General features: G+C 34.0%; 4 protein-coding genes and 1 pseudogene across 21 annotated transcripts; 1 reads left to right on the top strand and 4 right to left on the bottom strand.

The window, feature by feature from the left end:
- Window positions 1-10,752: 10,752 nt before the first annotated feature.
- On the bottom strand, window positions 10,753-16,434 carry LOC107847749 (sphinganine C4-monooxygenase 1). Its single transcript, XM_016692208.2, has 2 exons — window positions 15,181-16,434; window positions 10,753-11,620 (listed from the first exon to the last, which is right to left on the bottom strand). The coding sequence occupies exons 1-2, from the start codon at window positions 15,430-15,432 to the stop codon at window positions 11,066-11,068; spliced, it is 807 nt and encodes a 268-aa protein (XP_016547694.1). The 5' UTR covers window positions 15,433-16,434; the 3' UTR covers window positions 10,753-11,065.
- Window positions 16,435-29,075: 12,641 nt separating this feature from the next.
- LOC107846874 (origin of replication complex subunit 6) lies at window positions 29,076-32,300 on the bottom strand. Its single transcript, XM_016691142.2, has 10 exons — window positions 32,025-32,300; window positions 31,889-31,935; window positions 31,199-31,303; window positions 30,992-31,072; window positions 30,622-30,733; window positions 30,455-30,517; window positions 30,241-30,328; window positions 30,068-30,135; window positions 29,618-29,714; window positions 29,076-29,412 (listed from the first exon to the last, which is right to left on the bottom strand). Exons 1-10 carry the CDS (start codon window positions 32,142-32,144, stop codon window positions 29,339-29,341), a joined length of 855 nt encoding a protein of 284 aa, XP_016546628.2. The 5' UTR covers window positions 32,145-32,300; the 3' UTR covers window positions 29,076-29,338.
- A 3,883-nt stretch (window positions 32,301-36,183) lies between these two features.
- Window positions 36,184-49,387, bottom strand: LOC107848152 (protein HGH1 homolog). 2 transcript variants are annotated; one of them, XM_016692844.2, is made up of 9 exons: window positions 49,140-49,387; window positions 42,060-42,182; window positions 41,716-41,913; window positions 40,142-40,220; window positions 39,183-39,325; window positions 38,589-38,702; window positions 37,503-37,634; window positions 36,649-36,762; window positions 36,184-36,552 (listed from the first exon to the last, which is right to left on the bottom strand). In XM_016692844.2, the coding sequence occupies exons 1-9, from the start codon at window positions 49,191-49,193 to the stop codon at window positions 36,502-36,504; spliced, it is 1,008 nt and encodes a 335-aa protein (XP_016548330.1). In that variant the 5' UTR covers window positions 49,194-49,387; the 3' UTR covers window positions 36,184-36,501. The 2 variants fall into 2 exon arrangements, 1 of the variants encoding a protein (XP_016548330.1); XR_007046613.1 differs by lacking the exon at window positions 36,184-36,552 and adding an exon at window positions 37,160-37,277 and having other exon boundaries at window positions 36,745-36,762; window positions 49,140-49,371.
- A 3,628-nt stretch (window positions 49,388-53,015) lies between these two features.
- On the top strand, window positions 53,016-66,561 carry LOC107847733 (probable hexosyltransferase MUCI70). 17 transcript variants are annotated; one of them, XR_007046603.1, is made up of 11 exons: window positions 53,563-53,579; window positions 54,806-54,904; window positions 55,830-55,899; window positions 61,573-61,854; window positions 62,123-62,268; window positions 63,690-64,048; window positions 64,464-64,675; window positions 64,768-65,024; window positions 65,122-65,300; window positions 65,945-66,092; window positions 66,178-66,561. XR_007046603.1 is itself a non-coding variant. In XM_047398739.1 (10 exons), the coding sequence occupies exons 3-9, from the start codon at window positions 61,694-61,696 to the stop codon at window positions 66,020-66,022; spliced, it is 1,392 nt and encodes a 463-aa protein (XP_047254695.1). In that variant the 5' UTR covers window positions 53,542-53,579; window positions 54,806-54,904; window positions 61,573-61,693; the 3' UTR covers window positions 66,023-66,048; window positions 66,178-66,561. The 17 variants fall into 17 exon arrangements, 6 of the variants coding, with proteins under 6 accessions (XP_047254700.1, XP_047254698.1, XP_047254699.1 ...); XR_007046604.1 differs by lacking the exon at window positions 55,830-55,899 and having other exon boundaries at window positions 53,542-53,579; window positions 63,711-64,048; XR_007046602.1 differs by lacking the exon at window positions 55,830-55,899 and having other exon boundaries at window positions 53,542-53,579.
- On the bottom strand, window positions 65,652-65,748 carry LOC124889190 (annotated as a pseudogene).
- Window positions 66,562-72,089: the final 5,528 nt, after the last annotated feature.

Genomic DNA, 72,089 nt, shown 5'->3' with positions numbered 1-72,089 from the left:
AATTATATGACTGAACTAATGAATGCATGACTGAATATCAATGGTTTGTAATACCAAGTTCATAATGGAATTCCGAACATGAAACTGAAAAAGCTTAAGGAGAACTGTTACCTTGAGCTAGGTCTGAGTTAGTGGGGAAGAGGTGAGGATACTTGGTAGGGGAAGAGGTGAGGATACTTGGTACGTATGTATGATTCTGCTTCCTAAGTAGCTCCCTTAATGGTCTGATTTCATCAAAGAACTTTAACTAGAAGGACTTCTTTGTTCCTTAGTCTACGAGTTTGATAGTTTGAGATTTCGACTGGAATTTCTTTATAAGAGAGACTGGATGAACATCCTAGGCTGTTCATCCAGTCTTCCATGTATCTTTAATAGGGACTACAATTGTTGGGTCACCTATGCACTTCTTGATCAAAGATACATGGAAGATTGGATGAACTAAGGCTAGATCTAAAGGCAATTCGAGCTCATAAGCTACCTTGTCAAATCGAATGAGAATCTTAAAGGGACCGACATATCGGAGACTGAGCTTTCCCTTTTTCCCGAATCTCTTCACTCCCTTCATGGGAGAGATCTTTAGATAGACATAGTCACCAAACTCGAACTCGAGGTCCCTTCTACATACATCTGCATAAGACTTCTATCAGCTCTGAGCAGCCCAAAGTATTTCTCTGATCAACTGGACTTTCTCTAAGGCATCGAATACTAAGTCAGGACCTATGACACTAAATTCGAACCAACCAACTAGAGATCTTTACCTCCTACCATAGAGAGCTTTGAATGGAGCCATCTTAATACTGGAATCATAGCTATTGTTATATGCGAACTCAATCAAAGGCAAGTGGTCATCCCAGCTACCCTTGAAATCAATTGCACACGCCCTTAGAATATCTTCTAACATCTAAATGGTCCTTTCTGCTTGACCATCTGTCTGAGGATGGAAGGTTGTACTAAGATGAACTTGGGTATCATGAACCTTTTGGAATGATTTTCAGAAATAAGAGATGAACTGGGTACCTCTGTCTGAGATAATGGATAATGGAACTCCGCGCAATCTGACTAAGTATCTGATATAGAGTTTGACGTAATCCTCGGCTGAATAAGAGGTATGGAATGGAAGAAAATAAGTTGATTTACTCATCCTGTCTATAATGACCTAAACTAAATATGTTGATGACGGGTATGAGGCAAACCTATCACAAAGTCCATGTTCACTTCTTCCCACTTCCAAGTAGGAATACTGAACTCCTGCATGGACCTACCTAGCTTCTAATTCTCTATCTTAACCTGCTGACATGTAGAGTACTTAGCCACAAACTCTACAATATCTCTCTTCATCCTACTTCACCAATAGATCTCCCACAAATAAAAGTACATCTTTGTGGCCCCTGGATGAATAGATTAGCACGCACCATGCGCTTCTGCAAGAATTTGCTGCCTTAAGCCGTCTAAACCTAGAACACACAGACGATCTTGACAACGCAATACACCATCTCCCCCTTGGAAGAAAACCTTTACTTTCTGATCCTTGACTGACTCTTTTAACTTGACAAGGCTGGGATTTTTATCTTGCTTTTCTTTTACCCCAGAAACTAGAGATAATTCTGAACTACTCTGAACCTATATGTCACCCTCCTCTGAATCGACTAAGAGAATGCCTAGTCTGGCAAAATAATGGATTTCCTAAGCTAACTTCTTCTTACTGTCCTCAACATGAGGAACACTACCCATAGACAGTCTACTAAGAGCGTCGGCCACAACATTGGCCTTGCCCGAATGATAAAGGACACTTATGTCATAATCTTTCAAGAACTCTAACCATCTTCTTTAACAAAGATTGAGATCTTTCTAAGAGAAGACATACTTAAGGCTCTTATGATCTATGTACACATCTGCATGAACTCCGTATAGATAATGCCTCCAAATTTGTAAGGCAAATACTACGGCTACTAACTCAAGATCATGAGTCAGATAATTCTTCTCATGGGGTTTAAGTTTCCTGGAGGCATATGCTATGACCTTACCATGTTACATGAGGACACAAACCCAAAACCTACTCTGGATGCATCACAATACACTACAAACCCATCTAGACCATCTGGAAGAGCTAAGACTGGAGTTGAGGTGAGTCGAGTCTTCAACTCCTGAAAACTCTTCTCACAAGGATATGACCACTGAAACTTGACTTTCTTCTGAGTCAATCTGGACATAGGGGATGCAATAAACTAAAATTCCTCAACAAACCGTCTGTAATAGCTAGCTAAACCCTAGAAACTTTTGATGTCTGATGGAGAGATAGGTCTGGGATAGTTTCTTACCGCTTCGGTCTTTTGATGATCTACTCTAATATCATCACCAAAAATGATACAGTCAAGGATTACTACTGACCTTAGCCAAAACTTGCACTTACTAAATTTGGTGAATAGCTGATGATCTCTGAGAGTCTGAAGTATGATTCTGAGGTGGTCAGCATGATCATGCTCACTGCGAGAATAGACCAAAATATCATCAATGAAGACTATAACGAATAGGTCCAAGTACTGCTTGAACACCCAGTTCATCAAGTCTTTGAAAGCGGTGGGGGCATTAGTAAGACTGAAGGACATAACCAGAAACTTAAAGTGACCATACCGAGTACGAAAAGCTATTTTTAGAATGTCGTATTCTCTGACTCTGAGCTGATGATAGCCGGATCTGTGATCTATCTTAGAGAAACAGATGGCACCTTGAAGCTGGTTAAACAAGTCATCAATTTTGGGAAGGGAATATTTTTTCTTGACCGTAACTTTATTAAGATAATGGTAATCAATACACATTCTGAAAGAGTCGTCTTTCTTGCGCACGAATAAAACTGATGCACCCCATGGGGACACACTTGGCCTGATGAACCCCTTATCAAAGAGATCCTTCAGCTGCTCTTTCAATTCTCTGAGTTTTGCTGGTTCCATTTGGTATGGAAGAATAGATATAGGCTAAGTATCTGGAAAAAGTTCAATGCCAAAGTCTATTCCCCTTTCGGGAGGAATTCCTAGAAGATCTTCGGGAAAGACATCTGAATATTCATTCACTACTGGGACTAATTCAAAACTGGGAGTTTCGGAGCTAGAGTTCTTAACATGAACAAGATGATAGACATACCCCTTAGATATTATTTTCCATGCCCAAAGGTAGGAAATAATCTGATCTTTGAATGCTGAAGTACTACCCCTCCACTTTATGATGGGCTCATTCAGAAACTAGAAATAGACTATTCTATTTCTAAAGTCGAATATGGCATAGGAGGAATAAAGCCAATCCATGTTGAGAATGATATCAAAATTAGTCATCTCTAATTCGACTAAGTCTGCTGAAGTGACTTTCTGAAATATCATAATCGGACAGTTCCTATATACCCATCAGGCTATGATGGTTTTACCTACTGGATTAGAGACTAAAAAGGGCTCCTCTAGAATTTCAGGACTGGTTCCAAAACTTCCTGCTATATAGGGAGTAACAAAAGACAAAGAAGCTCCTAGATCTAGAAAAGCGTAAACATAAACATAAAAGATCTGTAACGTACCAGTAACCACATCAAGAGAATTTTCCTGATCTTACTAGGACTGGAAAGCATAAAGTTAATTTGGGTGTTGCCCACTAGTAGCGCTGGAGGTGGCACCCTGCTGGTTTGGACGACCGGACTGAGCTGAGGAATGTTTTTGCTGACCTTAAGGACCTGGTTAAGGACAGTCTCTGACTCTGTGATCTGGCTTGCCACATTCGAAACAAATACCACTGCCAGCTCTGCAAATACCCTGATGGTGTTTGCCATAAGTCTGGTTAAGAGAATTGGTGCGAGCACTGCTAACACTACCCTGAGACTTAAAGCCTATTACCATCTCTGAATCTAGGAGCTGGAGAACTAGCTGAAGAAGGAGATAGAACTGATGACTTAGGATGAAACTGAGAACGGTTTCCTCCTTTTGATTAGGGCTGAGCAAAGTTAAAACTACCTGTCCTTGCTCTTTTATTCTGCTTCTGCCTCATCTTAATCTTTTGCTCTTCTATCCGTTAAGCATAGGACATAAGCCTATCTATGTTTATGTCACTATTCAAAATCATGGGCCTACACTCATTGACTATACTATCATTCACCCCAAAAACAAACTTACTCATCTTGGCCCTTCTATCTGCAACCACATGAGGGGTATATTTGGCTAATTGAGTTTGTTGTTGCTAAAACAGGTTGTATCTCGTCATTCATGTCTGCTTCGAGCTGCAAGGATGTGGAAACCTTCTCCAAATTGGGCTCACCAGAGTTGAATTTCATGACGAAAACTTCTCACCATGGAGTTAATTCCTCTCTTCTAGGAAGGAAAAAATCCCAAACTTCTCTTCTCTGAAGTTGAAGTAGTCGATAGCTGTTTATGGTAGGTCAATCAGGTGGTTTTTTGCAACACAATTTAGATTTATTAACTACAGAAGAAGTATTTGGTTGAATACAGATGAGTTCAGTATTGATATTATGGTTTGTCTGCACTGCACACAAGCTCTTCTTTTTAAAATTTTCTCTTCTCATGAAACAGTTCAATGAAGTAATTAAAAAAACATCAGAGAATAGTCTTATGGTGATTAGTAATGACAAAATTCAAAGCAAATTCAAATGGAGTGGCCTGTCTCTGAGTAAAATTTGGCACATTCATTAACTCCAGAATGAGTTTAGGACTGGCTAAATCAAAAACAGATGAGGATTCAGTAGTTAAATAAAGTATATTCATAACAATGTTTGCTTAAAATACATCATTTGTTAGTACTGTCTTTAACCTATATTCTGTTTTCAGGGGCACAATGGGGCATATTTCATTCTTCCAAAGTCCATTTCAACAAAGAAACTCAAGAAAGTGTGGCAATGTGTGTATAGACACCAAATATAAGCAAATCAAAAATTTGAAGCAATGGACAATAGATCTTGTGCTAATAAGAAAGTTCAAGACAAAATGATCCTTATGTAGATAAAGGCTACAAATAACAGAACATATCTACTACTAATTATTTTGTGTTATAAATGTACCATATATAGTGAATACCTACTTTACCATATTGTGTGTGTCTATTTATGAAAAAGTTACAAACCCCAAGGTTAGTTTTTCCCTATAAATAAAGGGTTTTTCCTCATTGTAATTCACTCATCAAGAGAAATAAGAATTACTCTCTATTCTCTCTCTACTCTTCTTCTTTATTCTTTATTATTTTATAACACGTTATCAGCACGAGACTCTACCAAGCAAGATGAGATTATAAATATAAAGATAATTTCAAGGTTAGTAATTCCTTATGTTATCTTTCTTTTGTTACTAATAATATAATTATTGTTGGATTTGAGGAAAAATAATTGGTTTGGAACCATTGAAGTTTTAAATTTATTCCTCAAGAATAATATTATCAAAAGGGATGATAATATTTTGGGCTTAAGTCCCATCAATTTATGACTAAGACGTCTTTATATGGGTAAGACGTTAAGTTTGAATCTCAATGCACCATATTGATGATATTATGATGGTTAAGGCAAAATAATGTGGTTTTAATGAAAAGTCATGAAATATGTCCCATTGAATATGCCTCATTCCATGAAGTGAATGTGGTAGCAATATATGATAAGTGTGAAATATGACAACTTACTTTATTCTTGAAGTGTATATAATAGCAGTGCATAATATGTCTGAAAGAAGACAAGTGATTGAATGCATGAATATACGCATGGAGGGACAATATGATAATGATCATCAAAAGTGATGATATTTTCACAAGCGTATTATGATCATAAGATATGTTAGAGAAAAATTCTCTAGATTAGATGTATGCTTCGATTTGCTCCTGAAGTAGCAATATGAGGTTATAAGTTATCAATTTGATACACTTAAGGCATGATTATATTTCATTCTTGGGAATGAGAATTTCGATTATTATAAATACAGATCTATATCCTGGGGTGAATGTAACTGTATATACACTTGAACGTATTCTTTGTTGTGAAGATATCACAATCCATCTCTAAAAGAGGTAGAATAATTGGAAGATTGAATATCTTCAAGTTACTGTGGTAAGAAACATGAATGTGAAAAGTTACTCAAGCATGATGAAATCACATGCCATAATAAACTAAGAATTTAATGTGTATTGATACAAAATTCATGTCACAATAAACAAGAAGTTTACTAAAGTAAAAGACACATGTCATAGTAAACTTAGAGTTTACTAGTACAAATAAATTCATAAGTTGACATGAACGATTATGACATCCCAAATATGTGCATATTGAGTATTAAACATATATTGAAGAATTCAAAACTTCTTCATGAACTTTAATGATGCTTGTTCTCGTGATACGTTGGTTGGACCAACTAATTTGAGGATTGAATTCCTTAAAATCTGAAAAGTATAAAAGGTGAATAAGACCCGTTCACCTATCATGTGATCTATTAAGATGCATCAATAACATGATCATTATGTATATTTATTGTCAACCTGCAGTTTGACATTCATAAAATTGCTTGCTCAACAAAATTGAGTCAAGAGCATAATTTTCAGATTGTGTAATCAAGACAATTCATCTTGATGATGATGGTTTGGCAATAAATGCCTTCAATAAATAGCTAAACCATTGCTAATGAGAATAAATCTTCATGTGTTGGTCTGAAATATGATATATTGCATACAATAGCACTTGTATGCATTAGACCAATAAATTATGATTAATTCCCCTTCAAAGTTGGTTCTGAGTCAGGAACCACACGTTGTCCATCAAATAATTTTGTTGTGCGTATACGATTAATGAATATACCATAATATACAAAGATGGATTCCTCAAAGAAGATGGAGGATGTATTGTTAGTTTTCCTAACATAAGGGGGAGATTACAAGCAACTATGAAATATGTTAGGAATTATCATCAGGTCCTCATTCAAAAGATAATTTAAGTCATATGCCGAAAGCATTTACTGACTCAAATTTAATCTCATATCTAAGCTGCAAGTGCTTTTATTTTGCATTTTAAAGGACAAAATCTATGTATGCATGAAGCATGGTAGACTAATCGGTTCCAAATGAAATAATCCTTGAAAAGGATAAGGAGCAGATAATCATAATAAGAAGGCAATGTGCTCTTGAAGAGCCTACGACATAATACTTCATGAAACCTATGAGAGGTTCAGGTACCTGAAAATAATGAAATGATGAGATCTCAAAATGTTATGTCACATTGTGAACCGATACAAAATGATATATCATCGATAATATCTTTGATACAATATTGACGCAATATTGTAAAGTATTATGAGGATTCGAATTCTATGTTTATTTAAGCATGCTGACGTAGAAATATTTATCAAGTAGCATGAAAGGATGCATTTTGGTAAGTATAAAACTTATTTGATTTGCAGTTCAGACACTTGAAGATGTCACACTTGATGTTAGATATTGTCACTTGACAAAAATCCATATGAAAATCTCTAAAGGATTCAAAATGCTTGAAACATATTAAGTTTCTGGGAAATATTTTATTATCCTCATAAGAGATAATTTGATGATTTAAGTATCATTGAAACTCTTGGAGAGTTTCAAAAGCAATAGAATTTTTGCTTAAATGAGAAACATACAAAATTGAATAAGGATCCATTCCGACCTCAAGAAAAGAATGAGGAACTCCTTGATTATAAAGTACCATATCTTAGTGCAATTGATGCACTAATGTATCTTGCAAATACTATAAGGCCTGATATAGCCTTTTTCAGTTAATTTGTTAGCAAGTTTGCAGTCCTGATCTTATTGGTCATGTTGATGTTGGGTACTTATCTGACCTACATAAAACTCGGTCTCAAATAGGCTATGTGTTCATATGTGGTGGTACTGCAATATCTTGGGATACACAAAGCAGTCTATTGTAGCGCCACTTCATGAACCATGCTGAGATAATAGTTATAAATGAAGCAAGCCAAGAATGTGTATGGTTGAGGCATGATACATCTCATTCAAGAAAAATATTGTTTGAAATGTGATAATATACCCACAATCTTATATGAAGATAATGCAGCATGCATAGCACAACCTAAGGAAGGATCCATAAAAGGAGATAGAATGAAGCATATTTCGTCAAAGCTTTTCTACACACATGAGTTCCAAAAGAATGGTGATATTAACATGCAACAGATTCGTTCAAGTGACAATTTGGCTGATTTATTCACCAAGTCTCTTTCAATTGCAACTTTCAAGAAGAAGGTGCACAAGATCGGAATGCAAAGGTTCAAGGATGTTCTCATTAGGAGGAGTTAATACGTGTTGTACTCTTTTTTTCTTACGAGGTTTTATCCCACTGGATTTTCCTTGTAAGGTTAGTAATGAGGCGGCATATATGTTTTTATCTATCAATTAGACATTCAATGGGGAGTGTTATAAATGTACCATATATAGTGAATGTTTACTTTACTATATATAGTGAATACCTACTTTACCGTATTGTGTATGTCTATTTATGGAAAAGTTACAAACCCCAAGGTTAGTTTTTTCTCGTAAATAAAGGATTTTTCCTCATTGTAATCCATTCATCAAGAGAAATAAGAATTACTCTCTATTCTCTCTCTACTCTTCTTCTTTGTTCTTTATTATTTCATAACATTTTGATTTAAGTTGACTCTACTAATCCTATAGCTTAAAGACTAGGAATAATAGCTACAATTTATTTGACTCCTAAACAGTAGTAACAAACAAACCACCCTACAAACTATCTTAATGTCAATGGGCATTGTATAAATAAAATTCAGTAAGTTTATGTAAAAGAATAAGGCCATTGCAATAGTTCGAGATCCATAAATTGGTATACATACTTAGGCACTAGCTTATTTATTTGCACTTAATGGAGGTCTGAATCTGAATGATTCAGACTTCACACCATTAAGTGCATTTGTTTTTTATTAAGATTTTAGCTCTTAATTAATCTGAATAGGTCTTAATCATTCAGATCTAGAATCAAGTCTTAATAAGTCTGAAGAGGTATCACTCTATGCATAATCATCAGTCACCACCACCAACCACCTCTGCCACTGACACTATTGTCAACCACCACCCACTACCACCAACCATCTCTACCATCGACAACAAATATTGCTATCAATCACTATTGTCAACCGCTACCACACTTACTACCTATATTATTCTAATTATATTCACCGCCACCACCGTCAACAGCACCACCATCATCAATCATTACCAGTCAATCCATACGATCGACCAACTCATCTATCACAACTAGCACCACCGCTAACTACCACTAATACATTACAACCTCCACACATTCTTCATCCGCCGCCACCAATGTCACTAGTAACGTTGCCTCTATCACCACTTCTACCACTACCATTGCTACAATTTATCTCTACTAACAACCATCTCCACCATCACAACTAACAACTACTCCAACTAGCACCAACACATCGTCAATCATCATACATTCATTTTTCAGCCATCACAATCAACACTTCCAACTACTAACATCAAGCAACGTCATATCACAACCACTACCATCATTATCAACCGTCATCATCATAACAATCACCACAATACCAACCATCACAACTATCATCAGTAACATTACTAATCACTAACATCAATCATTGTCAACGCAACCACCATTATAAACCATCTCCACTATCACTAACAAACATAAATATTATTTTTCAATCAAATAATAATTTTATTGTATTAAATTACATACTTTTCTGATATATAATTAGTTTTTTACGTGAATTGTATTTTTTATTTTATTATACATACAAATAAAAACTTTTTGCACATTCAGATGTTGAAAAACAAACGGTCTTAATCATTTAGTTTTCAAATCTGGAGACAACATCTTAATGATTCAGATATGCATTCAAATTCAGACGTCTGAATCTTAAAAAAAACAAATGCAACCTTAGTAATGTTTATCTCATACGAAACTACAAAACTACAAAAAATCTTGACTCATTCTCTAATTTGATTTTTGCCTGAATTGTTAATTGAAGGGTGAAGGGTAAAATTCTCGATTTTTCAAATTTCATACCTGAACTATTAGATGTGTGAATTTCCTACGTGAACTATCACTAAAAAATTATTAAAACACACATCAATTATCAATTATTCCCTTCTCTTACCTAAGCGATGGGTGGGTTGTTGTGAGGGTATGAGGAGATAATGCCACTTGTTTTTCCTATTTTCATTAAAGAAGTCATTTTTCTTATTTCCAAAGAGCATTCCTGAAGAAAATATTTTCCAAATTTCTGCATACCAAAGACACCCTAAAACTCTATTTTGTCAAGAACAATGCTTCTTAACTCTTGTTTAGACAAGAAGAGGTGTCTAAATGCAGATCAAATCAAATCAAAACAAAACCAAAACCTCCATGACTAGATTTGGAGAACTGAAGCAGATCCCATCTTATCAAATTTCCCAAGTTCCAAATGAGACTAGGGAATCAAGATTTTTACCAACTCAATATAACTCCCACCAGATCACATCAGCTATATTAGAGAAATGAGAATATTAGCACCCAAGGGTGTGGCTTACCGGTTAATCAATAAAGCGGGTGAAAACAACAAAGACAAAAAACACCAGGTGATTTCTTCTTGTCTATCTAAGCATTCAGGTAACAGAGTTACTTGGTACTTAGTTTGATTGGAAGAAACAGGTACTCAGTAAAATGATCAACGTGAGCCCAACACCGTCGTTAACAACCCACGAAAAGAACAATGAAAGTGTCTTAATACATGCCCATATGCTTTGGAACTAAATAATTCATAGTACACAATGTATCTGAGGAAATTTTTATCTCTGCCTATTAGTTGAATATACCAGAAATCAGATCTCAGACGATGTTTAAAAAGGAAACTATTATTCGGCCCTATTTCCTTTCTCAAACTGGAAACCAACACCTGTTATACAACAATATATGCAGAAGCCTTTAACTATATACAAATTAAATGAGTAACTAAGCATTAGAAAAAGGGGAAAATTGCAGTGGTACACACCCTATGACAAACATGAACTACCAGTGTTGTCAATGTTCCTTGCAATCATTAACGGGCTTAGCTTCAAAACCTCCTCCTCGTCTCTTCTCAAGTTCATATGGCATGTAAGTACCGAGTATCCTATCCCACGTCACAAAGAAAGGCTGTGAATAGTTAAACTTGGTCCCGTAAAGCTGGTGATGAATATCATGGTAAGCAGAATTGTTTTTAAAGATGGTATGGAAGAGATTTCCAGGCAACCATAGTCCACAATGATCATCAACCGTCTTGATCGTAGCAAATGAGAAAAAGAAGATGGAGGTACGTGGTGACATGCCAGAGACAAGGAAAGCTAACGCTCCACCGATTGTGTCAAGAAGCAGGCCCTCCAAAGGGTGGTTGTACAAAGCTCCAAATGCATATGGAACAATTAGACGATGATGTTGAGAATGGATATGCTTGTACAAGAACTTGTTTTGGTGCATGTACCGATGCATAAAATATTGCCAAGTATCTAGCATAAACATAGCAACCAAGAACTGTATGCCACGAACAAAGATGGAAGCATGTTGATCCCCGTCAGATTCAACATCACTTCCGGTGATCTGCTCCATATTAGAAGATAATCAGACACCAAGAACTAGTCAAAATATGAAAAATTAAAAAAAGAACAAATCAAAAAACAAACATAAAAATTGACATGCTGTCAAACAAGAATATGAGAATCGGGGTTCATAATTGGAACAAGATACAAAGTACATAAAACAAGAATGAAAGGTGAAAGTCGTCATGGTATATGTGCAACTTTTAGCTCTTTGATCAGAGATTGATGGTGTTCAACGTGACCTAGTCCTCGCCTAATCGAACATATCTATTTTCCTGTTGGGGTCAGAAAAGCTTACACTTTTGCTATCATCAAAGAAAAAGCAGGTGATAATTCGTGGGTCCCAGAATGACAAACCAACTAACCAACGAGAAAGGAAATAAAAGCAGTGCATTAGTTGAGGTCAGCACTCAAGAGATCCAATTAATCACCACATGATCACCCACAAAGAGAAGTGCCAACAAATAAAATAGTCTAAAGTTTTTTAAGGGGATAGATATGAGTTAGGCTACAATTTACGAATTAGTTTATAGAAGTGATTGAAACTAACTTTGCAAATATGGCTACAGCCTACACACATATCAACACAAACCAAAGAAATGACAAGACCACATTGTTTCCTTTTTATATCTCTACTTTGCAGGTTAAAGAAACGAATCTATTTCACAATATATCTAAAGCTCACATATTGAGCTCGAAAAGATCATCTTCAACTATCAACTTACTTTAGTCTTTCTATAATTCCAACATGCAAAGTAGCACGAAAAAAAAAGCTTAATTAGGAGGTCGCAGTTGGGCATCCTATTCTCAACTATTACAGCTGCCATCAACAAATTTTGCAACACAGACGGAAACCAAGAAGAGGGTAGACAATGAAATGCAAGAGAGAAGAGCAATGATCCCCCTTTTTCTTTAGTAAAGGAGGATTAAACCGATAAAATCTTTATTCTTAGGATAGTCTCAACGTCCTCGTTGACAATTTCCGTACAAGACGTCTAGTAGTCTCCGACTTGGTATTCAAATCATAAATCTATATAATCTACATATTCCCAAATCAAAAGGTCGCTATACTTTGTAAGGATTAAATTAAAGAAGAAAAAATTGAGCACATATAAATTGCCATGAGAAACACTATCCCAGAGCTGGTGGTATCTTCAACTGAACAAAGCTCTAATTATTCTGCCTTAATATTTCCCATAAACCTCAGGATACTTGAATAACCATTTAAAACAAGGCAAGAAGTTAATTCCGACCATCCCAAGCATCGCCATCGGTGGCTAAGATCAATACAATGCCTATTGAGCCGCTTTGGCAACCTATTTTCCTAGAAGAAGCTTCAAAGTAAACCTAGCTTTGTAAAGTCAAACAACTCAAACCGAGGTTCAACAGGTTGCATCTGATTTTTATAGAACTCCTACTTCCCTATCATTTAAAGAAATCAACCTGCAAGCTTCCGAATTTCATATAAACTTCCGTATCAAAATTACTTCATATAAACTTAAAAGATGAAATTTCTGTTCAGATAACAGATCTAATATCACTCTTTAGGTTCAAGAGATTTTGAGAAACTTTAAAACGCAAATTCTAATATAGATATAAAACACACTGCAGAAGTAGCCTTGTGGCTTGTCAGGACAGGAATAAAGAAAATGCTCACTTTGTGATTGACCTAAACTAAGAAGTCATACTTCTTGGCTCTTGCTGTCATACTTCTTGCTCTTCTCCTTCAATTGAATTTGTTTATTTTGTGCATAAAATTCATCTAAATGATGAATAAAATAAGTATGCTATGGAATAACATTCATGAAGCATCTTGTCATAGTTACTCGGATAAATGACTCCTTTACCAAAAATTTGTAAATATTAAAAAAACACCAAGGACTAAGGTAAAAAACAATTTTACCATCCACCTATCAGAAAATTCTAGGGCCGTACACACAGACAAGCATAAAGAGCTCCTCCCTCAAGTCAAAGAAAAAAATTCAAAACATTTGCAATCAGCCTAAAACAAATGATATTCATATCTCAAATCCAACAGCATTTGCCTAGCCATGCCAATTTGGACAAAAGAACTATTATCACACCACTATCATATCATCGTATTCCCCTTCCATGACTCACCCCACGTAATAATACACAACGTATAATTATGAGTTGCACACCCCGTTGACAAAATCATACATTCACAAATCAAATAATTTCTAAATCTTAAATCAAAAACAAGAATGCTAAGGTATCTATGAGAATTTTCCTAGACATAGTGATAAAGGTAATGAGTGTGTCCCAGAAACATCTAAACAGCGATAACCTCCCAAGGAGGAAGAAGTGTCATCCATAAACATTTTGTTCCAATTAAAACAAGACCAAACAAGCATAAGCATAATAAGTAATCAATATCAGCTAAGCCTCAATAGTTAACCACTGCATCATTCAGATACATAAAAAGAAGATGAACAAGCATATGCATAATAACAACAAGAACACACCCAGTGAAATCCCACACGTGGGGTCTGGGAGAGTAGAGTGTACGGAGACCTTACCCACTACCTCGTGGAGGTAGAGACACTGTTTCTGAAAAAACATGCATATGTATAACAAGTTTTCAATATCAACTAAGCCTCAATAGTTAACCATATAAATCCTCTGTATCATTGAGATGCATAAAAAGAAGTCGATACAAGCATATGCATAATAACAACAAGAACATGCCCAATGAAATCCCACACGTGGGGTCTGGGGAGGGTAGAGTCTACGGAGACCTTACCACTACCTCATGGAGGTAGAGACGTTGTTTCCAAAAGAACATGCATATGTATAATAAGTTTTCAATATCAACTAAGCCTCAATAGCTAACCATATAAATCCTCTATAGTATCATTATGATGCATAAAAAGAAGACTAAACAAGCATATTCATAATAAGTTATCAATATCAACTAAGCCTCAATAGTCAACTATTTAAATCCTCTGTATCATTTGATGCATAAAAGAAGTCCAACCAAGCATATGCATAATAAGCTATCAATACCCAGCCCAGTGTAATCCCACAAGCGGCGTATGAGGAGGATAGTATATGTGCAGATGAGACCTCACCCATTCCTCGAAAAGGAAGAGAGGTAGTTTCCCATAGACTTTCAGCTCAAAACATCAATATCAACTGAGCCTCAATAGTTAACCATATAAATCCTCTGCATCATTATGATGCATAAAAAGAATTCCAAACAAGCATAATAATAATATATCAATATAATCTCAGTCTCAAAAGTAATTTATATGAATCCTATTAATCATGATGCATAAAAAGTTCCAGAAAAATGAAACTCCGCAACAGCAAGAGATGATCAAAGACCAAACAAACATATGCATAAAAAGCTATCAATATCAACTAAGCCTCTGATGGAACCATATAAATTCTGATGCACAAAAATAAGATAAACAAGCATAACATAAACCTCAATAGTAAACTAAATGAATCCAATTCATCATGATGCATAATAAGTTCCAAAACAAATAAAAATCAAAACTTTGTTAACAACTCAAGATGATCATCAAAGTAACTAACCGTGAATAGCAGCGTAGCAACAGCAGCCTGAACAACCTGTTGAAGAAGAACACCTTTAACAACCTCTTTTTTGGACACCAAATTCTTCTCATCCTCATCTTTCTGAGAATGTAACCTATAATTATCCATACCCCCAAGCATTAAATACAATCCTGAATATACCCAATAAACAATTATTGGTATGAATGTTCCCAACACTTCATCTGATACATATCCTCCCCTTGTCTGTTGATCAATATTCTCACTACCCATCACCTCAATTTCTTGATATTGTAATACTAACCTTAAAAAATACCAAAACACCACAAAAATAATATAAAGATCCTTCCTTTATATCTTCTTGAAATTACTCTTAATTGAAAAAAAAAAAACCAAAAAAAGAAACCAAATTTCTTTTTTGAGAATATTTCCTTAAAACAAACCTTTAAAATACAAAAACCCTCAGACAAACAATACAAAGATCCTTCCTTTATATCTTCTTGAAATTAGCCTTAATTGAAATAAAAAAAAAAAAAAAACAAATTTATTCCTTTTTATACATTCTTGAAATTACCCTTAATTGAAAAGACTCCAAAAAAGAAACAAAATTTGTTCCTTTTAATATCTTTTTTCGAAAAAATACCCTTAAAAGGAAAAGAAATAAATACCCAAGAAAGAAAAACTGAAATTCTTGATTTTTTAGAAAAAAATTAATACAAAGATTCAAACTTTGTACAAATTGGAATCGGGGTTTGTAGAGAAAGAGAAGAGTGGAATAAATAATTTGATTGAAATTCTCTTCCAAATTGGGAATTGGAAGGAATTCCAAACAGCAAAAAAAAATAGCAGAAAACAGCTTAGCAAAAACAATCAATTTTCCAGAGAGCAAAAACAGGTTTTCCTATAACAATGATCATCAAATAATTTTTTTAATTTATAATGAGTTTTCTTTGTTGTTACTATTATTAAATTAATAAAAACCTTATAAAAAATTGAAGAGGCTTATTTGGCCGACGACTTTTTAGCGGTGAAAAAGTTTAGCTTATTCCTGTATTTTGAATATTATCGTCAAACTTTGTTATAGTGGAAATATCTGTAACCTTGTTACAGTGGCAGTATTCTTGTGAAGGATTTTGAAAAAACTATCGAAAAATAATTAAATGGTATAGATATCGAAGAGAAATTGAGATGATTGTAATGATTTTGAAAAATCTAAATTTAATTATATATAGAGATTAATGGGAAAATATGTAAGATATAATTTTTAACTTACTATTCACACTTCCTAATAAGATTGTGTGTTAGGATATAGATAAGAATAAAATTAGCAAATGAGTATTGTTATAAATGTAATTATATTATAGTGAATGTTTATCAATATCTATCAGATATACTTTGATATCTATTAGGATTTGAAGCATCTGTCTCATACTAGGATTAAATTTTTCCTTTAAATAGAGGAATTTTGTTCATTGTATTCTCAATCTTATGATCTGAAATAAAGTCTCTCTATTTATTCTTCTTGGTCTTTCTTTATATTACATAACACGTTATCAGCACAAAATTTTGTTAAACAAGATGAGATTATAAATTACATAACACGTTATCAGCACAAAATTTTGTTAAACAAGATGAGATTATAAATTTAAAGGTAATTTCAAGGTTAGTAATTTCTTATGTTATCTGTCTTTTGCTATTAATAATATTATTATTGTTGGATTTGAGAAAAAATAATTGGTTTGGAACCATATATGTTTTAAATTTATGCCTCAAGAACAATATTATCAAAAGGGATGATAATATGTTGGGTTCAACTCCTATTGATTTATGCCTAAGACGCGTAAGACGTTGAGTTTGAATCTCAATGCACTATATTGATGATATTACGATGGTTAAGGCAAAATAATGTGTTTTTTGTTTTTTTGATAAAAAGTCATGAAACTTGTCCATTAAATATGCTCCATTTCAAGAAGTGATTGTGGTAGCAATATATAATAAGTCTGAAAGATGACAATTTGCTCCATTCTTGAAGTGAATGTGGTACCAATATAGAGAAATTCTCTCTATCATATTTATGCCTCGATTTGCTCCTGAAGTAGCAATATCATGAAAGGGGTTATAAGCTATCATAATTTGATAGGCTTAAGGCACAATTATATTTCATTCCTGGGGAATGAGAACCTTATTAATGCAAACGTGCACTTAATTGTGATGGTATCACAACTCACCTCCGAATGAAGAAGAATAACTGAGAAAAGTTATTTTGAAATTTACTTCTAAAGTAGTAAATCGAAAATTTATTCATGTAATAGTAAATTTGAAATTTACTAAAGAAAAAAAATAAATGTCATGATAAACTTGAAGTTTACTAGAATAAAAGTTCATAAATTGATGTGAACGATTGTGACATCTCGAAGATGTGCATATTGAGCATTAGACATGTATTAAAGAACTAGAAGATTCTTCGAGAATTGTTTATGTCGCTTGTTCTCATGATAAGTTGGTTGGACCAACTAATGTTGGGATTGAATTCCTTAAATTTGAAAAGTATAAAAGGTGAATATGGGCTCGTTCACCTGTTATGTGATCTATTATGATTCATCGATATAAGATGATCACATGTACATTTATTGTCAACTTGCCGTTTGACATTTATAAACGTTGTTTGCTCAATAAAATTGAGTTAAGAACATAACTTTCAGATTATATAATCAAGACAATTCATCTTGATGATGATGGTTTAGCATTGAATGCCTTCGATAAATAGCTAAACCATTACTAATGAGAATAAAGTTTCATGTGTTGATCTGAAATATGATATGTTGCGTACAATAGCACTTATATGCATTAGACCAATAAATTATGATTATTTCTTCCTCTTAATTGGTTTAAGGTCAGGAACCAACTATTCCATCTAATAATTTTGATGTGCGGTATACGATTAATGAATATATCAAAATGAACAAAGATGAAATCCTCAAAGAAAATGGAGGATGTATGTTGGTTTTCCTAACATAAGGGGGAGATTATATGCAGCTATGAAATATGTTAGGAAATGCCGAAAGCATCTCATATTAAAGCTGCAAATACTCTTATTTTGTGTTCCTAAAGGATAAAATCTATGCATGCATGAAGCGTGGTAGACTAATCGGTTCCAAATGAAATAATCCTTGAAAAGAATAAGGAGCAAATAATCATAATAAGAAGGCAATGTGCTTTTGAAGAGTTTACGATATAACACTTCATAAAACCTTATGAAAGGTTTAGGTACCTGAAAATAATGAAGTCATGAGATCTCAAAATGTTATGTCGCATTATGAACCGATACAAAATGATATATCATTAACGATATCTTTGATATGATATTGGCGCAATGTTGTAGAATATTAGAGGATCTGAATTCTACGTTTATTTAAGCATGCTGACGTAGAAACATCTATCAAGTGACATGAAAAGATACATCTTGGTAAGTGTAAAACTTATTTAATTTGCAGTTTAAACACTTGAAAATGTCACATATGACATGTTGAATATTGTCACTTGACAAAATTTATATGAAACTTTCTAAGGATTCAAAATGTTTGAAGCATATAAAAGTTTCTGGGAAACTTAATTAGAATCCTTATATTATATAAGCTTATAGCTTGAAAATCATTAAAACTCTTGGAGAGTTTTCAAAAGCAATAAGATTATTTGCTGAAATGCGAAATATACCAAATTGAATTGATCCTGAAGTACCATATCTTAATCCAATTGGTGTACTAATGTATCTTACAAATACTGTAAGTCCTGATATAGCCTTTTCAGTTAATTTGTTAGCAAGATATAGTTCTGCTCCTATTAGGAGACATCAAAATGAGATCAAACGTATGATTTTATTCTAAAGCCTGCAGTCTTAATCTTGTTGATTATGCTAATACTGGGTACTTATCCGACCCGTATAAAGTTCGATCTCAAATAAGTTATCTGTTCACATGTAGGGATACTGTCATATCTTGGAGATATACAAAGCAATCTATCGTAGCCACTTCATCGAACCATGCTGAGATAATAGTTATTCATGAAGTAAGCCGAGAATGTGTATGGTTAAGGTATATGATACATCTCATTCGAAAAAAATGTGGTTTAAAATATGATAATGTACCTACAATTTTATACAGAGATAATGCAGCATGCATAGCACATCTTAATGGAGGATTCATAAAAGGAGATAGAACGAAACACACTTTAGCAAAGCTTTTCTACATACATAAGCTACAAAAGAATGGTGATATTAACGTACAACAAATTCGTTCAAGTGACAATGTGACTAATTTATTCATCAAGTCTCCTTCGATTGCAACTTTCAAGAAGATGGTGCACAAGATCAGGATGCAAAGGTTCAAGAATGATCTCGAGTTAATACGCGTTGTACTCTTTTTCTCTTATGAGGTTTTGTCCCACTAGATTTTCCTTATAAGGTTTTTAATGAGACAGCCTATATGCGTATTGTATAATCTTTTTTCTTCACTAGATTTTTTTCCACTGAAGTTTTTATAGTAAGATTTTAACGAAGCACATTATCTACTAATTAGACATTCAAGGGGGAGTGTTATAAATGTATTTACATTATAGTGGATGTCTATCAACATTTATCAAAATCTAATTTGATATCTATTAAAATTTGAATCATCTGTCTTTTACTCAAATTAAGAGTAATATTCATTCATTATATTCTCAATTTTATGATCTTTCATTCATCAAGAGAAATAAAAAACCTTCCTCTTCTCTTTATTCTTGTTGTTTTTTCTTTATATTACATAACAAGTATTACAATTTGCGTAGGACTTATCTTTTCTTTATTGAAAAATATTGAATGTGGGTTTCATCGTGGGTTTTGAATTTTATATACTTTTGTTAACTTTGGGGTCATCCAAATTTGACTTGGACTTTTGTTCGAGTTGGTCTTCCTTGGCCACTTGGCATATTCTCCCCCCTAAAATACAATGAGCCGCCAACAAGATTACATTATCCCACAATGAGCCGCCAACAAGATTACATTATCCCATAAGCTTTTATTTATGAGAAAATTAAAAAGAAAACTGTACTGCAGTTGACAGATAATGTAAAGAATTTTATTTATGGTATAATATTACTGTTTAAAATTACTTGTGGAGCATCAATAAAGAATTTGTACCTTTATTATATTCTCTTTATCTCAAATTATTTGATATAATTTAAATTTTGATTTTTGAACAGTTTAATTTTAATCATAAATTTGATTATGAAATTTTTGAATTTTTTAATATAAAATTTACATATTTGAAAACTTAGCAAAAAATATTATAAGATATAATAACTTACGATTCAGAATATCTTTAAAAATATATGAAAAATTTATTGTTAAAGAAAGTGTGTTTGCATCTTAAAATTTAAAGATGTCATATAAATTGAGATAAAGAAATAATTTGAAGATGGGAAATTAACATCGTCCACACGCTAAAAGTTTAGTTTCAATTCTTTCGTTAATTGGATGATTTTAGTTTTTATTTGACAAAACAAATTAAAATGATTTGCTTAAACATGAATTAATCAAAGTCACCTAAGAAAAGAATTCAATTTTTCACATTAAAATTGACGTTGCGTTGTGGAATTTTCATCTTCTAGATGTTGATATTTACTTTGTTTAGGTCTCCAATTGCATAACCTTCATTTTCTATTCTCTTCAAAAACAAGGTCTCAAATTGTGGAACATCATTTTCTTTTGACCATTTCATCAAGACTAAAAGATAGGTGGCTAATTTACGATAGGTACACATATACCTGTCAAATGGGCCGGACTGATCCAACTCAGCCCACTTACAAAAGAGCTAATTTGATCCGATCCGATCAGCCCACGAGCTATAGGATACCGAGTGCTGAATTGATTTATTTTTTGGTTGAGCCCAATTAATTCGGTCCGGACCAAGTTTGATTGTTTTTATTTTTTTTTTAAATTTGGAGATTGGGCCAAACTAGCCGTTGGCCCAACGGCTATATAGCCGTTTTTTGGTCCAAACGACTAGTTTGGCCTTTTTTATTAAAAAAAATATATATACATTTAAAATTATTTTTTAACCCTAAAAAAATTCTTATAAATACCTTACACTTTCAAATCATTTTTCACATAATTTTTCATTCTCTCAAATCTCAATTCTCAATTTTCAAACATTCTATATATTTAATTTCCTAAAGTGCTCACTTTAATTTTTTAATTTTGCGATTACAAAGTACGAGTGAAAGTTTCTAAAGTCGCAACCTTCGGATACTTCCAAAATTTAGTATTGTCGTTCCATCTCTTACGTTTAATTTTTAATTTGTGTATTAATTGTTGAATATTTAATTTTATTATATTTGTATATTTTAAATTTTTTTAGTTTAATTTATATTATGGATAAATTAAAAAACCTTTTCACCAAAGGTATTAAAATTTTTTATCCCGAAAATGATAGTGGTAGTAAAAAGTAAATTACTAGTGGTAGAGGTAATTCAAGTAGTAGATATACCCGTGTGCTTCCGACACTGCTTAGTCAACCTATTGAGGAAGTAGATGCCCACGATATGGATTATGTAGAAGTTCAGAAAAATTACGGTATAGAAGAAGAAAATGAAGTAGATGCGGTTAATTTAGAGGAAGATGATAAAAATATTGGTGAGACACCCGCAATAGGAAATGCTAACGTTAGATCTGAATCGGTTAATCTCCCTCCCCGTCCTCCTCGTGCCCCAAGAGCTCGTAAAACAACTAGTATTGCATGATAATTTTTTGAGCGTATATCAGATACTGAGGTGCAATGCAACATTTGTCAACAAATATATAAGCATAAAAGCGGAGGCAAGCAAGAGGGTACGGGTACGTTAATGAAATATATAGGTGATGTTCACAAAAGAGAGTTAAAAATAGCACAAGGTGATGAGGCTGTTGGTGGGCCCACACAAACTAGAATGGATCCAGCAACCAACCATGTAATGAAGAAGTATAATAAATTGAGGGAGTGGAAAGAAATAGCTAAAATGGTAGATGTGGGTTGTTTGTCTTTTAGTTTTCCTTCTTCTGATGCCTTTATTCATTATATTCAAACAATTTATAATCCTATGTTTAATGGTATTCCTAGAAGTACTTGTCAGGCCGATATTTTTAGACTCCATCCACAATATTATTTTTATTTATCAATATTGTTAAAAAATATTCAATGTAGAATGTCCCTAACTTCTGATCTTGAGTGTGTTGTAAATAAAAATGATTATTTAACTATTACTTGTCACTGGATAGATAGTAATTTTGTTATGCAAAAACGTATTCTTATTTTTTTATATGATAAAGATCGTAAACATACTGGATATTTTATTGCTGATTCGATTGCTAATGTTGCAGAATTTTATGGTATCGAAAATAAAATCTTATGTATTGCTTTTGATGATGCTTCTAACAACAAGACTGCTCTAACAAAATTAAAATCTAAGCTATCTCCGCCGTTATCTGAAATTTTTCATATTAAGTGTGCATGTCATATATATAATTTAATTGTAAGAGATGGTCTTGAGTTTATTGAGTTTTATATTGAAAAAATTCGGCTTGCCATTGGTTTTATTCAAGGAAATAATCGTAGACGTAAAATTAGAGACTTTAAACTTAAATTTGAACAAAATGAACTTGCACCGATATTGATGCTTGAAGAATGTGATACTAGATGGAATTTTACGTATGATTTTTTAAAAATTTGTTATAAATATAGAGTTCTTATTACACTATCTTTTAACTAATATTGTGGCTTGTTTGTTGATTCTGCTGATTGGGTTGTGATTAATGATCTTTTTAAGTTTTTGAAAAAAATTTATATAGCTACGGTTGAATTTTTCGGTGCTTATTACCCTACTGTTTGTAATATTTTGACATATATAGTCGATATTTCTGGTTTGCTCAAAGAATATAAAAATAAAGAAGGTTACAAAGATGTTGTTGGTGTCATGTTTGCTAAATTTAAAAAATATTTTTTTTCGATTCCCCCTATTTACTTGGTTGGTGCTATGTTAAATCCTTGTATGAAATATAATACTATGTGCCACTTTAGTACTCTTATTTATTCTAATTTAGAGATAAATACTAACAATGATTCTCAACAAGTTCAACCTAATTTGTGGACAGCTATGGGTGATGCGAATGAATACATAGATAAATTATATAATCACTATGCTGATTTAGTTGATTTAGCCGTACCTACGAATATCATTCCAACTGTCGCTCCTTATCTTCCTGAGGAGCTATCATCTTCTAAAAAACCGGCACATAGTGGTTTTCCTAATCACTTTTATGATTTAAATTATCGGAACCGTGTCAAGGAGGAAGCTTACACATCAACTTATCGGGAAAAGCTTAAGTATTATCTTCAATCGCCGCTAGAGGATTGCAGACGACGGATCAACGTGTTGGATTGGTAGAGGAGTAATGAAACATAATATCCTGTGCTTTCAAAATCAGCTAGAGATATCTTGAATGTTCCAATGTCAACTGTTGCATCGGAGAGCGCTTTTAGTCAAGGACGACAGCAACTTGGAGACAACCGATATTCATTGGGAAGCAATGCAATGAATGTTCTCGTTTGCCTCAGAGATTGAATTAGAGCTGAACGAAGAAATCAAAGAATGGAAGCAGAGCCGAACGACAAGCAGAGACTTAAAGAAATTATGACTTCACGGGAGAACTCAGCAGAATCAAGTCCAATACATGGTTTTGCCCTCGTTGACTTTGACTATCCTATGCAAGTTCCCGTTAATATTAACATGAATGAGTTGGAGAAAATGATGCAAAATTTGTAGATTTTTCATTCATGTAAATTATAAATTTTGAATCATTTTGCAATAAATAAAATTCAACATTCATTCATTCCTTAGTCCTTACTTTGTAATTTTTTCCATTTAATGATTTAAATTGAATTTCTAGTTTAAAGTAAAAACTTAGTTTTAATATATTATTAATTTACTATTAAGTATCATACTATTATTAATTTATTATATTAAGTAGCATATGTTTTATTTAAAATAGTGTATATATGTGTATATATTTTCTAAAATAGTATATATTTATCGTATACATGTGTATATGTTTTATAAATTAGTATATAACTATATATATATATATATAGTGTGTGTGTAATAGTATATATTTATCGTATACATTTGTATATGTTTTATAAATTAGTATATAACTATATATATAGTGTGTGTGTGTATATATTGTAGTATATTTTATTTAAAGCAGTACGTATATATTGAATGATACATATATATGTGTATATATCTTCTATAGACGTATATATTTAATGTATACATGTGTATATATTTTATAAATTAGTATATAACTATATATATATATATATATATATATATATATATATATATATATATATTGTAGTATATATATATATTCTAGTATATTTTATTTAAAGTAGTACATATATATTGAATGGTGAGTATTCTTCTAGAGACATATATATTTAATGTATACATGTGTATATGTTTTATAAATTAGTATATAACTATATATATAAATATTATAGTGTATATATATTGTAGTATATGTTTTATTTAAAGTAGTACATATATTGAATGGTATATATATGTGTATATATCTTCTATAGACGTATATATTTAACGTATACATGTGTATATGTTTTATAAATTAGTATATAACTATATATATAGTGTGTGTATATATTGTAGTATATATATTGTAGTATATTTTATTTAAAGTAGTGTGTGCATATATTGAATGATACGTATATATGTGTATATATCTTCTATAGACGTATATATTTAACGTTTATATGTGTATATGTTTTATAAATTAGAAAATAAATATATATATATATATATATATATATATATATTATAGTATTTTTTATTTAAAGTAGTACATATATATTGAATGGTACGTATATATGTGTATATATCTTCTATAGACGTATATATTTAATGTATTAATGTGTATAAGTTTTATAAATTAGTATATAACTATATATATAAATATTGTAGTGTATATATATTGTAGTATATGCTTTATTTAAAGTAGTACATATTTTGAATGGTAAATATATATGTGTATATATCTTCTATAAACGTATTTATTTAACGTATACATGTCACATGTGTATATGTTTTGTAAATTAGTATATAACTATATATATATATATATATATATATTGTAGTATATATATATGTTGTAGTATATGTTTTATTTAAAGTAGTACGTATAGTCGTATACATTGAATGTTATGTATATATGTGTAATTGTGTATGTGTATATATTTTTTAAATTCTAATGTAGTATATACTATATATATAGTGTATATATATTGTTTAACGTATTTAAAATGTATATAGGTGCGTATATGTAGTGTATATTAGAAAAAAAATTATTTTTTTTTGTATTTTAACCAGTTTTGACCGAATTTTTAACCGGGTTTAGGTGGGTTAGACCGGGTTGGGCTAAGTGGGCCGGTTCAGGGTTGTTTTTGAAAAAATTACTGTTGGACCCGGAATCAGCCCGACCCACTTAACCTGGTCCGGAATCAGTCCAGCCCACAAATCGGTTAAAATTAACGGGCCGATTTCGGGTTGACCCAGCCCGGCCCACTTGACACCCATAGGTACACATGCTAGTTATCGTGCAACACATATTACTATAAGCATATTCTACTTACTTATAAAGGGGAATAAGCAGGCAGCCCCTCGACATGTAATATAGAATCTAATCTAGAAAGATGAAAACTAGACTAAAGAAGGAAGATGAAGCCGAGATCTAAAGAATACAAGAAGCAAACAACAAACCAAATTACATAAATGTAAAGGATAAGTAACTTGACATAAGATGCTACAAACAATAGGAATCAAAACATGTATCAAATCGTACAAGACCCCTAAGACCTATAGCATCAACACCAAGTTCTTACATGAACACAAGAGAAACTCAACCTCCCCAAGCACTCACGTTCTAAGTAAAAGTCCAACACTAGTGAAATCCACACTAACCCTAGTTACAATCTCACAAGAGAGAGAAAAAAGGTGTTTCAATATTTTGTCTTTCAATATTAATAAGCAACTAATGAAAAAACAAGCCTAAAGAGTCTATTTATAGCTATTACATCAAATGACTAAACTACCCTTAATGAAAAGGGGCGTCTATTGAGTGTAAGACTCCTTCTCTCATCAACTTGTGCCAATGACCAAAACACCCTTAATGAGGGGCGGTCATGGAGTGTAAGGACTCCTTCTTGACTCTTCAACTTGTGAAATCCTTTGGAGTGTTTCAAAAGACCTTCACTCACTTCCATCTTTATAAATAGGCAAAGTGGTTCAATGGACCATTGTACTATGTCGGTTTTATAAGTTAGACACTTCTACTTACATGTTTGTCATCTGGACCCCTGAACCCACTAAAAAATAATATTTTAAACACTTTTTTTGGAGAGGTAACACACTCCCATGTCAGCTACCACGTGTGCCACGTCAGCTGCCACGTGTTCCACATCATCTTCCACGTCATTTTCAAGCATTTCATTAAATTTCAAGTCATTTTTAAAATATTACATAACAAATTAAATATTAAAATTAATTTAATTAAATAATAAAAATTTATAAATTGTAGAAAAATTTGAATAATCGTGTTTTAATTTTGCTCACAAATTAAACATCAAATTCATTCCAAATAATTAAAATTCTTCTCCAACTAATTTAAATTGTTAACTATAAATTCATATATACAAACATAATGAATTTTCGATTTTTAAATTTGAATATCTTTAACAAATTCACAAAAACTTTAAGGTTTTTCAAGTTTATTAATTAAATTCACTAATTTTTCAATATCCACTATCACTCACTTTCAATTCAAATTTAAACTTTAATCCCACATAAAAAAAATTCAAATTTAAATTTAATCCTAAAAAAATATGAAAAATTTTGAATTGAGAGGAAAAATTTTAAAAATAAAATAAAATTTGAATTGGGGGAGGGAGGCTAGAAACAGGGTGGGGGTGTTGGGAAGGGGCTGGGTGGGGTGGGGGTCCTGGGAACGGGGTTGGGGGTCTGGGGACGGGGGGGGGGCTGGGGGGGAAGCTGTTGGGGAAGGGGGATTTTTTATTTTTTTTGTCTAAATTTATTATTTTTTAAAATATTTTTAAATTTAAAAACTGAAAAAAAAGTTTTAATCTTTTTTTAATTATTTTTTAAAATTATTTTAATATAAAATTGATCAAAAATTGACCCCAATCGCACCCAGGCGAGTGTAATCACTCTCCTTGTCCTAGTCAGCATTTTAATGCCACATAGGCAATGTCAAAGGTCAAAAAGTTTAAAATGTAGCTTTTTAGTGGATTCAGGAGTTCAAATGACAAACATTTAAGTAGAAGTGTCCAACTTATAAAATCGACCTAGTACAGGGGTCCACTGAGCCATTTTGCCTTATAAATATGTCTTGAGTTTGGCTTTTTGTGAAAGATATTATACTCTTTGCACCCGTATCAACATGTCTGCTTCAGTTGTAATTTTACTATATCACCCCTAATTAATCATTATAAGTCATCTAAGTATAAAAAAATTAATAATATTTAATAAAAATAATAAATTGGATATAAAATGATAAATTAATTGTTGACGTTTTATTTTTACTTGATGTCTTATATGAGACTTATTTAAATTTTTCACAAGTATTTTTTTATAGTAATTTTATTATATCACGTTTAATTGGTTGTTATAAGTTATTTAAGACATGTCTGTTTCGTTGTTTCAATTGTGATTTTATTATATCACTCATGATTAATTTTTAAAAAAGAATAGAAATAAAATAATAAACTAATTCTTGTTGTTTTGTACTACTTTTTCAGCTGTTTCAATTGTAATTTTACTATATCACGTCTAGTTAATTATTATAAGTTATTTAAGATTTAACAAATTAATAATATTTAATAGAAAGATAAATTAAACATAAAATAATAAATTAACTCTTGATGTTATAAATTATTTAATGTCTTATATGAGACCCATTTAAAAAAAATTCACAAGTATTTTTTATAATAATTTTATTTTATCACTTCTAATTAGTTGTTCTAAGTTACTTAGACATGCATGTTTCATTGTTTCAATCGTAATTTTATTATATCACCCTAATTAATTTTTATGGTCATCTAAGCATTAAAAGATTAATAATATTTCATAAAAAAAATACACACAAAATGATAACAACATAAAATATTTGTTTGGCTATTGAAATTATATTAGTGTCACAAACATTACATATTATTTAAAAATGAGACGACACATGTATTAATATCTTATTGAAAAATTATACTAAAAGCATTATAAATCACATATTTAACAACTTAAAAATATAAAAGATGTAAAATATTCGATTGACTTTCAAACTTATATCAGTCTCACTTAAATTGAAATAGAATAAAAAATATTATAAATCACAATAATTAAAAATTAAAATTATTTTAATAATTGATTATATAAATTATACTTGTGTCACATAAATTAAGATAAAAAATAATATATATTTGACCCCTACTTAGTACGGGCCTTTGATGTCTAGTAATAATGAGATAAATGAGTCTTAAGTATTGTAGAAGAATACTTCAGAACATACACAATAATTGAGCTATCATAAACTAAAAGTTTGGTGACTAATTCACAATAGGTACACATGCTAGTTATCGTGTAACACAGACTATTTAACATACAAAAAGATAAATGAGTTGTGTTGTTGCTAGTTATTGTGTAACAGACTATTAAGATACCATAAGATATATGAGTTGTTGCTAGTTATCGTGTAACACAGACCATTAACATACAATAAGATAAATGAGTTATGTGTTGTAGAAGAATAGGGTCGCAACATACAGAATAATTGAGCTATCATAAGCATGTGATGTGATAATTTAACAAGAATAATCTTATATCTATACAGAGAAACTTTGTTGTTGAATAGAAGATTAATCCAAAGTTGGACATTCATTTAGTGGCTTACCACTCTCTTTCCTTTTTTTGTTTTCTGGTAAACTATGACATTAAGAAACCAAATGGAAGTTTCTTCCTAATCATGTTCTCCATTGTATTGAAAAAATCAACTAAAATTTGTCTAACTGAAAAGGACAGTTGAGGATTATGTTGCTTGCACTTTAGTTTCAGGAACCTTCTTCATGAAATCCAGCCGAGCTTGTTTGGTTTGTTTAGGAGCTACAAGAATAAACAGACAATTTCATTAGTACATAAGCTAATGTAACTCCTAAACGTTCTGGCAACTTAGTTATGGACCAAGTTGCTCAGATTCTTAGAAATGTCAACAGATGCCTGTCGAGTTATTCAATAGTGACACATGCAGCATCAAAAAGTGAAGAGTCCGCGCAACTTAGGTTATGGATAAAGCAATTATTCATTTTACCTTTTGGGCTGCCTTGATTTTTTGATGCAAGGACAGAAGATTTCCATTCCTGATAAGCTTGTTCATCCATACGTTTGCGCTTCTTGCAAGCAGATGACTGCAAAACGGAAGGTACCAAAAATCAGTAAGAAACAACACAAACTGAGATGTAACTTGTATGAACTTTAATTGAGTACATAACTCCAGCACGAAGATTTCTAGATATTACAACTTGCATTCAACATATTTTTTCTAAACTAGGGGTTCAAATAAGCATCAATGTGGCTTGCCAAAAAGAACATGTCCTCAACAATTGTGGGGTTGTATCCTACCATATCTATTCATAACGTATACACATAAATGTTTTATATCAGAGTTGAGAGTTACTATGCTCCTTATTTATGTTAATATCCGAGTTGAGAGTTATGACATCAATAACTAGTAGCAAAATTCAGGAGAGCTCTCATTTACATTATCATCCTCAGATGAATAGCCACCATCTTCAGCTCTCCTTTTTTCAGGTAATGCATCTAGCAGCTCTGCATATGCAAATCACTATGTTAAAGTTCATTATACCTGTATTGAAAAGGACTGAACCACACTTTGCTTGCAACAAAATGAGGAAGATAATCAGCATGTGTTACCTCGGTTCCCCTTCACTGTCTTGGGATCTTTTTTCTCCTTTGATGTGCCAAAAACATCAAAACAAAGATCATTCATTGAGGTAGACACCTATATTATGTCAATCCACACATAAATATTAGAATCATAGCATAGAAAACTGATAGCTTAGTAAGAAAATGATCTGATGATAAAAGAAAAAAAGAAACAAGAACCAAAAGGAGCTTAAGGACTTACATTAGCAAATTCAGATTCTGATGTGCCACAAACTTCAATTAACTTCATTTTATCAACCTTGAGCTGCAAACACAGACAAAGAAAACTATGAGACAGTTCATTCGACATTATCATGTGGCTACAACTAGTGCAGGACTACCAACGCTTGAAGAGTGGACCAAACAAACCTTATGCCTTTTTGCACACAAATAGAACGCAGCAGCAGTGAACACAGGTCTACTGAAATCAGCACTTGCCTTTCTAGAAGGTGGCAAGGATGAACGAAACCGGTCCTTGTATCTGGAAAGGAATTGGAATCATAAAAAAAAAAAACTAATTAAGAACTCTCTGACAGTTCATATAATCCCATCAAACTAGAAGCTCTAGCATGCTCATATTCAGAAAGAACAGCCAAATCAAATTCCACATAAAGCAAAACAAAAACATCTTATTCTTGTCTAGTTAGACTCCCGAACATTAGATCAAACAAACATCATTGGCAAAACAATTAAAAAAAAGAATATGTCAACCATGAACTCAAAGAAGATCAAAACTTACAATGATAAACCTTTTTGAACAAAAGGAATGAGCCTGATACACCCAAATTGAATTGCCAATTCTCTGATATCAAGCTTGTTTCTACAAAGTAGAAGAATTTTTCACATCAGCAAGAATCTAACATGTAATAAAGCACCATTTGGTTCCATAAAGGAATGTACAGATTCACAAAAGGAAAATACAGAGTGAAATAAAAGATTAACTCACTTCACTCCAATACCATTTTGCATTGAAGTGAATGATCTGCTGTAAGCCTTCTCCGACATCCCACTCAATTTTATTGCTGCCTGGCGATCAAACACCACATCCATCCTACACATATCATCAGAACACATTACAAATCATAGACAGACATTACTCCTATCCAACATTTTACTATAGCATCAATATTTCAAATAATTTTGTCTCGATCATTTCTAATAGGAATACTTTTTGATGTAAAACTACAAGTAGACCTATGACTTGCCCTATAAAAAAGGGCAACCCAGTGGACTAAAGCTCCAGCTAGGGAAATCTTTTTTGCTCAGCTGATTGTCTACCTAAATTTCACTCTCCCCAAACTCCAGTTGGCGGATTACACTAAGTATGTTGTTGTTGTAACCCCAACAAATTCTAAAATACCCATAATTGATTTACACTTAAGCCCCCAATTCACCCTAACAGTTGGTAAAGAGAACAAAATTGTACCTAGAAGCAGCAATCTATTAAATCTGCCTCTAATTATAACTCAATTATCATTGTAAATTAATTTGAGACTATCGTTGAAATCCATAAACTTCAAATCACAAATTCGCCTCTTATTATAACCCCAACAAATTTCAAATACCCATAATTGATTTACACTTAAAACTCCAATTGATTCAAACAGATTGAGAACAGGAAAAATAAAATTTATACCTAGAAGCAGCAATCTCTAAGCAAATTATCGCCTTGCATATCTCCCCCTACAATAAAGAGAATAAAAAATAAATAAAAAATCAAACACAATTCAATTCCAATAAACAAAGCCATCGCATCGATTATCATTACTTACAACGCCGATGACGGAGGAATCGAATTGCACATCGGCAAGTCTACGTAGCTCAGCGGCTTTGCGGACTATGTGTTTGGTCTCGGAGAGGTTGAGTTTACGGGCGAGGTCGGAGAGATCCATTTTGAGGATTCGGGTTTGGGGAGTGAAGAGGAAATGGAGAATTCGGGTCGCAATTCGGGTTGCATTTTTGAGGGTTTAAGGGGAAGAAGAAGAGGAGGATATGGCGGGAATTGTTGAAATTGCTTGTCTTCCGGTGTATTTCATTTGGCGCGCGCGGGGGATAATATGGTGGAATCTTCAATTGGCGCCAACAGTTATTTTTACTGTGGTAAAAATGAATAGTGCTCTTCCGTAAAATAATGATCAGTTGCCACAAAATTTAAGAAAATAAAAAAGGTTTTTGAATTTTATAGCCTTAAATTAAAATTATATTAAATTACCAAAATGTCTTTTAATTTTTATGGTTCTAAATATGTCATGTGAAAAAGTTGAAATTAAAGTATTGCAAAAAAAAAAAAAAAATTATTATTTTGAAACCAACTAAAAATAAAAGTACTCAAGGAATTAGAATATGTTTTTACTTTTGCTTTCATTTTAACTGTCATTTTACTTATGTTTTTGAGAGAGAGTATTATTAAAAAAACTTGAGTTATGTTTTGGCACCTTATGTTTTTAAAAGATAGTATTACTGAAAGAAACTTGAGTTCAAAGCTTTGCTAGTAGTAATTGGCCTCCCTAGTTATTCAATTTTTTCTTTTACTTTAAAAAATCATTCAATTTTCGATAATTGACCTCCATAAATATTCAGTTTTATTTTTTGTGTTCTGAAAGTCACTCAATTTCTTTTTTGTTTTCCGAAGGACAATTTTGGGTAATTCGTTTTCAGAGGAACTCAACTTTTTCTTGTGTCTTTCAAAAGTTGGGTAATTGACCTTCAGGTTCACTTCACTTTGTTTTATTTTTCAAAAATTACTTGAATTTTTAAAATTTTTCAAAAACTACTCATTTTTGATAAAGTAGCTTTCGGATTCATAATTTTTGAAATTATAATCTCCAATAGCTATTTAATGGCATCTATAAATTTTTAGACAGTCGATAAAGATGTATATATACTTTCAAAAAAAAATATCAATTTGTAATAAACAATTGTTATTGAACAATTTTTATTGAGCTAAAACAATAATTAAAATAGGTTTCACTTTGACACATACGTTATTTTCATTTTTAACTTTTAAGTATAAGAGATGTGCAAAGATTATTTAATTTGTTAGTGACTTATTTGGGGTGAATATGTGACGTACAAATTAATATTTACCAGTAATATATAGGAGTATATTCTTAGAGTGATTTTGTAGCATTTTGATTGAGTAAAAAATTAGTGTACCATAATATGGAAAATGCGACACTAAATGGGCAGTGGCTATGGTAAGTATTTATCTCATACGGTATTTATCGCAAATCAATCAATTTAACCTTCAAAATAGAAGTATTAATTTAAGGTAAATATCTTGTGCATGTAAATTTGCACTGTAATTGATAGCTGTTTGCTCATAATATTTAGGGAATCTTTATAAAATAACTACATTTTGATGAAAAACTTACATTTTATAAGCATATTTTACATAATTATCATTTATAGTCGTTGTATTCAATCTACGCCCGTTGTATTCGATTTTATCAATAGTTTGTATTCATATAACATATAAATACAGTACAATTTAGACATTATATTCAATTCACAGCCGTTATATTCACTTTTACTCAGTAGTTTGTATTCATAAAAAACATAAATATACTACATATTTAGTCTCGCCAAAAATAACATCATTTTTTTTTTCATTTTTTTATATTTTTTCTTTTTCATGTTTTCCTCTTCTTCTTTTTTTTTTTTTTTTTTTTTTGTTCTTTTTTCCTTTATCATTTTTTTTGTTCTATTTTTTGTATTTTTGAAAAATATGACTACTTGAGCACAAGTCATGGATGATAACATAAATACCACAATTGCTTATCCTATTTGTAGTCACATCATTATTTATATTTTTGTATTCATTGATACAACTGTATTTGTATTTATATTTTAAAGTCCGCGCTTATATTTGTATTTTGTAGTTCGCATTTATATTTGTATTTTATGGTTCACACTTATACTGTATTAATATTTATTAGTTCGCACCATCATTTATCTTTTATATAATTCGCACTTGTATTTTAAAGAACTATTTTGTATTTGATTTTATAATTGCATGTATATTATAACGGATTATATTTGTATTGTGATTTTATTGTGTTTGTATATTAAAATTATATTTGTATTTGTATTCTATTTTCGTCGATGCCTTTATATTTTTAAAGAATTATTTTGTATTCATAAGTTGATTGCATATTGTATTTAGCCGTGATTATGTACAATTTATCATTTGTATTTGTATACAAATAAGTAAATACATTAATTGTATTTTCTTGATTCTAAAATATATAAATATGCAATGTATCATTTGATACAAATGTACCGTTTTATATTTGTATGTCAAAATTATCATTCGTATTTGTAAATAAATAAATATCACCTGATACAAATACAATTACAAACAAATGAAACAAATGATTTTACAAATACAAATACATATTATATATTGTATAAAAATTTGAATTGTATTTATTTGTATCAATAAATACAACTCGTATCAATAAATAAAAATAAGTATTCGTAGAAAGAAAATCAATTGTTCCTTTTCAATAATTAAAAAATACAAATGATAGTTCACACTTGTATTTATATGTTATAGTTCGCATTTGTATTTTTATTTTATAGTTCGCACTTATATTTATATGTTATAGTTCACATTTATATTTGTATTTTATAGTTCACACTTATATTTGTATTTGTTAGTTCGCACAAACGAAAAGAAGGAAAAAAAAAAAAGAAAAAAAAAGGAAAAAAAAAAAAGGAGAGTAATAGAAAATAGAGAAAAAAAATACATATTATAATTAGGGATAATTAATAGAAAAAGGATAGCTATGAATTATAATTAAGTAAAACTTAGGTTAAATAGAATAATTAAGAGTCAATGTTTGCTTAGTTATCCCCATGTTTACCGGTTGGTACAAACAAATAGTACAGTTAATTTTTACTTGTCACACTATTTTCTTAATGTGATTATCTTTTTATTTGTCATTTTTAACGAATCAAGAAAAAATAATTATTTTTTTTCATATTTTACCCTCAACATTAATTACTTATTCTCCAAATGATTTTTCAATACCTATTACTAAACATCAATTAATAAGGGCAATATTTTGAAGTCACAATACTAATTATTGTTTTCTTAATGAGTGTGTGATATCAAAAACGACAAGTAGTACTATGTAGTCGTTTGATGTGAGCTATTAGGGATAAATGGTCCCGAAATAAAATAAAGAAATATTTTATCCCATACTTGGTGTGAGGTACTAGTTAATACCAGAATTATTTACCCTTACACCATAATGATGCGATTAGTTGTCCCATATACATGGTGTGATAACTAATTCCGGGATTAATTATCCCGAAATAACTCTTTCCCAACCAAACGACAGGCTGAAATACTTGTAGATAAAAATGTTCAACAGCAAAATACAATTTAATTAAGAAATATTTCTCACATAGATATTTTATTCTACAAGATTCCAAATTCAGGAGTATTACTTGCTAATCTGTACTGCTTTTCTAATATTTTGAAGTAATATCACTTTTTACCTTTACATAAGATTCAAGGTAATCAAGAACCAGCAGCAACACATTGGAATCTGGATAACAGAATAATACAGCATATACCCAATGTAGCCCCACAAAGTGGGTTGGTTGGGGGGAGGAGGGGGAGTGTATACCTTACCTCTGTGTTAGATGTAGAGAGGTTGTTTCGATAGACCCTCTACCCTCTGCTCAAGGAAAACAAAATTGGACTACAGAATGTCCACAGATAATGAGCTACAAAGACATTTGACTACTACAACAATATACCAAGTACAGTCCCACAGGTGGAGTCTGGGAAGCAGACGTCACCCCTACCTTGAGGAGGGAGAGGTGGTTTCTGAGATACCCTCGGCTCAAGAATAGGTTTAAATAGAACCATCCTTAGTCGGGTGACAACATGACAATCAGTAGCACTGCTAAAACAGCTGAACAGTACAGAGGTATCTGAAATCATATACTCAATGTCAATCTTATATCGTTTGTTCAGCAGTACAAGTCCTGCCTTGTATATAATAATAATAACCTCCGATACACCACCTGAGTCCTTGACCGAGAAACCTTTCAGAGGACCATAACCAACCCCACTACAAGAAACCCAAAAAAAATTAAATTCAAAGTACTCTTGAGACCATCTTACTGTAATAGTTCCTGAATACTCTTTTAAGCAACCTGCAGTTTATGTCTCGATTGATTGTTTGAACTCGTTGATATCGCAGTAGCAAAACCAGAAAGAAAGCATGGTGTCTACGAAGATGTCTCTGCTGTTTCTTCGTCGACTCCACTCTCTTGAATCAGCTGTTAACATTCAGAAGAATTTAGATTAGGAAAGTTAAAGATATATTTCATATGACAGAATAGACTTGACAGTTGATAGGAAGCAGTTGGAAATACCAAGGAGCCAGCTCGCTCATATGCTTCCATTACTTTAGGATCATCCTCGCCTGCATAGCCAACTTGCAATATCCGAGGACCATTCACTGACCAAAATGCTCTTCTGCCTGCTTCCTGCAATCACTCATGATGTCAATTCAGAATATCATACAATTGTCAACTGAAGCATCCATAGGAAAAGACTATCTGGCAAACTTCCACAGACATCTCTTCTCTCTTGAGATAAATGCCGCAACTAGCAAGTAGAAAGGATTTTTTTATTGATAACCGTGGTGTCCGGGATACCCGTCACCTCCCACCAGCAGCAGGTACCACCAGATAACTCTATCCATCAAGGTTAGAACAAATGGGAAGAAAGAATTTGTGAACTACTAATGTAAAACACAAAATCTGTGAAGTAAAATATTATCATACAGAATTAACAAAATATGGCTAAAGGAACAAATAATTCGGCAATCCAAGGCAGTAGAAGAAATGATCGTTTCATACAGAATTGATTCCATTAACTTACATGGACTAAAAAAAAAGTGTTGTTCTTGGACAACCATCCTCTACAATTGGTCAAAAATGAATACTCTTTGCTAAATGGTTTCATCACACAGAATTGTAGCTGCATTCTATCCACACATCTGAAAGTATAAATTTTTGAGATAATTAAATATGTAGAGCAAGAGGAGCTACTATTTCATAAATTTTTGAGATAATTAAATATGTAGAGCAAGAGGAGCTACTATTTCAAGCGACTGGATAAGAACTCAAAACTTGAAATGCTATAATATGTGCTGCTTATTGTCACAACTGTAAGGGTTAAGTTGAGCAAACGAAGCACATTAAAAAAACAGTTCGGATTATACCTGTAATATGAGCAAATAAATAGCCTCTAGTGCCTGTACACGAATTTCAGGATCGGTAACGGGTTCTCGCTCGATTGAGAGTGCACTTGCAAGCTCTAGTGGCATTTTCCTAGTGTCTTCCTCACTATAAACCTGTCAGAAGTTGGACCATAAGAAAATAGTCAACTCAAATGATAAGGAATATGGAGAACTCAGACAAGAATATTAAGTTCATCATATTTGTAACGGCGAGCTACAGATAATTGGGAAGGAGAGTGAAAGACATGGAGTGCCAAAAAAGAGAAAAGAAGATATGTTCCAACATGGAATATATTTTAAACTTGATAGCGAACCGAACAGAAATGATTCTCAGATCCACCTGCGTCTCTATTCCCATTTGAAAATTTATTCTCTTTGCTCCTCACTAACTTATCTATTGAACCGAGTCTTCTAAGGACTTCGGTTTACCAGAGCAACACCATAATGTTACTAGCTAAATCCTAAAACAAGAAGTCCTTGAGAAGTGAACAGCTAAAACACTGCTAGTTTGTACTTGACAGGATAAAAATATTACCTATAGCAGATAAACCATTCCCTTTTGTGTACATTAAATAATGTCACACATTGATAACAATAATAAACATAGTAACTCTCGGTATACTTGTTGAAAAAAATCTCTGTGACAGTCCTTGAATAAAAATGGAAGCTTTCTTATTCCCATTCAAAGAGGAACCATTCACCTTATGATCAGAATGAATTCCCGATAACAAACACCATTTCTCAGTTTTCAAATTTCAGATTATCTGGTAGAACTTATTTATTTCTTCACTTGCTTGAACAATTTGAATCAGAGATATAGAACAATTAAAGCAAAGACACGTCCATGGAGGTCCATGGACTTTGAGATGATGGAAAAACAGTTTTATAGGTCTCTATGGAGTTCCATGAAACAGAAACAAATAAGTGTTCCATATGACAGTAAAAAGCAACGAAACATCCATTCTTTCAACTCTTAATTACAGATAGATTTGAAGACTACTGCAGAAATGCAGAAATAAATTAATTATTGTTGACATCTTCCATATATAATTATTTAGTGCAAGTCACCTTATTTCCAGCAACTGGTAGGAGAAGGGCTGGCCATAAGAATTCAGAAATCAGAAGCAAATTTTGCAGCTGATTCTCCGCTTCAAAGCAGCAGTTGCGGATGGTTCCTGCGACCTATATCCAAAATCAGTGAACAACTTTTTCCAGCTAAACTTCTGCTAATCACGATTCGAAAGAAAGCTTTAAATATACAGTAAAATAGCTGGATCAAAGTCAAACTGCGCAGTCTAGAACGCACTGACTAAACATATTGGTGCTTGATGACACAATTTTCAACATTTCAAATCTTTTTCGTTTTACAATAAAAAAGGATAGCCCGGTGCACTAAAGCTCCTGCTATGCACGAGGTCCGGGGAACGGCCGGACCAGAAGGGTCTGTTGTATGCAGTCTTACCTTACATGTCTGCAATTACATGTCTGCAAGGGGTTGTTTCCACGGTTTGACCCCGTGACTTCATGATCACATGGCAGCAACTTTACCAATTACTTCAAGGCTCTCCTTCTCATTTTACATTCAGATACTTAATTTTAAAGCAGAAGTCCATATATGTATGAAAAAAGCCATCTTTAACTGAAAAATATCCTACCACATACCCCTCTCTTTCGCAACAAGCTCTTAGAATCATGCCGGACTATTTGCTTTAGAAGGCAGCGTTTTTGATCAAGCAAAAGCTTTCTCCCCTCTTCCTTCTTAGAAATGTTAACAAGTACAGAAGCCACATGTTCAAAGGGATCAACTGACAACAAGGGAAAAGGAGATTTGTTGTAACAACAGCAATAAAGATAATAATGCTACGGAAAGTTAAGCCAACAATTTCTTGTTTGAGTTAAGAGTTAACTATGCAGCATGTTTAAGACACATATCAAGTTTCTTAAAAGAAGTATGCCTTCACTAATAACTGAAGAGGTACGGGGTTTCTTCTTGCAAAATTGAACAGATGGACTTTACTCAGCATTGCTCATCCACAGTGGAGTATTTTCTAAGTCTTATAGCACCCAAAATTTGGTGAAGTACATCAATCATAAAAGATTCTTCTTCCACATAAAGTCTACACTAAGTTTCTTGTTTCCCAATCGAGGATTTTTTCATTATAACACAGAGTCACATCTGGTCAAATTTAAAGCTCAGTGGAACAAACTTGTGGGCACAACTTGTGCTTTGGTTTTCAAGATCTGGAACAATCCTCAGAGTAAACAAGAAGATCCATGAAAATTCACAATATTAACATGTTGATTTGGATTTATCTTACCACTCACAAGAAAAATATGTTTACTCAGATTTGTTATCCATCTTAAACGGACTAAGGTGAATTTAAGTCGGGTGCTCTAGTAGGCAATCAATTCAAGTTCGAGTAGCCAATCTGAAAGCTTTATCAGGAAATAACCACCCCCCAGGTTCTCACTTTGTGTACAAGCTAAGCAGGGATTCGTCTGGGTTCAGCAGAAACCATATTTCTCTCTTAGTTCTAACTTCTAAGGACAAGTATCAAAAAGCTAGAAACACGCAACAATCGATCTGGATAAAAGGGAAATAGAATGACAATTAGACATACCTTTTCTCTCAGAGGAGGACGAACAAAATGATCTGACAAGCTTCGAGACATATAAGCCATGCATCTTCTCATCTGCAGACTGGCAATCAGGGAAAGCAATCAGCATAATAAGCATAAGAAACCAATATTTTTGAATGATGATGAATAAGAAACCAGTTACCAACTTAGCCATATTACTTGGGGAGAATCAACTACTACAACATAACAGTAGGAACAAAGTGTACAGCATGATTTAAGATATTATGGGACTCTTGTTTCTTTTGTCTCTCTCAGTATTTTTATTTTCTTCAATTTTGTACAGGTCCTGGATAGGAAGGTGTGAAGGGAGCGGATTAGGATAGAGAGTTAGTTGGTAGGAATGCGTCCTGTCTAGTAGGAAGGTTTGCTTCTATTCATGTAGCTGTAGTGTTATGTGTCTGCCTTGTAGTTCCTTGTTCGTGGTGTTTTGGTGATGTTTGTGATTTCTGGATAGACTGTATATCACATTACTCTATGGGTGTCTTGTTTCTTTTATTTGTTATTGGTGTGATATCCCTTTTATATCAGCTCTCCTCTGTTTTATATTACTTATGGGTGCCGTATTTATGTTATGTAATCTGCTTCTGTGCTTTATTATGTGTTTGTGTGGTATCTCGTGCCTTGAGCCGGGGATCTATCGGAAACAACCTTTCTACTTCTTCAGAGGTAGAGGTATGGACTGCGTACATCTTACCCCCCCAGACCCCACTAGGTGGGAATACACTGGGTTTGTTGGTGGTGGTGGTGGTGTGATATCCCTTTTTATTTGTTGTTTTTATGTTTTTCTTATACTGTTATTTGTCCTAAGCCAGGGGTCTATCAGAACCAGCCTCTCTACTTCGTCCGAGGTAGTGGTATGGACTATGTATATCTTACCCTCCCTAGATCCCACTTTGGGTATGTTGTTGTTGTAATTTTGTACAGACATATTATTCTTTCTTTTTCAGCCATTCAATGACCAAGGAGGAGAGAAATGCGGAATAAAAAAACTAATATTTGCAAAGTTGTCCCCTTTTTTTTTCCAAATGGGAAGGTCAAGTCTGGAAACTTTCGTCCATTAATGGGTAACTTAAGAAAGATACACGAGGCAATTTTGTAATTCATCTAATGGGTTCATAAACAAGAATATTGAAACATATTAGTAGCTTCAAAGTTAAAGATGGTGTAAACAAGAACATACGGAGAGTTGATAAGACCATCAAGAGAATATGGGTGATGATCCCAGCAGCCATGTTTTAATGTTTTTATCTGGAAAAGAATCGAAGATGTTTGATGGAACCTCATCTCCAGATTATTCTCTCAAAGTTAGATGTTTGCTTAATCTTTTTTGTTGGACTTAGTTAACTTGGACCATTTTCTGGTCAGACTTTGTTAGCTCCCTAGTTTTAGATTGACACATTATAAAGGGGCTAACAATCTTGTACTTCTGTTCTTTTGTAGTTTTGCATCTCATTGATACCTTTTTTTAACGAAATACCTTAAGTCATCAACAAAAAGGGAAAAAAAGAGGCATATAAAGCGTTGGTGTAACAAAAAAAATTAAGATGAGAATTAACCTGAAGCAAAGAATCAATACCAGCATCCAGCTGTGTGAGATTAACAAGGAGCATAATCAGCAGACTTGTGATTTCACAGTCTTGCCTGTATAGGGTCTCCATCGATGTCTTAACCATATGCATCTCAACCATCTTAGCTGCCAGCTCTGGCTTTTGTGACAGATTGACCAATGCTTGAGCCGCAGGTTCAGAAACCACCTGAATGAGTTAGTTGATACAAGAAGAGAAAATTAGAAAGGCCTTCTGAAGGCTGCTGCATAGTATAAGTATCAACGTTTTGGAAGATAACTCATAATGTGAACTTTATGGATGTAAGAACACGACATTTTAGAAGATACTGCTACCTTTTTTTCACCAACAAGGCGAGACACAGAGGGAAGCACAACGTTTGCATACTTTCCAAGAGATTCCAAGCCATCCTCAGAACCAGTATAATCACGAACAATATCAACCGCTAGTTTTTTCACCTAAATTATAGTTCACACATTCACATATCAAAAAACTCAGTAAGACAATGAAACTCAAAGCAATTAGCTGCAATATGAAAAAGGTATACCATCAGTTCAGATACAGATTAAAAAAATTAAGAAGACAGCTATTTATTTTCACAAACATATACCCAAAAGCTCAATAAAACAAGCAAAAACCAAAAGTAATAGTCTCCAACGAAAAGGTTCGGCCCCAAGTCAATTCTAAATCCTACTTTAAAATTTATACAGAAGGATTCTTCCTTTATTTCAAAAAACACTGCATTTTCAGCTAAACCATTCTCTAAACATACATATCGAAAAGTTCACCAAAGGGATAAGAAATCAAGCTCATTACATTCCCACGTTAAAAAAAACAAAGAAGAGAGAGAATAAGCTAATTTTTCACCAAAAATCATTCTTCACACATACATAGGTGCAAGAATGACTAGTAATGGACTAAAAACTCAAATATCAATTAACTGTAAAATGGAAAGGCTCCGTCTCAATCAGTTCTAATTTGATTTTTAAGAAGACACACACTGTTTACATCAATCAATCAAACTGAAGACAAACAAAACTGGGGAGAAAATCAAACAACATTATTCATTCTTCAAACATACATAGTTGCAAGAATGATTAGTAATTCACCAAAAACACACATCGTTTAACTATAAAATGGAAAGGTTCATCCCAGTCAGTTCAAATTCATTTTTCAAGAAAAGATACTTTCTTTACATCAATCAATCCAATTGAAGACAAGCGAAAGGGGGGAGGGGGGGAGGAGGAAATAAACTGTAAAACAAAAGGATTCGTCCCAATCAATTCAAATAGTAAATTTTTTAAAAAAGTTTTTTAAAAACAAAGGGGTGGGGGGTGGGGGGTGTAAACTGATGTGAAACAGAGGAGTATATCCAGAAAGTAAAGGAACTTTCTGATTTTATAGGCAGAAAGACGTAACAAAATAAACCAAAAAACTGGAACGACTAACTAAGATAACTCCTAAAAAATAGGAAACAAATTCACGATAAACTACTCTCCTAAAGACTAGGACAAAGCTGGAAATAGGACTTTATTTGCTTACTTTATTTGCTAACACTCTCCCTTAAACTGAAAGCTCACAAGTTTCAGGTTAACATTAGCTAGTTGAACGCTTCCATCGTGCCAATACCCATCGACCTCCTCAGCTTTTGGAAAGGGAGAAACCTGAGAGGTTTAGTTAAAATGTCCGCCAACTGATCTTCACTTCGGCAATACTGAAGCTCTATTGTTCCTTCATTGTTGAGATCTTGCAGGAAATAATACTTCACATCAATGTGTTTGCTTCTTCCATGGTTCACAGGATTCTTTGACAACTTGATTGTAGAATTGTTGTCACAAAAATATTATAGTAGCACTTTCCATCTTGAATTGCAGCTCTTTAAGTATTCTCCTAAGCCAAATAGCTTGACAAGCACAAGCTGTAGCAGCTACAAATTCAGCTTCTGTACTTGATAATGTGACGACTGTTTGCTTTTTGGAGGACCACGTTACAACCCCTGTGCCTAGCATAAAGACATAACCTGAAGTGCTCTTTCTACGATCTTGATTTCCTAAATAACCATTATCAGTAAAACCAATCAAATCTGCCTTTTCTCCCTTACTGTAGAAAATTCCAAAATCCTTGGTTCCTTGTAAGCAACGAAGAATTCTCTTCGCAGCTAAGAGATGCATTTCAGTTGGGCACTCCATATATCTACTTACAAGACTAACAGCATACATGATGTCTAGTCTTGTAGCAGTTACGTACATTAAACTACCCATAATTTGCTTGTAAATTGTGCTATCTGTCTTCTTTCCTCTCCCACCCTTTGGTTAGTTTCAAGCCAAACTCAACTGGAATGTTGGTTGGATTGCAATTCTGCATCTTAAACCTGTTTAAAATTTCTCGCACGTACTTCTTTTGGGAAACAAATATACCATCATAAAATTGCACTGCTTCTCAACCAAGAAAGTAATGCATCTTACCAAGATCAGACATCTTGAATTCATCCATCATAGACCTCTTGAAAGCAGAAAACATGCCTTTATTATTCCCCATAGAGATGAGATCATCGACATACAAACACGCAATGAGCATTTTCCCATTCTCCCCAATTCTCACAAAAAGTGTAGGCTCATATGGACACTTTTGAAAACCCATTTTCTGAAAATAAGCCTCAATGCGACTATACCAAGCCCGTGGGACTTGTTTTAGTCCATAAAGAGCTTTCTTTAATCGATAAACTTTATGCTCACTTCCAATCTTAACATAACCAGGGGTTGTTCGATAAATACCTCTTCCTCCAAGTATCCGTGTAGAAGAGCTGATTTGACATCCAATTGAAAGATCGTCCACGAATTTTGTGCTGCCAAGACAATTAGCATTCTAATAGTGCCATGCCTTGCAACTGGAGCAAAAACTTCAGTATAATCCACACCATACTCTTTCTTGTATCCCTTAGCCACCAATTGCACCTTATATTCGTCGATTTCGCCATTTTCTTTCAGTTTCGTCTTATAGATCCACTTGACACCAATAATTTAATAATTTTGTGCTTATCAGGAAGATCAATAAGCTCCCAAGTATAATTCCTTTCAATAGCTTCAATTTCATCATCCATCGCCTTTCTCCATTTTTCTTCTCTAACAGCACTCTCAAAAATAATTGGGTCACAGTCTGCAAACAATGCAAAATGGTTAACGGCATCACTATTTGCATTAATTCCTATTACCTCATAGTCCATCATCCACGCGGGCTTTTTGCGAGCATAACGAAGAGATTGAGCTACTGCATCAGTTTCTTCTAAAGTTGTTGGTAAAGTTTCAGCAGTTGGTGAACTTTCAGCAAGAGTTGGTAAAATTTCAGCAGCTGCGGGAGTTGAATTCGCTGCACTTTCGGGTATTGCATCTACTTCTTCGGCTCCTGTATCAAATATGATTGGAATAGACTGCTGCATACTCCAATCCCAAGTGTTTTCTTCATAAAAAATAACATCTCTACTGATTACAATCTTCTTCGTTAGTTGATACGGGAATAATCTCGGATATGGACTTAGGAGAGTGCATGTTGGACCCAAGCATTGGCATGTGCAATTGAAGTATAAAAGAGGCCCAAAATGTACCCAAATCAGCTCATAAATTACACTAGATGGGTGCCCACTCTTTGAAGGGTTTGTTGGTCATTTTAACTTATATGTTGTAATAGTTATAAAAGGAACATTGTAGGGTTTTTAGATTTAGTTTTTGATGATATTTGTGAGTCTTGAAAGACCAAAGAACACAAGTCCTCTCTCCTTGAGGCACCAAAACCGAAACTAGTATACAACAATAGGGTGGATTCTCTTTTGTTGTTGCTTGCTTGGAAACGTTGATGCTAGAGAGGTGCAATCCGATCTTGCGTCACGTAAGAAATAGGTTTATTGTTGTGTGTAGTGTTAAGGGTCCAAGAGTGTCCATTCTTGGGTTCTTAAGATTATACCTTCATGTGATCTATCTATCTATCCCTTTACTTTCTTGTAATCGTGTTTAGTGTTAGTGTTGTAATCTTGTGTTCTTGTTGTTATTGTTAAATCCGAATCTTGTGCCTTTGTGTTCATCTTGTTCTTCACGTATTGTTTCTGTTTTGGTAAGAAATACACCTTGTTCACCTTGTATTCTTGTTGTATTTGTGAATCCGAGAGAGGTCTCCAATCGGTCCAAGGATCTTAGTGATTTGTGGACTGTTTTGGAGTGTGTTTGTGGACTATTTTTTAAGTGATTTCGTGTCTTCCAAGTTTTTATCGTATCATCAGTGGATTAAGCAATTTATATGCCTTTGATGCTTCACTAACACCGAGAAAGATACATTTTTCACTTTTGTCATCAAGCTTCTTCCTCTTCTCGTCTAGAATATGCACATAGCCAATGCAACCGGAAATTCGAAAGTGGTCCACAGTTGGGTTTTTCCCACTCCAAGCCTCCTCTGGAGTCATGTTTTGAACAGCAAATGTTGGACTTCTATTTAACACATGAATGCTCCAATTTACCGCTTCTGGCTAGAAAGTCTTTTTCATTTTTCCTTTGGCCAGCAAACTCCGCACCATATTGAGAATGGTTCTATTCTTCCTCTCCGATACACCATTTTCTTGTGGTGTATAAGCAGCGGTGAGCTCTCTTCGAATTCCACTAAATTCACAAAAATCTTCAAAGAGCTTTGAGCAATACTCGCCCCCACGATCAGTTTGAAGAGTCTTTATGACCCTTCCAGTTTCATTTTCTAAGTGAGCCTTGAAGCTTTTAAATGCTCCAAAAGCTTCTGATTTTTCCTGTAAAAAATACACCAAAATTTTCTGGGAATAGTTATCCGTAAAGGTAATGAAATACCTTTTACCTCCATTAGCAATTGGTTTAATTGGGCCACAAATATCTGAATGCACCAGCTCCAAAATACCCTTCTCTCTCCACGACTTCCCTATTGGAAATTGAGAACGATGTTGTTTGCCAACAACACATTCTTCACAAACTTGGGAAGGGATGATGATTTCTGGAAGACCTATCACTATATTTTTCTATTGGAGAGTTTTTAATTCACCAAAACCCAAGTGACCATATCTAAAATGCCACATCCAAGAGGGATCTTTTACTTCCGCCTTTAAACAAGACTGAATACTCTCAATATTCAAGGGAAATAACCTCTTTGAATTCATTTTCGCAACAACAATAGCTCCTCTAGTAGGACTATAAATCTCACAAACATCTTTCTCGATGAAAATATAATATCCTTTTTCTTGCAATTGTCCAACACTCAATAAGTTGCTTTTTAAAGCAGGAACATAAAGCACATTTGATATTATTTCTTCAAAACCATTCTTGGCTTTAATTTTAATATCATCTTTTCCCATTGCATCCACAATAGAGCAATCACCAAAACTAACTTTAGAACGAAAGCCTTCATTTAAAGAAGAAAAACAAGACTTACTCCCACTCAAGTGATTACTGCAGCCTGTGTCCAGATACCAAACATCTTGCACGGGTTTTCCTTCTGTGTCTATTGCCATCAACAGGGTCTCGGTTTCGTTGCTTTCAACAAAATTTGACTTCTCGTCCTTGTCACTACTAGTGTAGCACTCAGATAGATAATGACCAAATTTATGACATCGATAGCATTCGATTTTTGATTTGTCAAAATTCTTCCCCCTGCCTTTGCCATCATCATTGGCTTTAAAATTTTTGCCGCCATCTCTATTTCCTCTATCTCCTCTTCCTCTTCCTCTACCTCTACCTCTATCTCTACCTCTAGAATTAGAAGGAACAAAAGTAGAAGCCTTTAAGGCCTGCTCCTCTGAATTTGAATGGCGATTCATCTTCTGTTCATGCACCAATAGAGAGCTTTGTAATTCATCCAAAGAGCGCAATATTTTCTCAACAATTGTGACATTAGTCATCTTCTCGCCATGGAATCGCATTTTGTTGTTGATCTCCATTTTTTTAGCGCAATAACTTATGACGGACTCTCCTTCCTTCATCTGCAGAGTCTCGAAATCCCTTCTCAAGGCTTGAAGCTGTGCACACTTCACTCTAGCAGTGCCTTGATATTTCTGTTTCATGGAGTCCCAAATATCCTTAGAAGTTTCTTTGCAAAGAATAGTTTCTAGGATGGGACGATCGATAGCCTGAAAGAGATAATTCTTCGCTTTCAAATCTTTCAGTTTTTTCGCTTCCAACTCTGTTTTTTGAGCATTCGTCAAAATTTCGCTTACTGTAGGAGAATCGATGCCGTCCTCCAAAATTGGCCAATACTCTTTTGACCGTAAGAAATTCTCCATCAGCACGCTCCAATGGTTATAGTGACTATCAAAGCGAGGAATTGCTGCTTGTACGAAGTTACTATCTAATGCCATGAGTGTTTCAGAATAGAGAAAAGAGGTTCAGCTGCTGCTGTATTTATTTCTTCACTGCAGGATCTCACGCTCGCTCTGATGCCACTGTAAACTGATGTGAAACAGAGAAGTATATGCAGAAAGTAAAGGACTAAAGATAGAGTCAACACACTGAATTTAATGGAACTATCTTAACTGTTATTCATAGTCTGTGACTGCTGATTTTATAGGCAGAAAGACGTAACAAAATAAACCAAAAAACTGGAACGACTAATTAAGATAACTCCTAAAAAATAGGAAACAAATTCACGATAAACTACTCTCCTAAAGACTAGGACAAAGCTAGAAATAGGACTTTATTTGCTGACTTAATTTGCTAACAGGGGAAAGGGGAATCAAACAAATTGTACTCAAATCAATTAACTGTAAAACAAAAGGGTTTTTCCCAAACGATCCTAATCTTCTTTTAGAAAAAAGATACTTGCTTTACATCAATCAATCAAATTAAAGACTAGCAAAAAAAGAGGGGGAGGGGGGAATCAAACAACTTGCACTCAAATACTTGAAAGAGCATAGGAAGGATTAAAGGGATCCCCATTACATTCCCAGGTTAAAAAGTTACGATAATAAGCTATGTTTTAACTGGAAATCATTCTTCAAACATACATGGTTCCAAGGATGATTAGTAATTCATTGAAAATACGATACAACCTTAAAAGAACCACACCCCAAAATCTATTAATTGGCCGGATCTTTAGAGCACCGGGCTGCCCTTTTTAAGGTTGGAGAGCTCAAGGTTATATAAGCCCCACATCAGTTCCTCACATAACCAGTATAGGACTTTTTGCATTAGGATCATAACAAAACACATACATCAATTAACTGTAAGATGAAAAGGATTCACCCCAATTGATTCTAATTCAATTTTTAAGTTTAAAAATTCTTTCTTTACATCAATCAGGTAAAAAAAAAAAATCAAACAAATTGTACTCAAGAACATTAATAAGTTGAATTATAATCCAAAAGAAATATATAAATAAAAAGATAAAAGGGTATATAAGAAGTTTATGAAAGTTACTGGGGGGGAAGGGGATGATAGAAAGCCAATCAATTCTTCTAGCTCCGTCGCCATTTTAGATGTTCTCCACTTACTTTCTTCACTTGGCGGCACTAGCTGTCTGTTTTTCAAGAAAAAGATTTTTTTGACATTCAGGTTTTAAAGGTGCAACAACGTTGGCTTTATGAAAGTTTTTTGTTTTTTTTGTGTCCAGGTACTCGCATCAGATTTTGATTAATGTGAATTGTATATCGGTTAGACCCGATTTGATCGTGACTCTCTATTGAGAATTTTTTTATATTCATAACTAAACCCTATTTGATAGTGACATTCTCTATTAAGAATTTTTTTATATTCATAACTCGAATTCAAGACCTTTTATTAAGACCACACTTTTGACCATTAAAACAAATATTTTTATTTTTTTCATTCATATTTTTCTCATAAAATTTAAAAAATAACTATTCCCATCCCAAATTATGTGTCGTCATTTTTTTTATCAGTCCTAAAAAGAATATCGTTTTTCCTTATTTAGTAAGTTTTTAAAAACATTATTATAATTTTACCTTTAATGGTCCCACTTAATTTTAAATACTATTACTTTTTTTTTTCAATTAAAAGTGATCTCACTTGATTTTTAAATACTATTACTTCTTTTTTTAAGAAGAATAATTTTATAACTTTAACAAAGTCAATACTTATTTCTTAAATATCTTATCCGATAAAATGGCGAATTTATAGTCACGAATAAACACAACATCAATTTTAATTTCAATATTAAAAAATTATTATTTTCATGATAATATTCATCCCTCTCAAAATAGTTACAAAATTTACTAAAATTTTGTCATAAAATAATTTATTTATTTAAAAAATAAAGAGATAATTAATTATTTATTTAATATTTTCATTAATAATATTAGAATTAAAAAATACGTAAATAAATAAAAATTTAAAAATTAATAAAAAATATATTAATTAAATTAATCTTCTAATATTTTTTTAAGAATTGTGTAAAATTTATACATACGAATTATTTTAAAATGGGGGATTTTATTTTTTTTTAACACCTATGCAGAATTTATGCATATAAACTATTTTAAGAGGGAGAATTAATTTTTTAGCCCCTCTGTTAAATTTATACTCGCTTGTAGAGGTGTATACAGGTCGGATTGTTTTGGTTTTCTATTAAAAAAAAAAACAATTATGTCGGTTTATTAAAACTATAAACTAAATCAAACCAACATAAAATCAGTTTTTCCACTTTAGGTTTTAGTCGATTCTTTCGGGTTTTTTTTATTTTTTTGGGATTTTTTTATATCTTTATGTTTTACAATTATATTGTGATTGAAGTTTAAATCAAGAATGTTTTCATTCATGTGCTAATGAAAAACCATAATTATGAAAAATCAAGGAGCGAAAAACTCTCTTATCACTAAAAAATAAGATGAAGAGTGAAAAGTTTAGGTTTAAGTTTATATTGGATTTTGGATCATTTTATTAGCAATTAATTGGTAAATAATACAACTTAAATGTCCAAATATGAATATATATATATATATATATATATATATATATATATATATATATATATATATATTAGTTTAGTCGCACGTGTAACGTTTGATTATTTAAAATTAAATAATTTTGCCTATTGCAAAGATTTTTAATAAAGTGTAAAAGTTCAAATCACTTTTTAAAAATTTGTCACGCTTTAATATAATAATACAAATATAAACATATACACATATATGTTTTACCACTACAAATTTTAAGTGGTTGATGTATTATTACTTTTGCGTTTGTCATATAATAACATTTTCCCTTATTGGCACATGCTAAGAGAAACGAAGCAATTTGAACCATATTGGTGTTACAATTTTCTTTTTCTTTTTTTTTTATTTAAAATCTTTTTTTATTTTTAAAGTCAAATCTTTACAAAATCATTGTTACATTCCTCTTACGTACTTAAAACTTTTTAAAATCTGGTACTTCTTAAATTTTTCTTATTCTGATAGTTTTATATTTATCTCTAATTTTTCAAATTTTTTTAAAATAAAATTTAGTTGACTTAAAATTCTTAAACTGGTGGAAAAAGTATTAGTTGTCATTAATTTTGATTACTTTTAATAAAGATGATTTTTACCGTAAATATATTTAATTAATTTTTAACTCTTAAATTAGAAAAAATATTAAAATTCTCATGACTTCTAATAAGGAAAGGTTTTACCATAAATATATTTAATTAATTTTTAACTCTTAAATATTCAAAAAAAAATAGTCAAAAGACGATTTTGTCTAAAACAAAGACTTTTAATGAAGGGCAAAAAGTTCAAACAACATTTCTAATGTCCTTCACACTTTTAATATATTATAGATATAGATTATAGATTATAGACATAGATATGTACATCTACTTTCTAAATATTGAAAATTAATAAAACTAATTAAAAAAATATTTAAAAAGTAGATTATAATTAATATTTTATGTATAAAAAATTAAATTATATACATGCATATACACACACACATATATGCGCATACATACACATATATATATATATTATGTCGGTTTGATTTGGGTTCGGTTTGACTTTTTTTTTTTGGTAACACCAAACCAAACCAAGAATGATCGTTTTTTTTTTCAACGCCAAACCAAACTATAAGTCGGGTTTTTTTCTCGGTTTGGTTTGGTTCTTCGGTTTAGTTTTTGACAGTTTGGTCTGTACACTCCTACTCGCTTGGTTTATTTTACTTGTTATTATTTTTTTAATTAAATTTTTTTTATTATTATTTTTAATATATCAAAAGAGATAATTTTTTCTTATTAATTATTATTTTGAATGGGCGTATATCTCAATTTGTGAGGAGCAGAATTAAAAAAAGGGGCTATATACAAACTATTTTAAGATAGAGGAATAACTTAGGGTGGACGTTCGGTATTCGATTTGGTATTATCATAATTCAGATTTGGTAATTTAATAATCGGTAAATGAAAGTATATACCAAATACCATACCATTAAACTTTGGTTTGATAATTTGATAATCGGTAAATTAAACTTCGGTTCGGTATGATATTTGGTAATACCATATTAAAGTTAAATTTGGTAGACTCTACTCTAGGCGAACGATGGCAGTTTACTTTAGAACTAAATAAAAACACAACATAAAGTTTTTGCCCTATGCCTTATGGAAACAACACTTTTTAACACTTTATCAGTGATGTTTTATAGCTCATTCATCATCTGCTGATTTTACATAATAACTGTTTAATGCAGAAATGACTTCGGAAGATAATGGCCACATTTGTTTCTCAAATATTTGCCTCATAGTGACTAGTGAGTAAGTTTAAATAAAAGAATTCAGTAACCCTTTCATCAAGAATAATTTATGAGATATTTAAAATTATACAACATAGTGTCAAACCTTTTTGATAACATAGTTACTTAGATATGGCAGAAAATGAGTATCTCTGCATCAACTCTGTCACTAGACATAACTTAGATATACCTACAAGTTGCATCAAGATTAAACAAGTTCAGATTATCTTGATAGATAAAACCATAATGAAGAAAATGCGAGTAATATGAAACAATAACTTCATACTTGAACATGTTATTTACTGCTGCTAACAATAAAAATTTTAAAAGTGATTTTCATTTTAAAATTTTAAAATAAATATAGTATTATCGACTTTTAGGTTGTGGGCTTTTTCTGACCTTTTGTAGAATATTAATTTGGACTCGTGACCTAAGGAGTATAGACTATGGTCAGTTAATAGTAATTTGTTATTCGGTAAAATACCAAATGGTTATAATATCTTTTACCAATCCTAAATCCAAATATCATAATTTTAAATTTATACTCCCAATTACTATATCAAATATCAAATTATCAAATACCGCATACCAAATTCTTCAATTCTGTTCAGTAATTCGGCTTATGGTATTTCATGCCCAACCCTGGAAATAGCCATTCTTAAAAAAGTGTAAAAAGAGAACATTACAAGTAAATTGTTCTGGACGGAGTATTACTAAAAACAAAACCAGTTACGAATTGTCCAAATCTATGCACAAATTAATGTACAAACATCAATGCACATTTTTCAGTATGGTGAAAAACAAAAAACAGAAATTCAATTAACCCAAATTTATTCAGCTGCATCTGAATGAAAATGAATTGGTAAATTCTCAGATTAATTTTTCTGTATAGTTTTATTCTAACAAATTTTACATTTTTTTTTGTTGATTTGGGCAGATGAGGGTTTGATGTTTAAGATTTTGGAGGGATGTTTTGGTGATAAATGGGTGTCTATAAGTCTTTGGATCAAATCAAGAACTCAAGAAGAGGAAGAAATTTTAGTGTTTTTACAAACAAGGGATTACTGTTTTGGGTATTTGTACTTGCTGTACTTTGCTTCATCTCATTGGCTGCTTTTGCCTTAGGGATGCACTTCCATGGTGAGAAATATAGTATTTTTTAATTTCATTATTGTCATATTTTAGTTATTATACTGATACCTTTTGCATTTTGGCAATATTATCATATTTTAGGGAGGAAAAATGAATAGTTAATAGTTAGAACTTAGAAGTGTATTTCGATAAATAGTTGGTGATAGTTCAGGCATGAAACTCAAAAAATGGGGACACTTTAGGTGTGTTTTTGTCCATTAACTCTAAATCTTCTTAATATCGGGGCAATTGTGGTACATGTTTCGATATGTTTTTCTTGAGCTGAGGATCTATCGGAAACTACCTCTCTACCTCCTTATCTAAGGGTAAGGTTTGCTTGCTCTTTACACTTTTTGGACTCCACTTGTGGAATTACATTGGATATGTTCTTTTTTTTTGTTGTTGTATTGGGGCAAAAGAGTGACTGGATCCAAGAAGTATGCCAAAAATCTATGTTGCTCGGACTCTTTAGAAAATATCGTTCGGATGTGTGTCTGATCCTCCAAAAGTTATGCATTTTTGGAGAATCTGATTACCGGTACAACAACATTTTTGAAGGGTCCGAGCAACCTAGCCGAAAAGTAGAAAAATGATTTTCTGAGAATAGACACCCAATCTTCTATACATACAAAGAAAAGAACCTCATGGGTGCACCGAAAAGTAATTGGGGAAAAGAGGCTACTCCTCAATGTGAAATGGGTAATTTGCTTTCCATCTTATGCACCTTTTTTTGTTTTTCTTGTGAACAAACTTTGAGCTGTAAGTTTTAAACTTTTATGTGATGTATCCTTTAGTTCTTGAGCTGAGAGTCTATCGGAAACACCCTCTCTACCTCTGAAGTAGTGGTAAGATCTGCGCACACTCTACACTCCCCAGACCTCACTTTGTGGGACTACACTGGGCATGTTGTTGTGCTGTATCCTCTAGCATGTTAGCTGTTATAAATCTTTAATTTGGGATTATAAATAGTAGTAAGTAGTAACTGCTAGCAATGCTACTCTTTTCTGGGATATTTACACTTTTAGATTAGCATACTACTATGAGTATCTTATGGGCAGTGGTGTCCCTTTGGATGTTTTAATACCCTAAACTCTAGATGAAGGATATCAAGCCTGTTTTAGTCATACTACTCAAATTTTGAGTTTATAAAAATTTTGGTGAGTTTTTTCTAAGTTTAGATATTGTTAGAATATGAGATATTATTCAAAGACATGTTTTCCCATTGTTCTTTGTAGTTAAACTGGAACATGGCATGTTGCCTTGGAGAGAAATGCGAGAAGATTTTATTGTGCATGATGTCCCTGAGCGCCCAACAAAGAAGCCGCGTAGGCAGCGTAAGACTCGTTTTTACTATGCTTGTGTAGATTTTTGTGTGAACTTATGTCATTAAGAAGAGGGTTTCCAGCAAAAAAGAAAATGGGAAGAGAAGTTGTACTTGTCCTGGTCAAAATAGATAATTACTAATAATGAGTAATGACATTGCAGCAGAAATAGTGAAGCCTAGATCATAGAGCTTTGTTGTCAGTTTTAAGCAATTGTCTGCAGTTGTTAATAAACAGAGAGTTACATGTATAGAACTATAGTTGAACACTCACTTTTTCCTGCTTGTTTCATGATTGCGTGTGGCAATGTGAGAGTGTTAGTGCAGATCTCTGAGTTGTCTTTGTAAATCCTGAAGTACGTCCTTTATAAATTATGTCGTTAATTACTTTTTAGTGCAGATCTCTGAGTTGTCTTTGTAAATCCTGAAGTACGTCCTTTATAAATTATGTCGTTAATTACTTTTAATGGCTATCAAGAGATAACAAGAAGAACAATAGCTGAAACTTCGCTATGAATGAGCTTTTGGTTATTATATTTTCAAAATCACACAATGTTGGCTAAATGAGTAGTCTCTGATCTTCCTGTATTTATTCACTTTGCAATATTTGAAGTAGTTCTACATAAACCATCTATGAGGGAAGAGAAGCGAACAATCTTTCAAACAAAATAGTATTTCCAATGAACAAAAAAGACAACATGGAATCAACTTCATGCTCCAAAAGAGGAGAAAACGAAGAAGTAGATGCGCTTCAAACTTTTATGGCTTTCCACATAAGCTTTAAGTGCCTTGCTGTTGCATAAATAAGAAATAGTCCATATTGAAATAGGCTAAGCCATTAAATGTATTTCTAGTTTTCCTCAAAACTCAATATCAACTAATCAACTACTCCACCATCCATTGGTAACTCTACACAAGGTTGAGAAAGCTTATTGTAGGTTGATTTTAGCATGAAGAACCTCCCTTTCCATCTTACTGCTGTGAAACGGCTTCATTTGGAGAAAACTGGTGAGTAACAAATGAAAATGTCTATTGCATTATAGTGATATCACACAATATGAAAGAAAGTTAAGTTTCGTATTCCTCGAAAAAATATTACAAAGAAATAAAAGTTTCTTTTAGAAAAGGTTCCATGAAAATACAATTAGGTTGATATGGGGATAAGTAATAGCGCATTAGCATTAGTGGTTTACCAGTGTTGTAAAATTGTTTTACTGTGCACTTGTACTAATACTACAGATATAGTTTGATTAGGATTAGACTTGTTCAACTTATTTAGGCGTTAGTTGTATTAGACGTAGTTATCTGTTCCTACATTCTAGGAGTTAGTTTACGCTATTATTTCAGTTGTATATAAATTGCACTGCAGTCTCATCAAATACACATACTTTCTTCTACTCTGTTCCTCTGCTTTTATATGGTATCAGAGCCACAATAACTCTAACGAGTAATTTTTTTTTTTCCTGCACATCAATGGCTGTTTCCTCCCCAATTGCTAATGCTGATGCCTCCCCTGTCGTCAAAAACTTAATTCAATTCAACCCAACCTCCCAACTGTCGATTAAACTATCTGGCAGCCACAACTTCACTATTTGGAAGGCCCAGATTGCCATGCTACTTCATGGCCATGACCTCTATGGTCATCTTGACGGCACCACGTTGTCCCCTCCGAAAACAATCATTACTAACGAAATTGAATCCGCCAACCCTGAGTACAAGGATTGGTTTCGTCAAGATAAACTAATCCAAACTACTCTTATGGCCTCTGTTGATGCCACAATCGCATTCACTGTCGCTTCCGCAGACAACTCCAGAGCTGCTTGGGATCAGCTTCACACCTCCTTTGCGAACAAATTGCAGACCCGCATATTTAGCCCCCATCATCATCTCAGTCGGGTCAGTAAAGACATCAAATCTATTGTTGAATATCTGCATGAGATTCGCTTTTTGTCTGATGAGCTCGCCACAGTTGGTTCATCGGTCAATAACAAAGAACTTGTGAAAATTTTGAGTGGACTCGGTCCAGAGTTCCGTGAGATTTCAGCAGCTATACGGGCACGAGACTCTCCAATCAGCTATGAAGAACTTTTTGACAAGCTTCTTGATCACGAAGTGTTCCTCAAACATGATGACCTAAAAAAGCGACCACACAAGTCACTGCCGCAGTTGCTCAACGTGTCACAAATTCCCAATCAGCAGCACGCAATAATCTACGCCCACCCAACAACAATAACAACAACAACAACAACTGGCGTCCCCAAAACGGACAACCCAATCAAAGTGCTATTCCTTAGGATTCCAACAATAGTTCTCAGTGGCGTAACTTCCCACACCAATCTTCTCGAGTCCGTTGTCAGCTCTGTGACAAATTTGGCCACACAACAAATGTCTGTCGGTCACGATCCCACAACCACTTTGAAGCTAAGGCTAATTTTGCTGCCCAAACACCGCCAAATAACCCATGGATTGTAGACTCGGGTGCATCTCACCACATTACCTCCAATACCAACTCGCTCCACAATGTTCAGGACTTCAAAGGGATAGAGGAAGTGATGATGGGTAATGGTAATGTGATTCCAATTACTCAAACTGGTACTACTCATTTATATGCGTCAAAAAATGCCTTCAAACTCTCTACTAGTTTATGTGCTCCTGCTATCAAGCGCAAGCTTATTTCCGTTTCTCAATTTTGTCAAGATAACCAAACCTCAATAGAATTTTTTCCTTTTAACTTTTTTTGTGAAGGATCTGATTACGGGAACACCTCTTCTGTGCGGCTCGAATAAATCAGGACTCTACGAATGGCCAACACTGTCTCGCCCAATCATTAATGTTGCTGTTATCGGCCCTTCGTTACATCTGTGGCATCAAAGATTGGGTCACCCTCATTACAACAACAACAACAACAAACCCAGTGTATTCCCACTTAGTGGGGTCTGGGGGGGGGGTAAGATGTACGCAGTCCATACCTCTACCTCTGATGAAGTAGAAAGGCTGTTTCCGAAAGACCCCCGGCTCAAGTCACGAGATATCACACAAACACATAGTACAACACAGCAGCAGATGACATAACATAGATACGGCACCCATAGGGAATATAAAACAGAGTAAAGCAGGAATGCAGGAATATAAAGCAGCGGAAAGCACACAGATTCGTAATAAACATGGAACACGGAACACGAAACACTGAATACAGAATCATAACAGGAATACACCCCCACCAATTAATTCCCTACACTGGCGACCCGAACTGGCCCTAATCCTCTGCCGTAATTCGCATCTTCCAGACCTTCCTATCTAGGGTCATGTCCTCGGTGAGCTGTAACTGTTCCATGTCCCGCCTAATCACCTCACCCCAGTACTTCTTCGGTCTACCTCTACCCCGTCTAAAACCATCCAACGCTAGCCTCTCACACCTACGGACCGGGGCATCCATGCCCCTCCTCTTCACGTGTCCGAACCATCTCAATCGTGCTTCCCGCATCTTACACTCCACTGAAGTCACACCAACCTTCTCCCGGATAGTCTCATTCCGAACTCTATCCCCTCGGGTCAGTCCACACATCCAGCGCAACATCCGCATTTCTGCCACCTTCATTTTTTGGATGTGGGAGTTCTTAACTGGCCAACACTCCGCTCCATACAGCAAGGCCGGACGGACTACCACCCTATAGAATTTGCCTTTAAGCTTGGGCGGCACCTTCTTATCACACAGCACCCCCGATGCGAGTTTCCACTTCATCCATCCCGCCCCAATACGGTGCGAGACATCCTCGTCAATCTCACCGTTACTCTGGATCACGGACCCGAGATACTTGAACTTATCCCTCTTCCCTACCTCCTGTGCTTCTAGCCTCACTACTACCTCATTCTCCCGCCTCACGTCATTAAACTTACATTCCACATACTCTGTCTTGGTTCTGCTCACCCTGAACCCTTTAGACTCCAGAGTTTGCCTCTACAACTCTAATTTGTCATTCACACCCCCTCGAGTCTCATCTATCAGGACTACATCGTCTGCAAAAAGCATACACCACGGCACCTCCCCTTGGATACGCCGCGTCAACACATCCATTACTAACGCAAACAAAAAGGGACTAAGAGTAGATCCCTGATGCAATCCTGTCAGGACAGTGAAATGCTCTGAGTCTCCTCCCGCCGTCCTCACCTGGGTTTTCGCTCCCTCATACATATCCTTAATTACTCGTATATATGCCTGTGGTACTCCACTCACCTCCAAGCATCTCCAAAGCACTTCCCTGGGGACTTTGTCGTACGCCTTTTCCAGGTCGATGAACACCATGTGCAGATCCTTCTTCCTCTCCCTATACTGCTCCACCAACCTCCGTACCAGGTGGATTGCCTCCGTCGTCGAGCGGCCGGGCATAAATCCGAACTGGTTTTCCGAAATAGACACTATCCGTCTCAGCCTCACCTCGACCACTCTCTCCCATATCTTCATAGAGTGACTCAGTAACTTAATCCCCCTATAGTTATTGCAACACTGAATGTCCCCCTTATTCTTATAGAGGGGGATCATGGTACTCCACCTCCACGCCTCGGGCATCTTTGCCGTCCTGAAAATTTCATTGAACAATGCAGTCAACCACCTTACACCAGCCTCTCCAACGAACTTCCAAAACTCCACCGGTATCTCATCCGGCCCCGTCGCCCTACCCCTTCGCATCCTGCGGACTGCCTGTCTAACCTCGTCTACCTTAAAACGTCTACAATAGCTAAAATCCCGACACTCCCCTGAGTGCTCCAGTTCCCCTAACACAATAGCTCTGTCCCCCTCGTCGTTCAAGAGCGTATGAAAGTACGACTGCCATCTCTTCTTTATGTGACCGTCCTCCACCAACACCCTACCGTCCTCCCCCTTAATGCACCTCACCTGATCGAGGTCACGACTCTTCCTCTCCCTAGCCTTAGCGAGTCGGAACAACTTTTTCTCCCCTCCTTTCCCCTGTAACCCTGCATACAAGCTCTCAAAAGCGGCCGTCTTAGCTGCCGTGACCGCTGACTTCGCCTCCTTCCTCGCTAGCTTGTACTCTTTCCTGTTTACCCGCTTCTCTTCTTCGTCTGGGTCACCCTCATTCTCGAGTTTTATTTTGCATTCTCAATAATTTCAGTCTTTCTTATTCTTTGAAAGACAAATTTACTTATTGTAATTCTTTTTGCTGCAATAAAGCCCACAAATTTCCATTTTATTTAAACAAATTGTCCAATAAATCTCCATTAGAAACACTTTACAGTGATCTGTGGGGGCCATCTCCAGTGCTCTCAATTGATAAAAAACGTTATTATTGTATTTTTGTTGAGCAGTATAGCAAATACATCTGGATATACACAATGAAAAACAAAAATGAAGTTCAACAATTTTTTCAACACCTACATCCTGTGCTTGGAAAACATTTTTGATAAAAAAATACTCAGCCTATACACTGATGGAGGAAGTGAATATCAAATATTAGACCCGTACCTCCACTCCAATGGCATACAACATCTTGTTTCTCCACCATACACACCTCAATGGGTTGCCTTGGCCGAAAGACGTCATCGTCACCTAGTTGAGACAGCTAAAACACTACTTTATCAAGCTGCTTTACCATCTGGTTTTTGGTCATTTGCTTGCCATCATGCTACATATCTCATCAACCGTCTTCTCACTAGCACACTTAATAACAAGTCACCATTTGAAGTTCTTTTTAATGACAAACTAGCGTACGAATCTCTTCGTACATTTGGTTGTTTGTGCTACCTATGGCTTCGACCATATGGCCAAAATAAGTTAGAACCATACTCCAATCCTTGTGTCTATCTTGGATTCTCCATCACTCATCATTCCCATCAGTGTTTTGACCCCACCAGTTCCAAAATTTTCCTCTCTCGGGATGTAAAATTTTTTGAAAATGTTTTTCCATTTGAAAGTATGTTTTCTCAATTGAACCAGAAATTTTCTTCTTTAAAGTGGGAAACAGTTTCTTTTCCAAATGACTCACTTTTTCAATCATGGAGATAATACACTTGATGCTAATAACACCCAGTTGCCCCTCACTATTCCACTCATGCGAGACACTCGCCAAGACGCATGCTCAAGTCGTGCCGCATAGGAAAACTACCCGAAGGCAGATCACTCCACACCTCAGGCACTGGGTAATATCCCCTCTACTTCCTTAACATCTTCTTCTGACAGGGATAGGCAATTCACTGCTGATAACCTTCAACCCCATTTTGTTTAACAAAGCCAACCCCCTGATCCCTCTACTTGTCCTATCTCCAAGAATCATCGCCCACCAATTACCCACGTCTATCGGTGTCGACCACACTCATCATCTATACAGCCAGCTTCACCTCTAAGTTTACCTCCCCCATTTGAACTTATTGTTAACATTCCACCCATAGAACAACATAGTATAGTAACGCGATCGCAAAACAACATCATCAAGCGACGAAAAATTGTTGACTACACTGCCCAAATGAACCAGCCTGCACCTTCTATCCCTGTAACCCACAAGCAAGCACAAAAATTCCCATATTGGAGAGATGCTGTGAAGGCTGAATTTGATGTATTAATGAAGAACCAGACTTGGGACTTGGTTCCACTGACCATGCCCGAAATATTGTCCCTTGTAAGTGATTGTTTCGAACCAAAACTAAATTTGATGACTCCATTGATAGGTACAAAGCACGTTTAGTTGCAAAAGGGTTCACTCGAAGGCCCGGATTTGATTTTCACAAGACATTCAGTCCGGTGGTTAAACCAACTACTATTCGAATAGTACTTACAGTTTCTGTACAAATGAACTACCCACTACATCAAGTAGATGTCAATAATGCTTTTCTTCAAGGAAAGATTCAAGACGTGTATATGTCTCAACCTCCTGGCTATGAAGACACAAATCATCCCAACTATGTTTGCAATCTCAAAAAGGCAATTTCGGATTCCGGCAAGCTCCTAAGGTCTGGTATGATGCATTGACTAGTTCTTTGATTCGAATGGGGTTCAAGATGTCTGAGTGTGATAATTCTCTCTTTGTTTTGCACAATATGGGGGTCATTATTTATATTTGATCTATGTGGATGACCTCATAATCACAGGCAGTGATGAAACACTCTTTCAACATGTTGTTACCACTCTTTCGAAAAAATTTTCTCTCAAGTACCTTGATTTATTACACTATTTCTTGGGTGTTGAAGTACACAGAAATGCTGATGGCTTGTTTCTCAGTCAATCCAAGTATATACAGGAGATTCTATATGACACTCAGATGCAAGACTGCAAAGGTATTCAGTCACCTATGAGCATGTTCGAGATCCTACTAGTTGATGATGAAGCACCTAAAACTGATGGAAAAGAATACAGAAGTGTGCTCGGTAAGCTTCAGTACCTTTCATTTACCCGACCTGACATCACATACTCTGTAAACAAGCTTACTCAGTTCAACACCTCTTCGTTTGTGCTTCACTGGAAGGCAGTTAAGCGTATCCTGCGCTACCTTAAAGAAACATCCCAGTATGGCATTCGTATTTCCCCACAGAAATCGACTGATCTCTATGCCTATGCCGATGCTGATTGGGCAGGTGACATCAATGATCGCCGTTTCGGGCTACTTTGTTTATCTGGGCACAACGCCCATCTCTTGGAGTTCTCGTAAGCAACCTACTGTCTCTAGATCCTCCACTGAGGCTGAATATCGTGTGGTTGCTTCCGCCTTGTCTGAAACGAATTGGGTTACTCACTTGCTCTAAGATCTTCATGTGTCACTCCCTGCTACACCTATAATACTTTGTGATTACCTTGGAGTTACGTACATTGCCGAGAATCCGGTACATCATGCCAAAATAAAGCACCTTGAGGTTGATCTTCACTTTGTTCATAACCAGGTCCGCAATGGACTGGTCCAAATGAGGCACATACACTCTGCTGATCAACTTGCAGATGCACTTACCAAACCATTGTCCAAGCCAGCTTTCCGGTTAATGCTTCCCAAGTTACGTGTTGTCGCTTCACACCTAACTTGAGGGGGGCGTAATAGCGCATTAGCATTAGTGGTTTACCTGTGTTGTAAAATTGTTTTACTGTGCACATGTACTAATACTACAGATATAGTTTGATTAGGATTAGACTTGTTCAACTTATTTAGGCGTTAGTTGTATTAGACATAGTTATCTATTCCTACATTCTAGGAGTTAGTTTACGCTATTATTTCAGTTGTATATAAACTGCACTGCAGTCTCATCAAATACACACACGCTCTTCCACTCTATTCCTCTGCTTTTATAATAAGTATGCCTTCAATAAACTTCTTTGTGGAAAATATGGCCTGCTAAGCAAGATTAGCTTATAACCTGTCATGTATTTTATCAAAGAATTTTGTGGTCAAAGATCAAAACCTTTTGTCTTATTGAGGTTGGTGGCAGCCGAAGTTTAAATGTGCTTTGAATGTGTTCAGTCCAATTAATTTTGGATTGCCTAGATATGCATCATAGCATGCCTCATATGGAAAAGTTTCCTGTTCTGTTCTATCCTCTTCACTTCTTTTCCAATCTCCAAAAAGTGCCAAAAAGAGTTGGTAATTGACCATACTATTGTCCATGGCACAAAGTATATGTTATCATGTGGCTATGGAAAATTATCATAACATTCTAGCGATTAGTTACTGAAAGTCTATTCCTTTGTTGACATTTCTTGGTAATGCTATATACTAGCTGGAAGTTATAGGGACTTTTTTCCAATGTAAACAGAAACTATTGAAAATTTTCAAATCCTCATTTCATTTCTATTTGATTTTCAGGCTTTTTTCCTTGTGATGTAGTGTTTAGGGATGCCGTCGATTTGCATAGTGAACCCAAGGATTTTATGAATTTCACCCAGTTTTCCCTGGGATATATGGAAACAGAAAAGAAAGCTTCCCATACTGATGCTCATGATCCCAGATTTGGTGGACACCAGACCCTTGAAGAAAGAGAACAATCATTTTCTGCTGTAAATCAAACAATTCATTGTGGTTTTTTGAGGGGAGCTGCAGGGCTTCCAAGTACTGGATTTGATTTGAAAGAGGAGGACAAAAGATACATGAGTGCGTGCAGAGTGGTCGTATCATCATGTATTTTTGGAAGCTCTGATTTTTTAAGAAGGCCGACAAGCAGATTGGTAATGATTTGGCCTTCTTTTTTCTTTATATTTACTTTTCTCTCCTGCAATGATGTTCGTTGAGATTGTTTTATTACTATCCATTTTGAAGTAATTAAACCACCTGGAAGGCTGGAAGATTCTTTTTCTCTTCATTCTCATTCTAATGACCTTGCAGTTTCAACTCCGTTTGCTCTTCTCTGTTCTCCGAAATGGCAATTGCATAAAAAACTTGCAACTCTGAAATGTTGAATAACTCTGTGAAGATCAAAGACTTTCTAAAACATGTATCCCGGATACATATGTTTTCTCTAGTAATAAGTGACTCCATTTAGCAATATTCTACAGATTTGTCAGATGATATCTTTGGAAAGTCCAAGAGCAGGTTAGGATATAGCAACATGTGCTTACTTTTGATTGATCCTTACCTTTTCAGATCAGTGAGTATTCAAAGAAGAACGTATGTTTTGTTATGTTTGTTGATGAGGGAACTCTTTCAACGCTCTCAAAAGAAGGAAGCGCACCTGATGATGGTGGATTTGTTGGATTGTGGAAATTAGTTGTCGTCAAGAACTTACCATACACAGATACGCGTAAAACAGGGAAAGTACCAAAGTTTTTGACGCATCGCCTCTTTCCTTCTTCTAGGTGATTTTTCATATCCCTATCTGGACTTTTATTCTTAGTCTATCTGGCTCCAACTGAAGATTAATTTGTTTTCCTCTTGTGGCGATTTTTAGGTACTCTATTTGGCTAGATAGCAAACTGCGGCTCTCAACTGATCCAATGTTGATAATTGATCATTTCTTGTGGCAAACCGGCTCTGAGTATGCCATCTCAAATCATTATACTCGGCACTGTGTTTGGGAAGAAGTACTCCAAAATAAGCGTCTAAATAAGTACAATCACACTGCTATTGATGAACAGTTTTCGTTGTACCAATCTGATGGTCTTACCAAATTTGACCCTTTAGATCCGAATCCATCTCTGCCAAGCTGTACGTGCCACTTAACACTTACTGTTTATCCTATTCTCATTGCCATCTTCTTCATATGCAGTTTGTTGAACAAATTATGGTTTTTTGTGTATTGCAGATGTGCCTGAAGGTTCTTTTATTGTCAGAGCACATACACCGATGTCAAATTTATTCTCTTGCCTCTGGTTCAACGAAGTTGACCGATTTACTTCACGTGACCAACTAAGCTTTGCATTTACATTCCTAAAGCTGAAGAGAATGAATCCAGACAAACCATTCCATTTAAATATGTTTAAGGTAATTTTCGGGTCACTTTAATATTTTTTTTTACAGCTCTTGAGAAACTGATAAACACATGGTTTACTGTTGAATTGTCTGCTTATTCTTGAAGAATATCTGTACTGCCAGATATGTTTCTGCAGCATTATATCGTGCTTCGATATGTCTGCTAACAAAGAGAAGCCATTTGTAATTTGACTTTGCAAAAGTGTTCCCTATCAATTTGAAACGTAAACACCGTTTTTCAAAATTAATGTTTGATATGTTATTGAGGTCTGACAACTCCTTGTCACTTGTGCTGCTCTATCTTCGATTAAACCTGTGAACTGAACATGTAAACACAATGCTCTTGATGTCATTATTTTATTGGAATATTGTATGTGCAGCTTTGTGCATATCATCCTTATGCAGGGGCCATGCTGATCATCATCTCTGTATAGTTTTTATCGGATGTCCTGAAGGGACATTCAACTGAGATGTTTTGTTTGCTTGAAACAAAGCACATTTTGCTTGAAACATAAGTGTTCCACTAATTGCTTCATGTTCTACTGGGTTGTGAAGTTTTGATATCGCAACAACACTGCACCCAAAACGGTGTCTTTTACTTGCGTTAAAGAAAGTATGTGGACCATCATCATATGTTTGAAAGTTTGCTTCTGCAGGACTGCGAGCGTAGGTCACTGGTCAAGTTGTTTCATCACAGAGAGCCATCTGCTCCACCTCCTCCAAGAATAGTTTGATATTCTTCATTCCTTACAAGGACTTGGTAAACTCGAACTCTTGCTTCAAGCCATTTGAACGAACTTTCAGGTTGAAGATGAACTGATACATTCTTTGGCGACTTGAGATTATACATTTTTGGGCGCGGAACTAATTTTAAGTCTTTTAAGTGCAGGATAGAACTTTCGTGGAATATCTTTGGTTTGTCATAACTCATCTGCTGTTGAGTGATTGAGGATGGCTTAGGAAGCTCGTGAGGTGTCACTGCAGCTTGAATTATCATAACTGTTGGATGTTTTCCGAGATTTCTTCTGAGTTCGGAGCTGAACGAGTTTCCTAAAGAAGTTTGTAAACAAATGTATTCAACTATAGAAGATCCTCCACATATAGTAAACCCTTTTATTGTACATTGAATATGTATCTTCTCAATTCCAGCTAACACTGATGAAATTAGTGGTTTCTGCAATATAGAGAAGCAATATTACGTTTCATATAGTCAGACCCCAACTTGTATTACTGATTACAGAGTGTTGTGAAATGAAATCATCTTTCAGTTGAATATTCATGTTTCTAGTGATATATTGATGCGTGGAGCAATTTTTTTTTGGTTTCGTATCCAGTGTCCAGGTGTCCACATTGGAGTTTGACTAATTTGGATTCGTGTTGGGTAGGGTACATTAGGAGGTAGCGTTCTCAATACCCCCAACCAAGGATTCTTCCATACTCATGCCTCGAAACCGGTGGTACGCTTAGAACAAGTTGGATTCTTGTCATATTGCTGGCCTTCTCCAAGACAGTTCTCTTATACGGCAATACTAGATTGGTGAGACGAGAGAAGGCTAAGAAAGTAGTAAGGTATAACACTTGCATATATCGAACAAATCTTACTCTCAAAGGGGTGTTTTGGATAAGTTTTATCAAAGCACTAGGTTCAAGAGTCGTCGTTCATCGTAGAATTCTACTTATGAATGTGTTGCACAGTACATAATCATTTAGGAAAAGTTACCTTCCTTTCAGGTGACGCTTGGATAATCGGGAGAAGAGTGATTGACTAGATTATTCACTTCAATGCAAAAAAGCCCTTTTATGTGCTATATTTCCAATAAAACCCGTCATCCTAGTGGATGTACGTCAATAAACCTCCAATAAGTGTACTGACGTTGGCTCTGTAACAGTGCAATCTCATCATCCATATATAACAAATTGATATGGTATATTCATTTCACTATGAATTATTGGAAAATAGTATACATTGGAAGCATATTAGAATCATACTATTTACATGAATTATAGACAATAAATATAAACAGTAGTTCACACAAAACGTGTTAAATATTAATTAAGAAATACCTTTTGAATAATGAACAGATATCTTGAAGCAAGTCTGTCTTCAATTCTGCGGTCTTCTACAATGATCCCAAATTCACAGCTGACCTTTCTCAATATTTGAGTGGACAAGTAATGAATAGAAAACTGAACAGTCTTCCAAGGTTAGAAGAACCTCTGTTTCTCACGGACAAGAAACATGTTTCTTCTCCTCCCCCGGGCTCTCCCGAATTATTCTTATCATAATAAATTACAAAGCATTCCACTAAAAATTTATAATTGCACCCATCTATTTTTATTCCAAAATTTTTCATTGAACGTTTATGTAATTCCCATGTCAAGATAATAGATTCTAATCAATAAATTAAATTACTGATGAATTTAATATAATGATTAGTTTCCTTTAGAGATGCTCAACTTATTTCATATGTCCCGATTCTTTAATCCACATGCCGGTTTTACACATGAAAACTTATAAACTTCTCATAAAAGGTGTATCATTAATATCTATATCGAGACATGAATTTATCAACTAACTTTTTATTTCCCCAATATATATTATTATCATACAATCTACCAGGAATATTGATCCATCTCAGAATCTCACCTTTAATAAAATCAATATGATAATTAATATATATAGATCATAATAGTTATATCAAGATTGAGAATATAGGTATATTTAATAGTTTAGAGAATGTGTTTTTATCAATCAATTTAACAACTATCACTATTCGATCCTGTTCAATACTTATAAAATGCACTAGCACGAGAAGTTAGAACTATACCATTCTTGTATCAAGACAAATTACTTTTAATCCTGTACTACAATTATTCTGGTAGTTTGTCAAAATTTTCATTGTGAATAATAACTTTAACTTATAAGAATCGATGATTTGATCTTTTGTGTATAAGCTCATATACTATAGGTCAAATCATCTACTATATAAGTTGAGGACACATATATGATGAAATGATCTATTTAATGTAACACTTTATTGAATTAAATAAATAAATAAATAAATAGTTGTTCAATAAATAGTACTATATCAAAACACATAGTTTATAGTATATCCTAATAGTCTCCCACTTATACTCATAACTATGCACCTACAACTCTAACATCCAATCCTTCACATGCTTGACAAAAGGCTTCTGTGGTAGAACTTTTGTGGAAGGGGTCTGCCAGGTTGATTTTTGATGCAATCTTCACAACCGCCATATCTACTCTTTGCACTATGTCTCAAATCAAATGATATTTATGCTCAATGTGTTTTTCCTTCTTATGGCTCCGTGGTTTCATAGCAGTATTGTCACAATAAATTATAAGTGGTGCCTTTATCGCAGGAACAACCTCTAAGTTTGTGAGAAAGTTTCTGAACCATATTTCCTCCTTAGTTACATGAGAGACTATTATATACTCGGCTTCCATGGTGGAATAAGCAACACAAGTTTTCTTGATGCTCCTACAAACAACAAATGCATCTCTCAAAGTAAACACATTTTCAAAGGTCGACTTTCTAAAGTCCTTGCTAGACTGGAAATATGAGTTAGTGGACCCTATAGGCATCAACTCATTCGAATGGTAGACTAGCATGTCATCCCTAATCCCTTTTAGGTACTTGATTATATGCTCAACTATTATCTAGTGTTCTCATTCATGATTAGATTGAACTCTGCTAGCCAAGACTATAGCAAAACAATGTTAGGTCTAATGCACAACATCACATACATGAGGCTTCCACAATTGACATATAAGGAACAACCTTCATGTTTTCTATCTTCTCATCTTTATTAGGATATTGATTTTTAGAGAAATTTCATGTCTAAAAGGAAGAAGTCCTTTCGTAGAATCATGCATGCTGAACCTGGTAAGAATTGTATCAATATAATGAGTTTGAGATAAGCCTAGCATCCTTTTCTAATGATCACGTAAAACATTGATCCCAAGAGTGTGAGCAACTTTTCCTAAATCCTTCATTTCAAAATTATTGGATAACCATTCCTTAACTGAATTCAGCAAGTCCACATTATTTTCTATAAGACAAATATAATCTATATAGAATACTAGAAGCACCACTTTATCCCTATTTTATTTTTTGTACACACAAGACTTGTCTAGATATTGCTTAAAATTAAAAGTCTTAACCACATTGTCATAACAAGTGTTTCATGCCATAGAAGCTTGCTTTAATCCATAGATGGACCTCTTAAGCTTGCAAAACATGTGTTTATTCCCTTTTTTTCAATGAAAGCATCTGGTTGCTGCATAAAAATGCTTTCATCAAGACTTTCTTTAAGAAAAGTTGTCTTGACATTCATTTGTAAAATCTCATAATCATAATGAGCATCAATGGATAAGGGAATTCTAATAGACTTAAGCATGGCTACTGGAGAAAAGGTTTTCTCATAATCGATCCCTTAGTAAACCCCTTTGCAACAAACCTAGCTTTATAAGTTTGCACTTTTTCGTCCACTTCTCACTTTTTCTTATAGATCCACCTGTATCTAATGACTTGACTCCATCTATAGGTGGTTCTACAAAATTCAATAATTTATTGGAGTACATGGACTCCATTTCTAATTTCATAATAATAATTCATTTGTCTGCATTTTTATCTTGTAGTGCTTTCATACAATCGGTATACAACTCTTCAAGAATTCTATCAGAAACTCTCCTTAGAGTGCTTAACAGACAGTTTTCTTATCTATCTCCCACTATGACAAGGCCCTTCAATTGTAGGGGTAAGTATAAAGGCAACTATACTATTACGATCTTGTGGTTGAACCATATTATTTACTGGATTTTGAGTCTCTATGTTATCCTCATCACCTTGAGGTGTTCGAACATCAATGAATTCTTTCTCTAGTGCATTTTGCTCAGTGCTACCCTCACAACTTTGACGCAATGGATTTTCAAGAACTTGTGCTTGTGGAAATGTATGTCTATTAACATCTCTTCCACTACTAAAATACAATGGTATGTTAAATTTGACATTTGGACTTTGGATTTGGTTTTTATTATTGTCAGTAGATTGGCTTGCTACCTCTTTGCTTAATTCCTGTCTAATTTACTTCTGGGATCAAAGTTTGTAATAAAATCCCTTTCCAGAAATTTGGTGTTGGTACTTACTACAATGACTTTCTTTTCTTTAGGATAGTAAAATCGGCCACCTTTCATTTTTTTAGGGTACCCAATAAAACACATACTTTTAATTTAGGATTCAATTTTTTTGCCTTTCCTTTCAGCACATGTGCTAGACTACCACAAATTCGAACATGTTTTAGATTAGGTTTACGCCCAGTCCATGTTCTATGGGTGTCACAGGAACCTACTCAAAAAGAACTAAGTTTAGAATATAGTTCGCAGTTTCTAGAGCATAAAACCAAAATGAAGAAGGCAAATCAAAGTAACTCATCATAAGTCTAGCCATTTATAAAAGAATTCATATTTCTTCTTTCTGCTACACCCTTTTGTTGAGGAGTTTTAGGTGCAGACTTTTGAGACGTATTGTTAGAGTACGTGCCCTACTGATTAGTGACTTTAACTTAAGAGTTACCTATGGATGGAACGGGTTGCCTGACGTGTTCCGAGAATGCAGTAAAACAGGAAGTAAAGAACATAATGATTTTTATGTGAAAAACACCAGGCTAAAAAAGGTGTAAAAAAGCACGACCTATTCCTCTATAGAATTTAACCCGAACTTCATTAAATAACTCTGAGCCTCAACAACGACTGATTACAAAACTCTTGTAACCAACAACTAGGAATTATAAATTCTAATTCCTATACCCCAATAACTTGAATTTTAAACTCTAATTCCTATACCCCAACTAGGAATGTGATGCCTCTTATGGATATTTTTTTGAACAACTGCGAAGCTGCGTCAAAGATACCGAAGATTTGTGTTTTGTTTCGGATAGGAATCCAAGTATTCCAAAGATGGGTTCAATTTTCTTCACTTCAGCTTACTTTGGTTGTTGCATCAGGCATCTTGGAGAGAACATTCAGACAAATTATCATAACAAAAGAGTCGTGACCCTTTTTTATAGAGCAACTAAAGCGTATAGTAGAGAGGAGTTTTTAGACCATTTCAATCAAATAACGGATGTGCATCCCAAGGTAACAAAACTTATTGTACGTGTCAATTTCGAGAGATGGAGCCGGGCATTCTGTCCGGTAAATAGGTACATTCTTATGAATTTAACGTCTTGTTTGAGTTACAAGTTTAGTATGATGTCGTACTAAGTGATTCTTTTGTATAGGTACAATATTATGACATCAAACATAGATGAATCAGTGAATTCATTGTTTGGCAATTAAAGAGAATTTTCCATCAAGGCTCTATTTGAACTAATAAACAAGAAGTATGGCCAATTTTTTAACGAAAGGCCTGTGCAGTTCGAGGGCCCAAGAAGAACCCCATTTGTTCTAGAAATCAAAAAAATAATATCAACGAACATTAGTTTGGTGAATAGGTTATTATCTTATCAAATAGCAGACTACACATTCAGTATCACCGGTCATAGTGATGTTGCCACGATTGATCTTCAAACAAGATCTTATACTTGCAGAGTTTTTGACTTAGATAAAATACACTGTCCAAATGCTATGGCAGCGCTTCGAGATTAATACGATCCAAAATATGGACCAAAAATTTACGAGCACTCCTCTCAATATTATTCGGTAGAAAAATATAAAATGACATATAATGGGCATATTACTCCGGTGCCTCCCGAAGAATCTTAGGTTGTTCCTGC

The sequence above is a fragment of the Capsicum annuum genome, chromosome 11, assembly GCF_002878395.1.
Source record: "Capsicum annuum cultivar UCD-10X-F1 chromosome 11, UCD10Xv1.1, whole genome shotgun sequence".
NCBI classification, from domain to species: domain Eukaryota; kingdom Viridiplantae; phylum Streptophyta; class Magnoliopsida; order Solanales; family Solanaceae; genus Capsicum; species Capsicum annuum.
Note: the sequence above shows the minus strand (reverse complement) of the source record. Positions and strands in the feature narration are given on the sequence as shown.

Coding starts and splice junctions, on each gene's coding strand:
- LOC107847749 (XM_016692208.2), bottom strand. CDS start 15,432: ATGGGTAGTGAGAATATTGATCAACAGACAAGGGGAGGATATGTATCA. Junction 11,621..15,180: donor TTGCTACGCTGCTATTCACG/GTTAGTTACTTT, acceptor AATATGGAGCAG/ATCACCGGAAGTGATGTTGA.
- LOC107846874 (XM_016691142.2), bottom strand. CDS start 32,144: ATGGATCTCTCCGACCTCGCCCGTAAACTCAACCTCTCCGAGACCAAA. Junction 31,304..31,888: donor TTAGAGATTGCTGCTTCTAG/GTATAAATTTTA, acceptor TGATATGTGTAG/GATGGATGTGGTGTTTGATC. Junction 29,413..29,617: donor AAATCAAGGCAGCCCAAAAG/GTAAAATGAATA, acceptor TTATTCTTGTAG/CTCCTAAACAAACCAAACAA.
- LOC107848152 (XM_016692844.2), bottom strand. CDS start 49,193: ATGGCGACGGAGCTAGAAGAATTGATTGGCTTTCTATCATCCCCTTCC. Junction 41,914..42,059: donor GCCTTGTTGGTGAAAAAAAG/GTAGCAGTATCT, acceptor TAACTCATTCAG/GTGGTTTCTGAACCTGCGGC. Junction 36,553..36,648: donor ATGAGCGAGCTGGCTCCTTG/GTATTTCCAACT, acceptor GAATGTTAACAG/CTGATTCAAGAGAGTGGAGT.
- LOC107847733 (XM_047398739.1), top strand. CDS start 61,694: ATGAACTACCCACTACATCAAGTAGATGTCAATAATGCTTTTCTTCAA. Junction 61,855..62,122: donor GATTCCGGCAAGCTCCTAAG/GTCTGGTATGAT, acceptor CTTGTTTCTCAG/TCAATCCAAGTATATACAGG. Junction 65,301..65,944: donor TCCATTTAAATATGTTTAAG/GTAATTTTCGGG, acceptor TTGCTTCTGCAG/GACTGCGAGCGTAGGTCACT.